At 47.8% G+C, this 71,203-nt stretch overlaps 3 protein-coding genes across 3 annotated transcripts; 1 reads left to right on the top strand and 2 right to left on the bottom strand.

The window, feature by feature from the left end:
* Positions 1 to 20,565: 20,565 nt before the first annotated feature.
* LOC541910 (expansin-B3) lies at positions 20,566 to 22,643 on the bottom strand. Its single transcript, NM_001305866.1, has 4 exons — positions 22,386 to 22,643; positions 22,102 to 22,211; positions 21,376 to 21,560; positions 20,566 to 21,135 (listed from the first exon to the last, which is right to left on the bottom strand). Exons 1-4 carry the CDS (start codon positions 22,570 to 22,572, stop codon positions 20,814 to 20,816), a joined length of 804 nt encoding a protein of 267 aa, NP_001292795.1. The 5' UTR covers positions 22,573 to 22,643; the 3' UTR covers positions 20,566 to 20,813.
* Positions 22,644 to 39,801: 17,158 nt separating this feature from the next.
* On the bottom strand, positions 39,802 to 43,905 carry LOC103638941 (uncharacterized). Its single transcript, XM_008661733.3, has 6 exons — positions 43,760 to 43,905; positions 41,765 to 41,878; positions 41,385 to 41,695; positions 41,186 to 41,258; positions 40,383 to 41,089; positions 39,802 to 40,088 (listed from the first exon to the last, which is right to left on the bottom strand). The coding sequence occupies exons 2-5, from the start codon at positions 41,871 to 41,873 to the stop codon at positions 40,971 to 40,973; spliced, it is 612 nt and encodes a 203-aa protein (XP_008659955.1). The 5' UTR covers positions 41,874 to 41,878; positions 43,760 to 43,905; the 3' UTR covers positions 39,802 to 40,088; positions 40,383 to 40,970.
* A 2,900-nt stretch (positions 43,906 to 46,805) lies between these two features.
* On the top strand, positions 46,806 to 49,532 carry LOC542496 (beta expansin8). The gene is made up of 4 exons (NM_001112046.2): positions 46,806 to 47,334; positions 47,444 to 47,553; positions 47,992 to 48,176; positions 48,670 to 49,532. Exons 1-4 carry the CDS (start codon positions 47,112 to 47,114, stop codon positions 49,010 to 49,012), a joined length of 861 nt encoding a protein of 286 aa, NP_001105516.1. The 5' UTR covers positions 46,806 to 47,111; the 3' UTR covers positions 49,013 to 49,532.
* The last annotated feature ends 21,671 nt before the right edge of the window (positions 49,533 to 71,203 follow it).

The raw sequence follows: 71,203 nt of genomic DNA, 5'->3' as shown, positions 1-71,203 counted from the left end.
ACCGGACTGTCCGATGTACACCGGACTGTCTGATGAGCCAGTGGAGCAACGGCTACTTAGCGCCAACGGTCACCTGCAGGCGCATTTAATGCGCGCCATAAGCGCGCAGAAGGCAGGCACGCACGGGACGGTGCACCGGACAATCTACAGTGCTTGTCCGGTGTACACCGGACAGCCAGGCGGGCCCAGAAGTCAGAAGCTCCAACGGTCGAATCCCAACGGCCTGGTGACGTGGCTGGCGCACCGGACATGTCCGGTGTGCACCAGACTGTCCAGTGCACCATACGACAGTCAGCCACCACCAAACGGCTAGTTTGGTGGTTGGGGCTATAAATACCCCCAACCACCCCACATTCAAGTCATCCAAGTTTTCCCACTTCAACTACTTACAAGAGCTCTAGCATTCAATTCTAGACACACCCAAGTGATCAAATCCTCTCCAAACTCCACACAACGCCCTAGTGATTAGTGAGAGAGATTTGCTTGTCTTCTTTTGAGCTCTTGCGTTTGGATTGCTTTCTTCTTTCTTTGATTATTTATTGCGATCAAACTCACTTGTAATTGAGGCAAGAGACACCAATCTTGTGGTGGTCCTTGTGGGAACTTTGTGTTCCCGTTTGATTGAGAAGAGAAAGCTCACTCGGTCCGAGGGACCGTTTGAGAGAGGGAAATGGTTGAAAGAGACCCGGTCTTTGTGACCACCTCAACGGGGAGTAGGTTTGCGAGAACCGAACCTCGGTAAAACAAATCCACATGTCTCACTCCTTATTTGCTTGCGATTTGTTTTGCACCCTCTCTCGCAGACTCGATTATATTTCTAACGCTAACCCGGCTTGTAGTTGTGATTATTTGTGAGAATTTCAGTCTCGCCCTATTCACCCCCCTCTAGGCGACTTTCAGCTTCCAAAAGGGAGACAATGTCAAACTTAATGCCTCTCCTAAAAGATTGTCTAATTTTGTAAAGGGCAAGGCTCCCATGCCTTAGGATAACGAGGGTTACATTTTGTACCCTGCCAGTTATCTCGAGAGCAAAATTAGGAGAATTCATTCTAGGAAGTCTCACTCTGGCCCTAACCATGCTTTCATGTATAAGAGTGAGACATCTAGTTATAGGCAATCAACCCATGCAAAATTGCCTAAGAAGAAAACTCCTAAGGCATCAAATGATTCTAACATTTCATTTAAGACATTTGATGCCACTTATGTTTTAACTAACAAATCTGGCAAGGTAGTTGCCAAATATGTTTGGGGCAAGCACAAGGGGTCAAAGACTTGTGTTTGGGTACCCAATGTTCTTGTGTCTAATGCCAAAGGACCCAAAACCATTTGGGTACCTAAAGTCAAGAACTAAACTTGTTTTGTAGGTTTATGCATCCGGGGGCTCAAGTTGGATCATTGATAGCGGGTGCACAAACCACATGACAGGGGAGAAGAAGATGTTCTCCTCCTATGAGAAAAACCAAGATCCCCAACGAGCTATCACATTCGGGGATGGAAACCAAGGTTTGGTCAAAGGATTGGGTAAAATTGCTATATCTCTTGACCATTCAATTTCCAATGTTTTTCTTGTAGATTCTTTAGATTACAATTTGCTTTCCGTTTCGCAATTACGTCAAATGGGCTACAACTGTCTTTTCACTGATGTAGGTGTCACTGTCTTTAGAAGAAGTGATGATTCAATAGCATTTAAGGGAGTGTTAGAGGGTCAGCTATACTTGGTAGATTTTGATAGAGCTGAACTCGACACATGCTTAATTGCTAAGACTAACATGGGTTGGCTCTGGCATCGCCGACTAGCCCATGTTGAGATGAAGAATCTTCATAAGCTTCTAAAGGGAGAGCACATTTTAGGATTAACAAATGTTCATTTTGAGAAAGACAGGATTTGTAGCGCATGCCAAGCAGGGAAGCAAGTTGGTGTTCATCATCCACACAAGAACATCATGACGACTGACAGGCCACTGGAGCTCCTACACATGGACCTATTCGGCCCGATAGCTTATATAAGCATCGGCGGGAGTAAGTACTGTCTAGTTATTGTGGATGATTATTCTCGCTTCACTTGGGTGTTCTTTTTGCAGGAAAAATCTCATAACCAAGAAACCTTAAAGGGATTCTTGAGATGAGCTCAAAACGAGTTCGGCTTAAGGATCAAGAAAATTAGAAGCGATAACGGGACGGAGTTCAAGAACTCACAAATCGAAGGCTTCCTTGAGGAGGAGGGCATCAAGCATGAGTTCTCTTCTCCCTACACCCCACAACAAAATGGTGTAATGGGACCGCCGTGGCTATCTGCTGTAGTGGCGAACGTATAGAAACGTGTTTGTCTAACCTGTTTTTGCAGGACATGTGATCGGTATGGCTATTATGTGTATGTGATGCATGTTAATAAATTATTCATGACCTGCGTGTCGTGACCAGGGCAATACGGCTGGAGCCACATGTATTGTCCAAATTTAATGTAATGACCTGCGTGTCAACATGTGATGATCCAAAGCGTATATGTAATTTGTTTACCAGCATACGTTAGATAGGTCTTGAAGGACTCATCACCTGGAGGATGGCATACCTATATCATGGAGATGGAGATCATCGTGATGGACAGATTATTGGAGATGGGGATCACCATGTGACAGCAAGCCATACCGAATCACAACTGTTGTGTGAATGCCATTCTTATTGTTCTACTTGTTTATATTGCATATATGTCCTTGCGTGCGATGTTAAAAGTAGGACGATCCCTCATAAATGTTTAAGCTTTAATGCCTCTCCAAACCTTGCACTATCATAAGTCTTGTACAATTGGTGGTGGGTCTATGAAATTAGGGTGCCACCAGTTTTCCTTGACTAGATAGGTTTGTATCGGATACGAACTGCAGAAAGGGTTGGTTAACTTAAACAAAGTCAGCTTAATGGTTAAGGACTTTGAGGCATAAGGTTGGGAGCCGAGACATAGAGATGTCACCCAACAACAGGAGTCATATATATGATATGATTAGCAAGGAGTTGCTTACCGATCTACCTTGTCTTCTAGCGGTGATGCTAAAGCTCACTAGTAGACTTGTTAGTTGTGGATTCTGAATCACTAAGTATCAATAGAGGGATATTGATTTTAGTGGGAGTAGACTATTAAATGTTTAATATGATTTACTCTGTCATGGATATTTTTGTCTTAGTATTTTGCATTATTTTGTTGTAGATAAATGGCACCTAGCACACCAACATTTACTTTGCGATCGATTCTTGAAAAGGATAAGTTAAATGGAACAAACTATACGGATTGGATCCGTAACCTGAGAATTGTTCTCAGGGCTGAAAAAAAGGAAGACGTTCTAGACACCCCACTACCAGAGGATCCTGGTGAAAATGCAACTGCTGCAGCTAAAACCGCTTACAAGAAAGCAATGGATGCTAATCTTGAAGTGAGTTGCCTAATGCTTGCTTGCATGGAGTCTGAGCTCCAGATGCAGTTTGAGACAAACCATGAGGTGTACGATATGATCGTGGCGCTCAAGGATATGTTCCAGACTCAGGCTAGGACTGAAAGGTTCAATGTGTCCAAAGCCTTTCTGGAATGCAAGCTAGCAGAAGGCGCAGCAGTTGGGCCACACGTAATCAAAATGGTTGGTTACAGTCAGAGGTTGGAGAAGCTAGGCTTCCCAATAAGCCAAGAGTTGGCCACTGACTTCATTTTGGCATCTCTTCCGCCCAGCTATGGAAACTTCATCACGAACTACCATATGCATGGGGCGGAGAGGGGCCTCAATGAACTATGTGGCATGCTGAAAACAGCAGAGGGGGACATAAAGAAAAGCGCTGGCAGCAGCGGCCATGTGATGGCGGTCCAAAACAAACCCAACTTTAAGAAGAAGGGTAAATCTCAAAAGAAGAAGGGCAAGGCAAAGGATACAGTATCCAAGCCAAATCAAAAGCCCAAGGCTGGACCAGCTGCAGATGCAGAGTGCTTTTATTGCAAAGAACTTGGTCACTGGAAAAGGAATTGCAAGCAGTACTTGGCCTCTATTAAGGATCGCGGCGGTAAGGGTACAGCTGCAGCAGGTACACTTGCTATTCACATTACAGAAATTTTTCTTGCTGATTCTTATATTAATTCTTGGGTATTTGATACCGGATCGGTTGCCCATATTTGCAATTCGATGCAGGGAATGATAAGAAGTAGAAGCGTGAAAAGAGGAGAAGTTGATTTCCGGGTAGGCAATAATGCAAGAGTTGCTGCGTTGACCGTCGGGACGATGCAACTCCACCTCCCATCAGGATTTATTTTGGAGTTAAATAATTGTTATCTAGTTCCTAGTATGAGTCGAAACATTATGTCTCCTTCATGTTTGATGAAGGATGGTTATTCATTTGCGAGTGAAAACAATGGTTGTGTGATCTCTAAGAATGGCATGTTTGTGGCTTTTGCATCCATTATGAATGGGTTATTCATTTTAAATCTTGATGATGCACCTATCTGTAATATTAGTGCTAAAAGGCCTCGGCCTAATGATTTAAGTCCTACCTACATGTGGCACTGTCGTTTGGGTCATATAAGTGAGAATCGCATGAAGAAGCTTCATTCTGATGGGCTTTTAACTTCGTTTGATTTTGAATCATACGAGACATGTGAAGCTTGCTTACTTGGTAAGATGACCAAGGCGCCCTTCACGGGTTTACCGGAGAGGACGTTAGATTTATTGGAACTCATACATACTGATGTGTGCGGACCAATGAGTACGACAGCTAGGGGAGGATTCCAATACTTCATAACCTTCACTGATGATTTTAGTAGATATGGGTATGTCTACTTAATGAAACACAAGTCTGAATCCTTAGAAAAGTTCAAAGAGTTTCAGAATGAAGTAGAAAACCAGCGTGGCAAGAAAATTAAAGCACTGCGATCAGATCGTGGTGGTGAATATTTGAGTCATGAGTTTAGCAATCATCTAAAGAGTTGTGGAATTGTTCCACAGCTTACACCGCCTGGAACGCCTCAGAGGAATGGCGTGTCTGAGCGACGTAATCGGACTTTATTGGATATGGTTCGATCAATGATGAGCCAGTCGGACCTACCTTTGTCGTTTTGGGGATACGCTCTAGAAACAGCAGCTCTCACACTAAATAGGGTACCGTCTAAGTCCGTAGTTAAGACACCATATGAGATGTGGACTAGGAAGACTCCCAGCTTGTCTTTTCTGAAGATTTGGGGTTGTGAGGTTTACGCCAAGCGACTACAGTCGGATAAACTCACTCCAAAATCGGACAAGTGCATGTTCGTGGGATATCCAAAGGAAACTTTGGGATATTACTTTTACCACCGGTCAGAGGGCAAAGTGTTTGTCGCCCGGAACGGTGTGTTCTTAGAGAAAGAGTTTCTCAAAAGAGAGAAAAGTAAACAAAAGGTGTATCTTGAAGAAGTTCAGGATGAGCCAGTGGGACAAGATTCAACAAGTGATGCTAATGTAGCAGAACAAGTTGAGACGTCTATGGCAAGAGAAACACCACCACAACCACGAAGGTCAGCAAGGCTTCGCGAGGCACGAGGAGAAGTGCTATTGTTGGGCAATGGGGAAGTGTTGTTGTTAGACAACGACGAACCTGCAACATATTCAGAAGCGATGATGGACCCAGATTCCGAGAAATGGTATGTCGCCATGAGATCCGAGATAGATTCCATGGGAGAAAATCAAGTTTGGAACTTGGTTGACCCGCCTGATGGTGTTAGACCTATAGAATGCAAATGGATCTATAAGAAGAAGAAAGACATGGATGGAAATGTTCACATCTATAAGGCTCGACTTGTTGCAAAGGGTTTTCGACAAGTTCAAGGAGTTGACTATGACGAGACATTCTCGCCAGTAGCGATGCTTAAATCTATTCGGATCATTCTAGCTATTGCCGCATATTTCGATTATGAGATTTGGCAGATGGATGTCAAAACAGCTTTCCTTAATGGAAACCTAGATGAGGACGTGTATATGATACAGCCCGAGGGTTTTGTCGATCCGATCAATGCTGGAAAGATATGCAAACTTCAGAAATCCATTTATGGGTTGAAGCAAGCATCTCGGAGTTGGAACATTCGTTTTGATGAAGTGATCAAAGGGCTTGGTTTTCATCAGAATGAAGAAGAAGCTTGTGTTTACAAGAAGGAAAGTGGGAGCGCTGTTGTATTTCTGATCTTGTATGTGGATGACATATTATTGATTGGGAATGACATTCCTATGCTGGAGTCCGTCAAGGCTTCACTGAAAAAGAGTTTTTCTATGAAGGACTTAGGTGCAGCAGCATATATTTTGGGCATAAGGATCTATAGAGATAGGTCGAAGAGGCTTATAGGATTAAGTCAAGATACGTACATTGACAAGGTTTTGAAACAGTTCAACATGGAACAGTCCAAGAAAGGTTTCATACCTATGTCACATGGTAAACACCTTAGCCAGATGCAATGTCCTGCGACGGCTAATGAGCGAGAGCGCATGAGTAAGGTACCATACGCCTCAGCGATTGGATCAATCATGTATGCCATGATAAGTACACGCCCAGATGTTTCATACGCTATAAGTGCTACGAGTAGATACCAGGCTGATCCAGGTGAGGATCACTGGACAGCGGTAAAAGGCATTCTTAAGTACTTAAGAAGGACTAAAGATATGTTCCTGGTATATGGGGGTAAGGAGGAGCTCGTTGTAACTGGTTACACCGATGCTAGCTTCCAAACTGACCCAGACGAGTTAAAATCGCAATCAGGTTTTGTGTTCACAATAAATGGTGGTGCTGTTAGTTGGAAGAGTTCCAAACAGGAGACTGTGACTGATTCTACAACAGAAGCCGAGTACATTGCAGCTTCTGAATCTGTGAAGGAAGGTGTTTGGATAAGAAAGTTCCTCATCGAGCTTGGTGTGTTTCCTAATGCATCTAGCCCATTGAACCTCTACTGTGACAACAATGGGGCTATTGCGCAAGCTAAGGAGCCAAGGAACCACCAGAAAAACAAACACGTACTGCGGAAGTTTCACCTCATACGGGAATTCATTAGGCGGGGTGAGATAAAGATATGTAAAATACATACGGATTTGAATGTTGCTGATCCTTTGACAAAACCTCTTCCACAACCTGAGCATGAGGCACACGTGAGATCTATGGGTATTAGATATCTTCTAGATTAACTCTAGTGCAAGTGGGAGACTGTTAGAAATATGCCCTAGAGATAATCATAGAGATGAGCATATTTCTTTGTATCCATGATATATATATTGCTTAATTGAATATCCATGGAAGGCACCTTGTATTGATTAGCAATTATGTGAATTGTTTGTGAGATTCTTTACTTATATGGTTATTCTAAATGATGTCCCTAGTCAGAATCGATGACTAGCACATGTATTAGTTGATGACTACATTTCACAAGTCATGAACATGGAGATGTTAAATTAATAATGTGGGCGCATGTATGACATGAGGCTGGACCGACCCAACGTGAGATATTGTAATATAGTTCTCTTCTTGCAACATGAATATTGTATCCTTAGACCTGAGATTGTCGCATGTTCTCAAGATGTGAATTGACTTACTTAGGGACTATCAAACGCTATCCCGTAACTGGGTAGTTATAAAGGTAGTTTTGGGTTTGTCAGGAAGCATGCTATGAGGCATGGTCAGTCAAGATGGAATTTGTCCCTCTCTTTGTGAGAGAGATATCTCTGGGCCCCTCGAGTGATTGGATCAAGAAATGCATGGCCGTGCTAGGGTTAAGAGTTAACCATTGAAAGGATTCCAATTCACAGTATCGAGAAAGAGAGGTCAGCTTAGAGCCAGACCAAATATCGTGAGACAAAGGGAACAGCATGTACTTAATGTCGCAATGGTTCGTCTGATATGATCTTTACGTACACATAGGAGTTGACATGTCTTGCTAGAGGCCGCTGTCAATTATTGGGCCAAGTAAGAGTACTCGGGCTATGTCTATTTGTACGTGAACCTATAGGGTCACACACTTAAGGGGAAGGAAGCCTAATTCGGATTAGATCCGAAATTAGACTGGGCTTTAGGGTTAATGATGGGCCTCGGCGTCAGAAGCCCACCATAACGCCTATATAATGAGGGGCGGGGGCGCGATTAAAAGATAACCTAATTCGCCACCAGCGAACCAACAGCCGCTGCCCACCTCTCGCCCTCGCCAAGCCGCCGTCGCGAACCTAGCAGTTCGGTACGCGGCGCTTCCTCCCTGTACGTGTGGATACCTCGGAGGTGCTACATCTGGAGCACTTGGACGAACCGTGCGAGGACGTGAAGGACGCCGGCGACTGCACGGCACTGCTCGACGCGTTCGTCTACATCGAGACGTCTTCCGCTGCTCTGCGCGTCTAGTGGTAATTCCATGACCTATAACCGCAGTAGTTCTTGGTATTATGGGGATGAAAATTTTGTTTTGCGCTAGCGTAGCCTCCCCGTAATCCTACAATTACTTGCCTATGCTACTTACCATGGCTTTAAGCTCTACCAAATGGACGTGAAGAGTGCCTTCCTAAATGGACGGATCAAGGAAGAGGTCTATGTTGAGCAACCTCCCGGCTTTGAAGATAGTGAGTACCCTAACCATGTTTATAAACTCTCTAAGGCGCTTTATGGGCTCAAGCAAGCCCCAAGAGCATGGTATGAATGCCTAAGAGATTTCCTCATCACTAATAGCTTCAAAGTCGGAAAAGCCGATCCTACTCTATTCACTAAAACTCTTGACAATGATTTGTTTGTATGCCAAATTTATGTTGATGATATTATATTTGGGTCTACTAACGAATCTACATGTGAGGAATTTAGTAGGATCATGACAAAGAAATTTGAGATGTAGATGATGGGGGAGTTGAAGTACTTCTTAGGATTTCAAGTGAAGCAACTCCAAGAGGGCACCTTCATTAGCCAAACAAAGTATATTCAAGACATTCTAAACAAGTTTGGGATGAAGGATGCCAAGCCCATCAAGACACCCATGGGAACCAATGGGCATCTCGACCTTGACACGGGAGGTAAATCCGTCGATCAAAAGGTATATCGGTCGATGATAGGCTCTTTACTATATCTATGTGCATCTCGACCGGATATTATGCTTTCCGTATGCATGTGTGCAAGATTCGAAGCCGACCCTAAGGAAGCTCACCTTACGGCCGTAAAACGAATCTTGAGATATTTAGTTTATACTCCTAAGTTTGGGCTTTGGTACCCTCGGGGATCCACATTTGATTTAATTGGTTATTCGGATGCCGATTGGGCGGGGTGTAAAATAAATAGAAAGAGCACATCGGGGACTTACCAGTTCTTGGGAAGATCCTTGGTGTCTTGGGCTTCAAAGAAGCAAAATTCTGTTGCTCTTTCTATCGCCGAAGCCGAGTATATTGTTGCAGGTCATTGTTGCGCGCAACTACTTTGGATGAGGCAAACCCTTAGGGACTATGGTTACAAATTAACCAAAGTTCCTCTTCTATGTGATAATGAGAGTGCAATCCGCATGGCGGATAATCCCGTTGAACATAGCCGCACTAAACACATAGCCATTCGGTATCATTTTCTAAGGGATCACCAACAAAAGGGAGATATCGAGATTGCATATATTAACACTAAAGATCAATTAGCCGATATCTTTACCAAGCCACTTGATGAACAATCTTTTAACAAACTTAGGCATGAGCTAAATATTCTTGATTCTAGGAATTTCTTTTGATGTCTTGTACACATAGCTCATGAATATACTTTTGATCATGTCTCTTTCATGTGCTATGACTAATGTGTTTTCAAGTGAATTTCAAACCAAGTCATAGGTATATTGAAAGGGAATTGGAGTCTTCGACGAAGACAAAGGCTTCCACTCCACTCCATAACTCATCCTTCGCCGTCGCTCCGAGCATATCTCCGTCTTTGGTATAATCTTCACTCATATTTTGTTTGCCAAAGGGGAGAAAGTAGTTTAAAAGGGCTTATATTTCACTCAAAGTATCCGTTTTTGGCGATTCCTGCCAAAGGGGGAGAAAGTATTAGCCCAAAGCAAAAGGACCGCACCACCACCCTTATTTTAAAAAGAGTTTTTCAAATTGGTATCTTATTGTGTTCAAAATGGGGAGAAAGTAGGACCTTCAAAAATTTAGTATCTTAAAACCCTATTGAACACTAAGAGGAGAAATTTATTGAGGGGAGTTTTGTTTAAGTCAAAGGAAAAGCATTTGAAACAGGGGGAGAAAATTTCAAATCTTGAAAATGCTTCTCAAAATCTTATTCATTTACCTTTGACTATTTGCAAAAGGACTTTGAAAAGAATTTACAAAATAATTTGCAAAACAAAACATGTGGTGCAAGCGTGGTCCAAAATGATGAAAATAAAGAAACAATCCATGCATATCTTATGAGTATTTGTGTTGGCTCAATTCTAAGTAACCTTTGCACTTACAATTATGCAAACTAGTTCAATTATGCACTTCTATATTTGCTTTGATTTGTGTTGGCATCAATCACCAAAAAGGGGGAGATTGAAAGGGAATTAGGCTTACACCTATTTCCTAAATGATTTTGGTGGTTGAATTGCCCAACACAGATAATTGGACTAACTAGTTTGCTCTAGTCTATAAGTTATACAGGTGCCAAAGGTTCACAAAAAGCCAATGAAAAGACCATGAAAAGGGTTCAACAAAAAGAGCAAGGGATAACCGAAGTGTGCCATGGTCTGGCGCACCGGACAGTGTCCGGTGCCCCAGGGGACTTCAAGCTGAACTCCTCACCTTCGGGAACTCTCAGAGGCGCTCCACTATAATTCACCGGACTGTCCGGTGCCCCAAGGGAGAGCGGCTCTGAACTCGCCAGCTTCGGGAATCCGCTCCTCAAAATTCACCGGACTGTCCGGTGAGTCACCGGACAGTGTCCGGTGCACACCAGACTGTCTGGTGTGACAGCGGAGCAACGGCTACTTCGCGCGCAACGGTCGACTGCAACGCATTAAATGCGCGCCTGCGCGCGCAGAGGAGCAGAGCACGCGCGGGTGGCACACCGGACAGCCTATAGGGCCTGTCCGGTGCACCACCGGACAGCCAGGTGGGCCCACAAGACAGAGCTCCAACGGTCGAACCCCAACGGTCTGCTGACGTGGCTGGCGCACCGGACAGTGTCCGGTGGCGCACCGGACTGTCCGGTGCGCCCGTCGACAGCAGCCTCCACCAACGGTCAAGTTTGGTGGTTGGGGCTATAAATACCCCAACCACCCCCACATTCAAGTGATCCAAGTTTTCCACCTTCCAACTACTTACAAGAGCTCTAGCATTCAATTCTAGACACAACCAAATAGATCAAATCCTCTCCCAATTCCACACAAGGCTTTAGTGATTAGTGAGAGAAATTTGTTGTGTTCATTTGAGCTCTTGCGCTTGGATTGCTTCCTTCTTTCATTATTTCTTGCGAACAACTCAATTGTAACCAAGGCAAGAGACACCAATTGTGTGGTGGTCCTTGCGGGGAAGTTTGTTCCCGTTTGATTGAGAAGAGAAGCTCACTCGGTCCAAGGGACCGTTTGAGAGAGGGAAAGGGTTGAAAGAGACCCGGTCTTTGTGACCACCTCAACGGGGAGTAGGTTTGCGAGAACCGAACCTCGGTAAAACAAATCCGCGTGTCACACTCTTTATTCGCTTGCGATTTGTTTTGCACCCTCTCTCTCGGACTCGTTCTTATTTCTAACGCTAACCCGACTTGTAGTTGTGATTAAGTTTGTAAATTTCAGATTCGCCCTATTCACCCCCCCTCTAGGCGACTTTCAATCATGAAGCAGCCGTGGACCTCCGGGAACTCCTCTTCCTTGTCACCCTCCTTCTTGTTGTTGCCTTGGCCCTTGCCATCTCCCGCCGGGGCCCGGCCTTATGGAAGTAGCGCCAAAGCATGACGCATTCCTCAAGGGTGTGCTTGACGGGACCCTGGTGATAGGGGCACGACTCCTTGAGCATCTTGTCGAACAGGTTGGCCCCTCTGGGAGGCTTCCAAGGCTTCCTGTGCTCGGCAGCAGCGACAAGATCCACGTCAGTGGCGTCGCGCTTTGCTTGCGCCTTCTTCTTCGTGCCCCGCTGGGCGGACGCCTCGGGGATGTCTTCCTGCTGCCTTCCCTGAGGCTGCTTGTCCTTCCGGAAGATGGCTTCGACCGCCTCCTGACCAGAGGCGAACTTGGTGGCGATGTCCATCAATTCGCTCGCCTTGGTGGGAGTCTTGCGCCCCAGTTTGCTCACTAGGTCGCGGCAAGTGGTGCCGGCGAGGAACGCCCCGATGACATCCGAGCCGGTGATGTTGGGCAGCTCGGTGCGCTGCTTCGAAAATCGTCGGATGTACTCTCGCAGGGATTCCCCTGGCTGCTGGCGGCAGCTTCAGAGATCCCATGAGTTCCCAGGGCGCACGTACATGCCCTGGAAATTTCCAGCGAAGGCCTTGACCAGGTCGTCCCAGTTAGAGATCTGCGCAGGAGGCAGATGCTCCAGCCAGGCCCGGGTGGCGTCGGAGAGGAACAGGGGGAGGTTGCGGATGATGAGGTTGTCGTCGTCCGTTCCTCCTAGCTGGCATGCCAGCCGGTAGTCCGCAAGCCACAACTCCGGCCTTGTTTCCCCGAGTACTTGGTGATGGTAGTCGGGGCCCAGAACCGGGCTGGGAACGGCGCCCGTCGTATGGCCCGGCTGAAGGCTCGCGGACCTGGTGGTTCGAGCGAGGGATTTCGATCCTCCTCACTGTCGTAGCGTCCTCCACGCCTAGGGTGGTAGCCTCGGTGCACTTTCTCTTCGAGGCGGGCTCGACGGTCGCGGCGGTGGTGCTCGTCGCCGAGGCGATCTGGGGCTGCAGGCGTCCCGTCCCGCGTGCGCCCGGTGCTGACCGAGGCCTCCCGCATGAGTCGGGAAGTCGTTGCGCGATGCTCCGGGGAGCACCCTTGCCTTCGGGAGGTAGAGCTTTTGGCCCGTCGGACCGCGGCATCCTCCAGGAGATTCTTGAGTTCTCCCTGGATACGCCGCCCCTCGGTGGTGGATGGCTCCGGCATTGCTCGGAGTAGCATTGCTGCTGCAGGTAGATTTTGGCCGACCCCACTGGAGGCCGGGGGCAGCCTTGCCCTGGCATCGTCAACGATACGGCGTTGGACGTCCCGGGCCCGATGACGCGCTTCTCCGGCGAGTGCTCGGCTTGCCCACTCCTGCTCGATGTTTTGCCGGAGCTGCACAAGTTGCCCTGCTTCCTCGTCGAGCTTGGCCTGCATCTCGCGGATTTCCTCGAGCTGTGTGTCCTGACCCCCCGCAGGGACTGGGACCACAGCTAGCTCCCGCGGGATGTCAACGCAAGAAGTAGGCCCAGGGGGATCGTCATCCTCCGGTATACCGAGGTGGTTGCCTTCATCGTGATCCCCCAGATCGACATGGAAACATTCGCGACTTGGGTCACAACCCTCATCGTCAAGGCTATGGCCATCATCAGAGCAACCGGAGAGGCAGTAGTCACATGCGGTCATGAAGTCTCGCATGGCACTGGGATCACGGAGCCCGGAGAAATCCCAATCGGAGTCAGGGTCGTCTTCTTCCTCGGAACCCGGGGGGCCATAGGTTGAGACGGCCGTCAGTCGGTCCCAGGATGACCATATATGGTTTCCCAGAAGGTTATGATACGCCTTTACGAAAGCGCTCACCGAAGCGGGGTCGCTTGGTGGATCGAAGCTGAATATAAAAGGGACAGGGTGGAAAACGGACGGTGCCTCTTGATCGATGGACGGTGGTGAAGTCGCGTCGGTGACGAAATGCATCGTCATCTCAGGTACGAGGTTAACGCCTAGCAAGTCCTTTGCGAGGGTGCTGGCGTCATCAGTCCGCTTGGGGCTGGCACGTTGCGGGGAAGCGACATCCGTCGTTGCCTTAGGTGCGAGGACAACGCCCGACACGTCCCCCGCTGGGGTGCCGGCGTCATCGACTCACTCTGGACCGACAGCCGACGAGGTGCCGCCTCCTGCCTGGCCACGGTTGCCCTGTCTCCTCCTCCTGCGGTGAGGAGGGTGGCGGGGCAAACCCGGATGCTGCTCTTCCGCCACAGGGGGAAGACGTCATCGAGTTCGCCGCCGCCGGGCGAGCTGACGACCGTCGTTGTTGTCGTGCTGCAAGGGGAGGAGTACCATGTCGTAGCTGCCGTCGTAGGACATGAACTCGAGACTCCCCGGGCTAAAGAGGTTGCTGAAGACTACCCATCTGGACCTCAACGGGAAGGTGTTCGTTAACACGCAGCAGGCCCCTACCTGGCGTGCCAACTGTCGGCGTTTCGGACCCCGGGAGACCCTCAACCGAGCCGACCAGTGAATTTATCGCTGCGTTCCCCTGCCCAGATGGGTTGGCGCAAGATGGAACACAAGGGGGAATGCGGCTTGTATTATCTCGTAGTAGGGGTTACAAGCGTCGCGCGAGAGAGAGAGCCTGTTCGTTTGCTCGTTCCCCCGCGCGACCCCCCCTCCACAGGAAGGCCCTAGACCTCCCTTTTATAGATGCAAGGAGAGGGTCCAGATGTACAATGGGGGTGTAGCTATGCGCTAACGTGTCTGGCAGAGAAGTGCCTGAGCCCTGTGTACATGCCAACGTGGCTGTCGGAGAAGTGCTTGAGCCCTGTGTACGCGATAACGTGGCCGTCAGAGAAGTGCCTGAGCCCTATAGAAGCACAGCTGGCGGTGCAGCTGGGATCCTACTGACGTCCCCTTGCTTCCGTAGGGGGCTGAGAACCACCGACGTCATGGACGCACGCAGGGAACCATCATTACCTGTCACCGGGGTGAGCCAGATGGGATGCCGGTCTTGTTCCCTCGTAGCCTGTGCTAGCTAGGGGTAGGGTAATGATGTATCCCCTGTGGCGCGGTCGGTCCGAGCCCAAGGTCGGGCGAGGCAGAGACTTCTCCTGAGGCCAAGGCCGGGGTCGGGCGAGGACGCGATTCCTCTCGAGGCCGAGGCCGAGGCCATGTCCTGGGGTCGGGCGAGGCGGAGACCTCCTCCCAAGGCCGAGGCCTAAGGTCGGGCGAGGCGGAGCTTCCTGTTGCGCCCGAGGCTGAACTCGGCTGTTGTCAGCCATACCCGGGTGGTTGGCACAGCAGTCGAAGCGGGGCGAGCGGCGCTGTTTTCCTGTCAGATCGGTTAGTGAAGGAGCAAAGTGACTGCGGTCACTTCGACCTTGCCGACTGTGGCGCGCGTGTCAGGATAAGGTGTCAGGCGACCTTCGCATTAAATGTGCATGCGATACGGTCGGTTGGTAAGGCGATTTGGCCAAGGTTGCTTCACGGCGAAGCCTGCCCGAGCTGGGCTTCGGGCGAGCCGAAGGCGTGCCCACTGCCTGAGGAGGCCCTCAGGCGAGGCGTGAATACGTCCGGGACAACTGTTCCCGCCCGAGGCGGGGCTCGGGCGAGGCGAGATTGCGTCCCTTGGTAGACTAGGCCTTGACCTGAACCGTGCCCATCAGTCTTTGCGGTTTGTGCTGAGGGTGCTTACCAGCCGTGTTTAGGAATGTTGGGGGTACCCCTAATTACGGTACCCGACACTTATAGTGAATGCAGAAAACCAAGATACCAAAAACCCTCATCCATCACCACAAAGCATGAATGCATGATCTTAGACTTGTCCTTCTCTCGAGTGGGCTCTATAGGAGTGACTATATGGCTCTTCTTATAACGGTCTTGGGAGCCTCCAGCAACAAACTCTGGACCGCCTCACCGCATTGCCCCTGATTTGTGTGGACCTCATCTGTGTCACCACACTGGTCGGCGAGACCCCCCGTGTTGTCATTTGTGTTGTTGTCATGGCAACATGATCTTTATACTCTTTTCACGTGTCATCCTGCTCATGCTCATCCCTGTCATCCTAAAAATGACAAAGAATATTGAATTATAAGTTTGATATACAAAATCAATTAGTTAATTGAAATCTTGTTACCCGTTTGTGTTAAAATACGAATGTAAGTAGCTTACCAACTGTTGTACAACTTCCCCCTATGTATTATTCAGTTGCATAATGTGCACCTGGTATTAGCTCATGTGATACATGTCATATTCATAAAATAGCTTAGATCCGTAACAAAACGCGCCCAAGGGCGCGCACCAGTCACTAGTCGAGTGTTAAGCAATCAACCAATTATTGCTAATCATGAAACAGTTCAAGTACGACATGGCAATATGGCATGAAGTGGTGCTATGAGGGATGTGAGGATATGTGCAAGTGCAACCCAGTAGCCCACAATCATAATGTTGCAAGCAGAGCAGCCCATGCCACGGTGCGCGTGCAACCGGAAACATCCCCACACAATGTTGTGGTCGTGGCTCCACAGCCCACAGGGCGTGCCCGGCATCCCGTTATCGTCGCAAGATGGTGGATTGGTGGGTGTGAGTGCGACGGCGACGTTGTGGGACCTGGAAATCTGGTGCGACCAAAGCACGCTCGGCTGATGGTGAGATCACTGGCATCCTGCGTGCTAGCCACTTCTTCGTTAGACACACCCTGAGCCCATCGGTTGTTGCCTTTGGGGCGACCCACACCTCACATGCGAATATGAAGCGCAACGCAACCGTCGTCATCGGACGCCCCTCACGCCACATGCGCTGCGCATGGACAAATCATGGATTAGGGGAGGAGGAGGAGAAATCTTTGCGTACCAGCTTGGTTAGAAGTGGATTGAAGAAAAATGAATCGTTTTATAGCTAAAATTAAATAGAAAGGATTTAATCATCTTCAATTCTCTTCGATAGTTGTGCAACTGAGCAACCTAACAGATAGCGGAACACAAAGGTTTTTGATTTGCGTAGCGAGTCCGAGTGTGGTTTAAGACGCATTTGCATCATGGATCAACTTGGTGACGGCTTTGTTTTAATCTTAAACTCTTTCAGCATCCGAGTTTTGACTTGTGCGGCCTTTGAAAGTGACCGGAGAGGAGTGATGGTTTGACTCCAGTATTCACGCCGTGAATTCGGTTTTTAGGTGGCTTTAAGGGAGCGGCTTTGTTGGTACCCACTATAGATGTCCAAATGGGCGGATCGTGCCGGCCCGACCCGAGCACGGATTAGGACCGTGCCGGTCCGGCCCGGATTAGCTAGCAAGCCGTGTCGTGCCGGCCCACGGGCCCCAAGCGAGGCTCAAGCACGGCCCGCTAGCTTAATAATCGTGCCGGCCCGGCCCATGGTCTGACGGGCCTAACGTACCCATAACAATATATGACGTTTAATTGATAAAAATATCCTAAAAGTATACATTTTTAGGGTTTAAACCATATTTATTAGCTCTAAACATTTATTTACACCCACATAACTAACAAAAACACATGTTTTTTGTGTTTAATACTCTATATTCAAGTATAATATATGTATTTATATGAAAAAATAGAAAAATAAAATAAAATCGGGCCGTGTCGGGCCTAGCCCGTCGTGCCACGCCTTCGGCCCAGGCACGGCCCGGTGACCGGACCGGGCCAGCACGGACCCGGTTCACTACGTGTCGTGCCTGGTTTGTGCTGGACCAAATCCGTGTCGGGTTTCGGGCCGCCCGGCAAGCCCGGTCCATTTGGACATCTATAGTACCCACGTACATCTATAGTACCCACGTCAGTGAAACCCGTGGATGACTGCTACGTGCCAGTTATACAGTTTGGTTTAGCGTCTTTTTAGAAAGAAGGTTTACAGTCGTTTCCGCGAAAGCAACAGAGTTGGCACAGTAATTAAGAACTGTTTTGAGGGATAGTAATTTGACCCGTGGATTTGGATATTTGTCGGATATCCGACCCGACAGAGCCAGGTATGGATACATTGTTTTGACTCATGGGTCAGATCCGAATCCGACCCGAAGTCGGGCGGGCACGGATTATGATATTACCTTCTACCTGTGAGTTATCCGTTAGATATCCGAAATTGACCAATAATGTAGATTTTTTGGCCTATCCCATATTACATAGCAAAGAACAAACACTAACACCATGAGCCCCACACATAACGCTTCCAATTCCTCACTGTTGGTCGTCCCTTCTAACCTTGTTGATTTGTTGTGTTATGCCCCATGGTCTGTTCCAAGTCCCATAGGCAGCAACACCGATGGCGGCTAGCCCTTCCAAGCTCTAGTGCCCCTAATCACAGCCCGCATGCACATAATAATTCTTTTATTAAGTTTTAATTGTGTATGATGGTGAATTAGGAGAATTTGATTAATGATGCTATTGAATTGTTGAAAAATGATTGTGTCTGTCATATCCGATGGATATCCAAAAACTCATCTCTGAAATCCGATGGACATGGACATGGATATAAAATTCTATCTGCGGGTATAATCTCAGATGGATATTGGTTGCGGTCGCAGATATAATTACGAGCGGATATTTACAAATCCGATCCAAATTCGGTCTGTTGCCATCCGGGATCCGGCTATCCCTAGTTTTGACCGTTGTTGGAACTATGGTTATGTTGCTTTCCGGTTTCTAAGGCTGCCAGGCTGGGTTGGCAAATCTGCGACAATGGATCGGACTTCTTCTAACTTATAAGGCTCCATTTGGTAAGGCTCCTTAGTGCTCTACCTGTATGCTACGAGTGCTAGAAAAGCCGAAGGCTATGACTTCATATTCACGAAGAGAGAAAAACGACTCTTCTGAATAGTACTGCTACTGCAGTATGAAGTGTAGAAGGTGCAGCCACGAAAAGCCATGTAAAACGCATTTTAAGGCTGTTTAGGAGTTTATGCATATGATCACCTAAAAGACTGTTTTGCACTATATATTACATTGTTACAGAGTGAAGTTTGCAGGGCCGTACTTGTGGGGGTGCCGAGGGTGCGGCCGGACCGGGCCCCCAAAATCAGAGGGTCCCCTAGCCACTAAACGCTAGCACCTTTTCCTGGTAAATCTATCTATTCTATACACAAATACGCAAAGAGCGAAGCGCTATCAACCAGTCTCGTTTAGATTGTTAAACTAATGTCTTAATTGCTTATCGAATACTCCATCCGTTTCAAAATAGTATTTGTTTTAGCTCTTGATTTTTATGTTTATATTCAACTAGATGATGATGAATCCACTAAAGAAGCAAAATGAATTTTATTTTGGCATAGAGAGAGTATTATTTACTATACACATGATGGTTGCATCGGCAGAGAGAAGCTTTTTAAAATTGAAATATTTTTGTGAACTATTTATGGTCAACAATAATTTAAGCGAGGTTAAATGGCTTAGCGATTCTATATATCGAAAAAAGTTGTTGGATGAAATTGATCTCAATGATATAAGCGATGACTTTGTATCACAAAATGTTAGAAGATATTTTTAATGATATCAGATAAGAAGTAAGTGTTTTTGGCTATATTTTACATTTGTTATCTTATAAACATAAAAAACAGTGAATAATAATTTTTATACGTCAAATATTCGATATTGTATGTATAATTATATATATTTGTGTGTGGATGGGCCCTCCATATCAGATTTTGCACTGGGCCCCTGAAAAGTAAGGAACGGTCCTGGAAGTTTGAATATGAGTATAGAGATGGATAAGCTGTTGGAGATAGCCTAAAAGAAGAATCAATTGCTAGTTAACATAGATAAAGGGCATTGAATAGATATGGTCTTAGGATCTAATTATGAACAAATACCATATTTGAAGCAAGCTTGATTTGAGGTTCATTGATCAAAACCTGGGCTAGCCGACCTACAACCAAACCTGGCGGAAAGGGCGGATAGACAACATTGCAACTAGGACTGGCTGACTTTTGCATAGGAACCCTAAATTAAGTGTGTCAAATGTGGCCAACCAAACTATAATCATATCATCTAGGCACTACTATTTATCATTCCACCATGGGGATTCCAAAGATATGACCTAGGATAGTAGATCAAGCAAAACCAAGCTTATCATACATTAATTAGGAGAAGAGATTTTAGTGCCTTAATCCTCATCCTAGAGGACAATGGGGAGGCCTAAGCCAAGACAAACTTCAACCCAAGCCCTAGTGAAAGAGATCGATGGAGGGGGCTCCCTTTTCTACTAAATATTGTAATTTTAAATCTTGTTTGTTTAATTTATATTGATTTGATATATATAGTTAATTCGTATTTGCCTTTTAAATGTTGCATTAAGTAATAGGGACGAGTTCTCTGCGAGGATAAATTTCATGTGTGGGGATGGAGATGGAAGAAAAAACTTCTCCACGAGTTTTCGTGGGAATGGAATGAGAGAATGAGAAGCCATCCCTAAATAATAGGGAATTATTCATTCACACTCTTAGAGACGAAGAGTCGTCAACAATAATAGTTGACTATTATTAGCTAAGAATAAGAAAGCTAGGAGCAATGCGGGTGGGTGATCGGTGGTGAGGTTGATTGGTTAAAGGTGGCCTAGACGTCGAGCTGAGGTAGATAGTGAAGGAGCGGATGGGAACGAGAGAGGACGGTCGAAGATGGTCGTCCGCCGTATGCTTACTGACGCGTTAAGGAAGGGCGCCCAGATCAGATTCCCCTCAACTGCTCTCCAGGATATATAATCAACGAGAGCCACATCAAAAATGGGCATGTGGGAACAGGACGTGCTGAATGCAGCTCAGAAGCTGCTTATAATTTATAATTTTGATCACGTTAATTCATGCATTGACAGTAACGTAAGAGAGGAAGCACACATCCAAACTTGCTTCCTCATCCATCTCCTACTGTCATTCTTGACGTCTCACTGACTAACTAGTTAAGGCACCGTAATCCTGTGCACGTGAAGATACAATTACATACAGTTCAAATGAAGCCAAATGACACCGAATCGGTCGAGGCGCAGTAGCAGAGAGCTAGTACTGAATGATGGAGCGGTAGTAGGTGTTGGGCGCCCAGTTGGCAGGGATGACCCGAGTGGCCACCAGCTTCCTGCCGGACTCGTTGGTGACGCGCAGCGAGAAGGGCGCCTGTAGCCTGTGGTTGGCGTCCAGCCTCCAGATGGACCCCCAGGACTCGCGCATCGGCGTCCAGTAGCCGGAGTTGGCCTCCATGAGGTCCACCTGCACCACGTCGCCGTCGCCGTCCTCGAACTCGACGAGCACCGCCAGGTAGACGGCGTTCGAGCCCTCCTCCACGTGGAACGTCACCTTCCGCCCGGGGTAGTTGCAGGGCACCCTGCATGTGGTATGTTTCCATTAGTCTAGTCCGACAAGAGTCCTCAAAAATCTAGATTAGTTATATATTTATAGGAGCGGGTACAGTATAACGTGCGGATCTACAAGCTAGAGGCTCCACATGCAGCAGCACAGGGTGGGGCCTGCACTGCAGACTGTGGGTTCGTGGTTCTGCTGTGCAACGTGCAGTGCATGTGCAGTTGCAAATGACGACGATACGGCGATACCGGGCCGCACCCACCTCTTGAACTGGATGTCGATGATGCCGGCGTGGCGGAGCTCGTCGTTGCGGCCGGGCTTGGACATGGCGCCGAACGCCGTGCCGCTAAGGTCGAAGTGGTACTTGGCCACCGGGTAGTAGTTCATGTCGGTGATGATCACCGTCTCCGGGTTACCGGAGCAGGCAGGGTGGTTCTGGCATCGTATCTGGAAAAAAAAAGAGAGGATTTGTTAGGCCCTATTTAGAAAGGTAATAGTTAGACAGCTAATGAACTATTGAACTAGGTAGCTACCAATTAACTATGGTATTAACTAATGATAACTAATTTGTAGTAGCTAACTATTAATTTTAGAGGTTAAAAAACCGAAAAACTACTTATGCTCGAGCTTTTCGTTTCCATTAAGGTCTAGTTTGGATACTCTAAGGGTCCGTTCGGTTGATAGGGAATAGAAGACTGGAACTGTTTCGACCCAGATTGTTTCTCTAATTTGTATAAGTTTTGATCAACAAGAACAATTCTTGGTCCAATCCTGCAGAAACGAACGGATCCTAATATTGATCCCAATCCACATGTGTTAAGGTGGATTGGGGTGTAACTTAAACAAATTTACACTTCAATCCACCTCAACACATGTGAATTGAGGTCAATACTAGAGTACCCAAACAAAGCTTAAGTCCAGCCGGCACCAAATTAAAGGAAGGGATCTTCGTCTGGCCAATTAATGTAGCTAGCTAGCTAATACGTACTTGGTAGCAGGAGCCACATCCCTTGCCGTCTTTGAACAGGGGCTGGTTGCCGCACGACGTCATGGCGGAGAAGGGCGGCAGGTTCACGTTCTTGAACCCGCACGCGCCACCTGCACATCAATGCACGCGGCGGACACCGTGCGTTAGGCCAACAGCACGACATGCATGCAGTAGTATAGAGAGTAGAGTATATATACATCCCAAAAGCAAAAGACGCGATCCTGCGCCTTTTGCAATGCAAACGACGTCGACGTCGTCTATATATACACGTACTCACTACTCACCATCGTCGTCAGGGCCGGCGCCGGTGGGCGCGCCGTACCAGGTGGCTCTGGCAGCCTCCCAGTTGGGATCGGCGGTGAAGTCTGAGGCTGTGAAGTTGACCGGTCTAGCGCACGAGGCATACGTGACAAGGAAGGAGAAGATGAGCGCACCAAGTGCGAGCACCTTGGAGGAGGAGATGGACGCCATTGTTTGAATCTTGATATATAGCTACCTTCGTTCTAGCTAGAGTGCTACTAGGACTCTGGCCGACAGGAGGAGTTCTGTGATCTGGAAGGAGCACCTTGCCGGCCGGGGTATTTATAGACTGGAAAAGAATAATCTCCAAGGAAGGCAGCGCGCCCGTCGACGAGGTGGTGGTGGTTCGGCCTTTGGTAGGGGCGCGCGGTCACATCTCACATGGCTATGGAGCAAACCATGCGAGAAGCGGATGGTTCGGGTCACGACTCACGAGTGAACTACTAAAAAAAAAATTAACACGGCGCCCTCTTGGCAGTTATCGCACGGTGTGTGTATTATCGAGGGTTGGCAGGACCGGCTCGTACACGGGATTCTGATTCTCGGGAGTTCTTAATCCTGTGCGTAAGGGCATGTGCAATGAGTATCTTAAATTGTGTCTTAGAGTGTGTCTAGGGGGTGAATATAAAAAAACTCAAGACATGTATCTTGACAAAGACACAGTATCTTGGCTATATGTTTGAGACAAGAGACTAGCTGATTGATCACTTTAATTTATTGAATGCTCTGATTGGTACAATGAATATTGTAAGACACATGTTTTAGACATGACCACTATATTATGTTGTGTTTTAGTTGTGTCTTATACTTGGAGTACCGTGCAGCAGTATCTAGGTTGTACATGCCCTAATAAGCACTCTTGTCTGGTGTATGCAGTGTTAGGAGCGGGAGATTCGTGTGCACCGCTGGATACACGGAAGGAAGGAGGACAGGTCTACAAACATGGGAGGGGCCTATAATTGTTGGGTAATCATTGCATATGGATCCTGGTGTACCAAACCCCCTGAATCATGCACATGTTTCTACCTAGCCAGCAGTACGCAGAGGAGCTGGGATGGGTTGGAAGCGGCGCCTAATCCGTTTCAGTTTCACGTACGAAAAGCTACGGTGGGTGAATGGCTGAACACCTTGTCATTGCACTGTTGCTCACTCGCTGTCTGTCCGACTAATTTTTGGAACAAAGGCGCAGTGGCGTGTCAACACACGCTGCGAAGTGAATGTGGCCTAAGTGCGTGTTTGGCATGGCTCAGCTCCATCCAAGAGTAGCTCTACTCTGAAACTCTGTGTGGAGCAGCTCAGCTCTAGTGACAGTTAAATAACTCAAACCTCCATGACTAGGTTACTTTTTTGGAGTTTTCGGAGCAGCAAAAGAGGCACTCCAAAAATTTGTACTGCAGCTCCAAAAAAACTCTATAGAGTTTACCACTCTGGAGTTAGAGTGTTTGGCATGCTCTGGGCCAGCTCCTCATTGGAGTTTTGCTCTGGAACCATACCAAACAGACCTTAACGCCCTGTTTGAAAGCGACATAGTCCTTAAGAATTCAATTTCTATCTCCAGTTTATAGAAACTGGTTTATATGGGGAAAAACCGGGTTAATAGTGTTTGAAAATTAGAACCACCTCAACTTTTATAATTAGGTTTTAGATAGAGGAGACTAGCTTCTTAGTTTTTAAGAAAATGGAAATCCGGTGTTTATTACAAACTGAGGTGGTTTTAAATATATCCGTTTATACCTTAGTTTATAGAAACTGAGACATAAAGGGGTATGTTTGGAATTAAAAACTGAGGGTTTCCAAACATGCCCTGAATTGAAAATAACGATAAAATGTATGTTCTTTCCGTTTTCGATTTTTTCATGAAAATAACGATAAAGTTCATGGGTTCTAAAGACGGCCCCAGTCGCTGGTACATGAGGAAACTCGATCAGGGCCTTGGGGTATTAGTTTAGTTTCGGGCCGGTCGAGCCTTATGCCCTCGAGCGCTCAGGTTGCATGGTTGGCGCCCAATAGCAAGCCTAGGGGTTGAACAGTTGGGCCTATTTGGGAGCCAGGCTAGTTTATGTGCCCGTACCCGTACGGCTGTACCCCATACCAGCCGCTTGATGGTTCAATTAAAACGGTGGAACGCTGTTTTGCGACTTCCAGACCCATTCCTGGAACGCTACACAGTCTCGTTTCTACTGCTTATTATCTGGGGCACACCTTACAAATAAATGAAATAAACTCCCCTCAACTCATCAAACGTGAAAGGCGCGGGAGATGGTACACGACTACACGAATGTAAAGCCTTCCTTGCTTTCACCTGTTGTGGTTTCCAATTTTTTTATAAAATTTATCCACCTGTCACTAGCTGGTTCATTATTTTGTCTTCATTGCTCTTCCTGTGTCCCATTCTTGAGCTCATCCGCAGCTGTCCGACAGTCGACCACGCTTACAGTTACAGAGAAGCTTGCACCGACAACAGAAGCCATAGCTCACATCAAAATCAGCTGTTTTTTACAGGCCCCGCTCACATATATTTTTCAGAAGCCATAGCTCAATCAAACAAGTCATGCAGCTGTTCGAACTGCTATAGCTGAAATCTATAGACACAAAATACTGTAGAAGTCGCAGCTAAATTAAAGCCATAGCAAGTCACAGCAAACAAGACTATTTGAAGTCCAGGCTCCGGTGTTAAGAGTTCATGGGTTTGATTTTGGCGGCCTGACATTAGATGTGATTGTCTGGCCTATATAGCGGCAGCCAGCCTTCCAACTGTTTGGCGCAACTGTATGGATGCGTTGATATAGATAGTTAGCAGCGGTCAGGGAACCAACGAAACAACCCTACTGTTCGGTGCAACTGAATGGATGAGTTTGAAACCCAATTCTCTTAATAATCATACGTGTGGACTCTCTCCTACAGCTGTTTCGATTCATCGATCAATAATTTCAACTTCATGTTAATTTGCTATTCAGGATGATCCGAACAAGGCAATTAATGAGTCATAAAAGCATAAACTCATCCTTCATATAAAGAGAAGGTGAGGAGCTAGTTAAGGACCTCCATTGTGATACATTTTGGTCTGGCAATGTTATAAATCGAAGGACATTGACCTCTAAGGGCTAGATTAGAAGCACCATTTTCTTATGAAATTTATATTTTTCCAAAAAAAATCTTGTAAAAATGAAAATCACTGAGAAAATAAAGTTATCAAACTAGCCCTAAAAACTAGCCCTAAAAGATCAATATCCTTCGTTGTGGTGCAGGTGCATGCATGGCGACGACCTCTGCCCCGACCATTCAGCCTAAATATGTGTCCCAAAAGACTTTCTGCTTGCAGCGATTGAGCCTAGCGCTGACAGCCTCCCTCATTTACTCATTTTAAATATTTTAAATGTTACTACTCTGTTTTTAAATATTTATCATTCACTAGTTCATTTTTAAACTAAAGTGTGGCAAATAAAAAGACGAAGTAATACATTATTATATTTGTAGAGTGGCCCGAGACGTTAATTTTATGGAGCTCCGCCACTGGGCACGATGCGTGAGAAAATGGAGCACATATGAGACACGGAGAATGGAGCGATGCTACAAAATAGTCAAATATCACTTAATTTTTTGTTGGTCATCTTGTCTGACAGTAGCCCCATCAATTGACAGAGGGCAAAGAAAATAGTCTGTTCGCATGGTTTTCATTCGTACTGGTTTCTACTACTTCTACAACGTCTTTGTCTCTAAAGATTGCAGCTGCAGCAGTTCAAATAAACGACTTCAAAACGAACTTCTATCTGGTGTCTTCTAGCTGACAAAGACTAGTCAATTTACACGAGTTTTCTCAAAACCCGCAAATTTTTTGTTTTTTCTATTGCGAAGAAAATCACTACTATGTGCATACACCTCTATAGATTTATGATTGGTTAATGATGCACGATCTACCCTATCTTTCTATGCTCCAGCTCACCTTGGCAGAGCTTCTGCTTATTAAAAAAAACTTTTAGTTCAGGCTTAGAAAGCAGTTCAATTGATAAGCTGCTATGCTACAGAAGCTGACCTTTTGGTACAATTTTGCTTAAATATATGAAGAAATTATTAAATAAGTTATCCTAGTCCAAAAATTGTGCATTCCCATTCCCATCTTGCGAACGTGGAAAAATCTCATCCCCGCATTAAAAAACAGTTTCCCAAGAAGCTTGCCAGTAGGCTTGGACATTCGGTTCTTCGGTTCTGTTCCGTTCAACTTCTCGGTTTTTCACAAATTCGGTTTCTAGAAAACTAGAAACGAAATATGCATTCAGGATAGGCGGAACCGAAAAAATCGGTATCGATTCTTTCGGTTCAATTTTGGTTCCTAGCCGAATAGATCGAAGTTTAGCAAAAATAACAAAATAGCACAATTTTAAAGTTTAGCAAAAATACGTAGATGATCAGATGGAGGATTATTGGAGCTGGAGATTGATTGATTTGAAGAGGTTGTGTGCTTATATACTTAGGATTTGGGAAGGTTATATTAAGATATGCCTAAAATTATATTGGTCTATCATGCTTCTATTATATTTCTGTTTTTCGGATAACTCGATTTTCTGAGGTCTAGAACCGAATTTATCTCGGTTATTTCGGTTTTCTGAAACATGAAACCGAAATTTATAAGTGTTAACTCAGTTTCGGTTAATTCAATTTCGGTTCCGATTAATTCAGTTTCGATTTATTTTGTCTAGGCCTGCTTGCGAGGCGCCCAGCCCCCATGACCATGAGCCTGCCGGTTCATTTTGATGGTAGCAAGAAAAGTTATAAAAAATGTTGCACAAATCGTAAGATTACTAATCTTCCATTCCAGTATATAAGGCGTAACTAAATCTAGTTTAAAGACAAAAAATATATTTAATTCTATTTAACAATACTAGTAGTAATACATCGATATACGTATTAAATAAAACATGCCTTATATTATGAGATTCTAATAAAAATGGTTATGTCTTATATTACAGTACTATAAAACCAACCAAACACATTGGATGACTTCAAATCCTGGCTCAGCGAGTGGAGGCGAGTTTTACTAAAAGAACCGAAGGCATCCTTAAGCTTGTCTTGTTAATATTTTTCCTTTTTCTTTGAAACGTTCTTGTTAACAATTTGATCGGTTGGAAGCCGAACACGAGGTCGCATGCCAAAGCTGTTATACTCGTTGGATGCGGTGCGGAAATCTGGGAGAAATGTGGCAGCCTTGAGCTCCTGATTTGGATGGTATTTGCGGGCCACCAGGAATTGTTGGCGGGAAGCAGAAGGGAGCAAGCGTGTAGCGTTAGCTGCGTGACCGAAAGTAAAGACAGCTGAAACAAAAAAGGAAGAAAAAAGAAAAGAAACGGAGCGCAGCAAGGGCGGGAAGCAAAGCGAAGAAAAGAAGCCCGGTCCAGGAGGGCTTCTGGACGGCTAGCCGGCTGGGGTCTGCATGATTTCGATTCATATATAATGCATCGCCTTCATCGCGAGCGCGGCGGCAAGGAAAGGCGGGGCGGACCCACCCCCACATGCCCCCGCCATGCCGGTGCCCATGTGACCGTACGTGCGCAGCGCTGCTGTCTGCTGCCTGCTGCCGGCCTGCCGCGAGAGATCCGCCGTCACCGTCCCCCGGCGCTGCGACCTCTCCTATCCGCTCCGGCTACGTGTCCGTCGGCGCAACGGCTCGCATTTTCTTCCCCCCTTATATAATGGTTCGGATAACAAGGGGGTCCCACGCGTGGACCTCGCTGTCAGCGACACATCGCCTGCAACCAAAAAAAAACGCAAGCTATGTAATCAGTTGCGTGGATGCGATGCGAGTTTTAAGATTCCCGCGAACGTGCACTCACGTGCCGTGGCGCACAGAGGAGAGGACTAAGAGGACCCCGCGAACTTATCCGGATCGCCGCCGGCCACCGATGCCAAAAATTTATGAGAAAATTCCTGGTATGCCATCAGATTTTATACTTATCCCTTGTGTGCCACTGAGTGGCATATAGGTATATTTTTTGGTGTCTATGACATGTGGGGCCAGTGGCATACAAGGAATGAGTATATTTTCCAGTGGCATACGGGGAATTGGCCCAAAATTTATTCGCCGGAGCAGCGAGACCACCTCGCCACCGCCATAAATACGCTCACTAGCGAGCATGGGCGCAGAGGTCGCACGCTGCGTGCACGCAGGCACGTCTTGCACTCCGGGCTCCGGCCAACTTTTACTATTCTACTCTACCGGGGCGCTGCGCAAAGGCTGCCTCTACTGGTGGCCGGGTCTGACCGTCAGGCTCTGGACGGAGGGAGGAGGAGTGGGGGCGAGGGCAACGGGTGGCGTGCGTTGAGACAGTTTTTCTCGTTAGAGTGGGGGCACAGGGTAAAGCAGGCCCCACGCCCTAGACGCAGTCACGCGGCCCTAGGGGGGACCGGTAGTGGTGGACCCTGCCGGAGACGGCTCGGTTTGTTCTCCAGTCGGCCTGGGCACTTTTATCATGCTCTCGGTCGATCGCTAGCTCTCTCGGACCAAGTATTCTTTCGCTGCCATGTGGGCCGCCTAAAGATTTCAAAGAGGCCACTGCTTGATCAGCTGGTTGCTGCAGGCAGACGCACCTTGAATCACGGCCAGTTGGTGCGTGTCTGTCTCCTGGGCCCGCCCAACGGAGGAAAAAACGCCTCTCCGGATGCCCCAATCCACGGCAAGCATCGCGCGCCGCCTTGCTCGATCGGCCTTTTGCGACGATTTCATCCGGCCAGATAGAATATTTTGTCTGTCGTCGTTTCATCCGGCCAGATAGAATAGTTTGGGTAAAGCCAAAGCAAGGGGTCAGAAACAGCTTTTTCGGTGTTGTTATTATGCTTACACTTGCATAGTTCTATACTTGCTCCGGTTTCTTATTATTTCTCGTTGTCTTTTAAAACAATGACGACAGTGTTTCCAATATACAACTGTGATCAATGTTTTTTTCGTGAAAATAGAAATAAACTCTTAATACATTTATATTTTACTTTTTAAATATAGGTGCAGATAAATATTACCTTTCAAAACTAAATAATAAAACAATTATTTATAATAAAAAAATCAATAAGTTTGATTTAAATATTGTCTAAAACAAAAACAAATAGGCACCGGAGGATGTATGTAAGCGATATAATGGCCGCCATCGACTACTGGTAGTACACCACTAGTATTCATTAGCTAGTAGTTAATGGTCCCTTACCTCCCGGCGCAGTGCAAGTGCAAGCAACTCCGTCTCCGTGGCGGCCATGGCAAAGCACCTCGCGGTTATCGGATTCGCGGCCCCATTGACCATATAAAAATTGCACTGTTCTACTCCTGCTTTCCCGGAGAAACGAGGAAAAAGCCAAGCGTCTGTCTCCACGACCACGAGCATGTAGCAAAGAAAAGAAAAGAAATTCAACTTCGCCGCGCCACTTGTCTTCTTCCCTCCGGCAGTCATTCGTTCACGGGTCTTCTTCACTCACGTCTTCTTCGAGCCCTGCAACTAACGTGAGAACACGCAGTGGATTAAAAAATTCCCATGCTGCTCTCGAAAAACGAGGGACAAGCGACAACGGCAAAAGGGCCAGGGGCGCAGACCGCAGTGGCGCGCTCAGGACGCATAGGGGACAAGCACCCTACCCTAGCCTTCTGGATACGTTGAATAAAAATAATATCTGAAGTTTATTAAACATCTAAAGCAGTTTGGAACGCAATCCAGGATTCTGAGTTTTTCTTTATCCAGATTCTTAAAATCGCCTCTAGTTATCCAAACTGGACTGCATATCGCCATTACGAAGTTTAGACTTAAACTATGGAGTAAAATATTTTATGAATTTTAAATGTTAAAACATCATACATTCGTACTACTCCTTAATTTTTTAAAGATGGTACCGCTGTGCTAATCTGAAGTCGCCACTACCTTGTAGTGTAGCATATGAGTGCCTGCTAGCTGTGCTGCCAGCCTCTTTACTGAAAGTCGAAAGAGACGGGATGTTAACCGTACCGCGTAGAAAAACCGGCTGTGATCGATCAGCACCAGGAGGGAACCCGGCCTGTAGTACGTCAGGTTGACAAATCGGCGCACCAGAAGGATCCGTCCGCGTACGTCCAGCGACGGCATGTGAACTGTCGTTTGGCCGCCGTCACGTGCTAGCTCATCTGCTCTGCTTAGTTTCCATGTTAAAACACCGCTTTCGCGGATGAACTGGACTTGATCACATCCGGCGGTGCCCGCCCGGTGCGTATCTCTCCCATCCATCGACATGTGCCTTTCCCGCTCCCCTATATCCTTTCTCTCGATCTCTACAGCCGTCGCGATCATCGTGTCTGCGTTGAGACCTTCAGCTGCTACTGCCAGAGAGAGAACATGTCCATCCAATCCAGGATGGAAGCCCAGATGCTGCCACCGTGAATGGTCTAACTACAGCAGCAGTCATCGCTGCTGGCCATGGCCATGCCTTGTTGCCGCAATGATATATACGGCCGAGGCATGTAGTAGCTAGCTAGCTAGGCAAGTGAGGCACGCGGCATGGATGATGAGAGATCAGTAGCAAAATGCCGCGCGCAGCAGGTACTCCGTACTGTCAGCCACCATTGCAAGAGACCTAGCGGCCGGTGTACAAAGGGACCTAGCGTGCCAGTGCCACCGCGCATCATTGCCTGGTGCAGTGCAGAGCTCTTGCGCTGTGACGAACTGACGAGGTGAGTATTTTAGTACTAACTGGACGACCGATCCTTTTCCTGGATGCATGGTAGTATACACGGCCACGCGCCTTGCGTTGCGTGCTACATTGCATGATTGTCGCCACCGTCCACCGACCAGCAGGAGTCCACGCATCCGACGCGAAAATACACCACCAAAGACCAGATCCGACGACACAATTGTTCCTTGCAACTGGCCTGCGTCGATCGGAATATCGTCGGATGGCTGGTGTTCGGATCTGAACCAAATTAACATGAGTACGTAGAGTCGCGACATACTCCGCAACCGTACGCATACGTGTAGATTTACGCTCAACTGCCGGCGACGGGACCGCGCATATGCATGGTTGGACGTTGGATCCAACCCAAGAGCAAGCACCAAAGCAGCGCCAGCTAGATAATAGCTGGTGAGGTGACTGGTGTCTCTCTCTACTCTCTACTACTCTCTAACCAGCCAGTCGCGATAGAGATAGCGGTGTGAGCGTGTGGATGGACGTTGCAATGAAGGTTTAGGTGCGTGTGATATGGTCCGCTCAGCTGGCCGTACCATCGCATCGCTCACCTGCACGCACTACGGTTACCCACTCTCCGATCATGTCGATCGATCGTTCCCGAAAAAGAAGCCGAAAAGATGGCACAAAAGTGACCTAACCGATCGACACCACATGCTCACGAGTCACGAGCCAAAGCATGCAAGGTTGCAAGCGATCGATCGATGTGTTTGGACCGGCGCCGATGAAGGGCTAAGCCTCCCCCGCGTCCGCGTGTGCGTTTTCGCGAAGCAACCGTCTCGTCTGAACCCATGCCCGCCTAGGCCGATCCAGTTTCAGAGCGTACTGGCTTCGCTCCCCTTATTAATTCCATACGACACTACCGGAATCAATCGAAGCCTTAAAAACACTCGGCAAAGTCTTTGCCGAGTGTAACACTCGGCAAAGAAGGCTCGGCAAACAGTGCATCGGCAAAGACTTCTTTGCCGAGTACTTTTTCTCGGGCACTCGGTAAATTTCTTTGCCGAGTGTCAGGGAGCACTCGGCAAAGAAAAGCGACCGTTACGGCGCCGGGTGACGGAGACGGCGGCTTTGCCGAGTGTCAACGGTGACACTCGGCAACGAAGATATCTTTGCCGAGTGTCTTCCTGGCAGTACTCGGCAAAGCCGCCTTCTTTGCCGAGTGCCAGTTGGGACACTCGGCAAAGAGCCCGCCAGGGAGGGTCCCCATGTCAGGCTCTTTGCCGAGTGCCAGCGACATAACACTCGGCAAAGAACCTAAGCCGGTGCCCAGGTCTGTGCTCTTTGCCGAGTGTTATGACCTGAACACTCGGCAAAGCGCCTCTTTGCCGAGTGTAACACTCGGCAAAGTGACCAGTATATACCTTTTTTTATTTGTTTTTTGTATTCCATCCACACAAACATAAGATATCACATATATATCACATATATACATCACAGATATCATCACAGACATAAATAGCCAACACAAACATAAAACCGTCACCACAAACATAAATATTCATCACAAACATAAGTGTTCAACACAAGTATCAAACACAAACATAAATCTCAAACGCCGCAAGGTCTCACATAAGTATCAAACACAGACATAAGTATTATACATAAGTTCTGAAGTCTAAAACAATGAAAACACAACACTCATGGAGGTGGCCGGTTTGACCGGGGCTGCGTTGGGCTGAACCCTTCCGGAGGGTTGTTGGATGCCGCTCCAGATTGGCCCTGCACAGATAAGAGATTGCATGTGTTATACCAGATGCATTACAAACATCTAACTACAATTTTGATACTCACAGGAGTGTGGAAGAGAGCAGGGTCAACTGGAGGGAACAATGGAGGTGGTGGAGCGATGCCCTGTGCGGCGCCAAGGCTCTGCATGTACTGGAACATCTCCGCCATCCTCTGATGATCTGCCCGGCGCTCTGCCTCTCGCTCTGCCATCATCCTCGCTTCCATCTCGTGACGTTCCCTCCTCTCTTCTTCTAGTTGGGTCTGTAATATTACAAGCCAACGTTATAGTAACTCAAAGACTAGGTATATAACTAAAGGAAGGACGAGTTACAGAAGCACTAACCTCGAGTTGCTGTATGCGAAGGTGTGAGCTGTCGTGCCGAGGTCGAATGGCTGGGCTCGAGCCCGTGCTCCTTGCTCTCACCTGAGACAGAGTGGGAGTGGAGGACGAGTCGATTGCCCCGTCGGCAATCTAGTACCGCCCATGTCTCTTGCCTCCTCTGACCCTCATGAGCACATCGGGGTCGATAGGCTCGGTGCTCGGATCATAGTCTGGGCCATGGACCTCCTGCGCCATGGCGGTGTAGTCATGGAGGCGGCTGTAGACGGCGGGGTTGGTGTAGGCCTCGGGCTCGTCATCCGGGTTGTAGGTGACGTCGGACGTCGCCTTACCCTTATGGGCCATAGCATAGGCCGAGAAGGTGGAACAAGGCCTGCCACCATGTGACGCCGACTGCAACGAAAACCAACGAGATAGTTAGAAATAATATCTAACTTAGTGCTATATATCTAAATAAAAAAGGTGGTGTACCCATGCTTCGGCATATTGGCCCAGGCTCCGGCTGCCTTGGTGGTGCGAGGGGCCTTGCATCTGCAAACGCCGTTCCCGGCTAGCTGTGTGCGCCTCGTCCCACTCAGCCGAACACCACCTATCCACCATCTGCTCCCAGCACAGAGGATGTGCGGCGCACCAATGTGGAATCACCTGCAAAGTAAACACATAAAGTGCATATCAGAAGATAAAATAAAATTCATGCATGGAGTACTGGTACCAAACATGCATGACTTTACCTGCAGGTACTGCTCCCTGGTCAACGACATGGTTCGGGCTTGAGGTTTGGTCACCTTCTCCCCAAGGACAGAGCCGTGGTAGGTGATGATGGCCTGGATGCGGGCCTCATAGTGCATGTCCACGACGAGCTTCTTACAGCACGTGGTGGCCACCACATCCGCCCTAGCCTCGTATCCAGCATCGCATCTGAAGAAATCCTGCATACAAAAACGATGTATCCATACATTATTTCAAGAATTTGCAACGAATACGACATATTTTATATTATACTAAGACTTACCCACAGCTCTTGCTTCACCCGCTCCACCTTGTTATTGAATTCCCCGCCGTCCCGGTCTACTGCATCGGGGGCGACGGCGTAGTGGTCGAAGGTGAAGGCTGGGCCCGTCACTCCGGCGTACTCCACAAGTCCAGGGAAGTGTTCCCTGCACAGTAGGCCGAGGATGTTGTTGGGGGGGCGACGATGACCCCCAGCATAATCCAAAACCGTCCAAGACCTGTCCAAGTGATAAATAAAACGTATTAGTTTATATTATGATTTTGAACACATAATATGAACAAGAATGAAGAACATAAAGTTACATACCTCTCCCCTTCCGGCCGAATCAACGGTCGTCTGTCCCGAAGTATGGGACGCGGCGGGAGACTCGCGGGGCCTCGCAGGTAGATGCTCCTCGAACTAGAGCCGCCTGAACCTGAGGCGTCCTACTGCTGGTCGTCGTCGTCCTGCTGCTGGTCGTCGTCGTCCTGAGGCGCCGCCTGCTGCTGCGCTGCCTGCTCTGCCTCGTGCTGCTGTGCTGCCTGCTCTGCATCGTCCGCCGTCCTACTCCTCCTCCCCCTCCTCCTCCTCAGGAAACCGCCCACCATATTTGTCCAACAACCTGCAATTAAGAGTAAACAAATAAGCACATATAAAAAGATGTATTTAAAAACAGGTGCGAAATAAAAAGTCATATAGCATTACATCGATTAAAAATAATCTTCATATGTGTCGGGGTTAGCCGGATCATAACTCTCATCATCACTATCAAGCATTTCAATCTCAACACCATCGGAAGACGCAACCTCATCATTGCCTTCAAGGATTACTAAGTCATTATCATTTTGCACCTCATCATCCTCCTCATCAACAACCATTTCAATATCTACGTCCATTCCGATAGCTTCAGTTAAGCCTATCTCAAATCGCCCTTCTAGCCCATCTTCTTGGAAGAACTCTCCATCATATGTGTCCGGGTCTAAGTTGTAATCTTCATCGTTAGGAACAGGTAACCTCCCATGCGGCGATACCTTATACACAACATCCCAACCCTTAAGATGTTCTTTCGTTTGACACGCATATGGGAGATAATACACTTGTGTGGCCTGTTGGGCCACGATATAGACATCGTCTCCTGCTAAGGTGGAATCTTGTCGAATTTCGACTATCCCAAGATTAGAATGTGTCCGTCTCGTCACTTGAGGGTCAAACCAATGACATTTGAATATCACTGGAGTAAGAGGTTTGGAACCATAAAAATTGAGCTCATATATTTCTTCAATTCGTCCAAAATAATCGACATTGTCAAGGCCCGGCGTAAAGACTCCAGAACACGTTGTTTTCCGATTGGGCCGACTTTGGTCGTAGTGTGTTGTGCGAAAACGGTATCCATTGACGTCATACCCAGAATATTTCTTGACCCTATAAGCAAAGCCGTTGGCTACTTGTCTCAACTCGGCACTCATAGACGGATCTCTTTGGCCCTGCAAGTATTCGCAAGTTAAAAGACGCTAAATTGAGTTCAAAGACGTATCTCTTTTACAAACTAAGCACGTACCTTACGTTTGAACCAGGAAATGAAATCGGGCAACCCATTTCTCGCACCCTTTCTAAGAAGAGCGTCATATTCCTGTGGAGTGGGGTCCCTTGATCGACGCCAGAATTCATGAAGAAATTGTTCCATGTATGGCGTCACCTCTTCAAGGTTGGTCAATACGTATAACATGATATGTCGCCACTCTTCATGTGTCAGGGTCTTCGTGGTCGAGCCACTTGCGCTTCCGAGTTGGCCTCGAAATATGCTAAGGTTCGATTCATTGTCGCCATCATTGTAACGAGGGGGTGGATTATGCACGCTCGGCAGTTTGTCACCATAATAAGTTGTTGTGAAGTTTGAGACCTCCTCTAGAATGTATGCCTCTGCAATGGAAGCCTCGATTTTGCATTTATTTCTACATTTCTTTCGAATAGTCTTTAGACATCTCTCGATTGGATAGCACCAACGTCCCTGCACGGGGCCCCCCATTCGTGCCTCATAGGGGAGATGAAGAATCAAATGCTGCATTGGATTGAAGAAGCCGGGTGGAAATATCTTCTCAAGCTTACACAGTAACACGGGGGCCAATCTTTCCAAGTCTGCAACCACGGTCCGAGATAACTCTTTTGCACGAAGCTGACGGAAGAAATAGCTCAACTCTGAAAGCGTTAGCCAGACATGCTCAGGGACATAGCCTCGAACCATCGCAGGAAGAATCCGTTCAATCCATATGTGGAAGTCATGACTCTTCATCCCTAAGACTCGCATAGTAGATAAGTTCACCCCCCTACTCAGGTTAGCTGCATACCCATCAGGGAACATCAACATCTTGATCCACTGAAGTACTTCCTTCCTCTGGGCCCTGCTTAGGACGAAATCGGCCTTAGGCCTTCTCCATGTCTTTCCGCCACTTGGCGGCTTCATCTCTAGTTTTGGTCTATCACATAACGCTGCCAGATCCACTCTTGCCTTCACATTATCCTTTGACTTATCAGGAATGTCCATAATTGTTGCCCACAGTGCCTCGGCAACATTTTTTTTCAGTGTGCATCACGTCAATGTTGTGTGGAAGGAGCAGGTCGTCATAATAGGGGAGCCGAGTCAAGCCAGACTTATGTGTCCACATATGCTGCTCACCATATCCCACAAAACCACCTTCTGTATTGGCCACGAGCCCATCTATCTGTTGACGAATTTCGGCACCAGTCATCGTTGCAGGTGGGCGGTCTGTCACTACGACACCTTTCGTAAAGTTCTTGATGTCTAGGCGGAATGGATGGTCAGCAGGAAGAAATTGTCGATGTTTATCGAAGGACGAATATTTGCCACCCTTTTTCAACCAAATGAACCTAAGAGCTTCCTTGCAAACTGGGCATGGGAACTTACCGTGAACACACCAGGCACAGAATAGCCCATACGCCGGTAAGTCATGCATGGAGTACTGGTACCAAACATGCATTCTGAAGTTTGTCTTCGTAGCTCGGTCATACGTCCATACCCCTTCCTCCCAGGCACGTACCAATTCATCGATCAAAGGCTCCATGTACACGCCCATTTTGTTGCCCGGGTGTCTTGGAATTATCAACGACACGAATATATTCTGCCTTTGAAAGCACACACCAGGGGGGAGATTGATTGGGATAACAAACACGGGCCAACATGTGTACGGGGCAACGCTCATTCCATAGGGATTGAACCCATCTGTGGCCAACGCAACACGTACATTACGAGCCTCTTCGGCTTTCTCACGGTGAATGTCATCAAAGTGTTTCCATGCTTCACCATCTGATGCGTGCACCATCTTGTCAGGATTGTATCATTTTCCATTTTTGTGCCATGTCATCTGTTTCGCGGATTCCTCTGTCATGTAAAGACGCTGGATCCTCGGTATGAACGGAAGGTGTCGTAGGATTGTCAAGGGGATGTTGAGCTGCCTCTTCTGTCCATCACCAGAGTCTACCTCCATAAACCTAGACGAATTACACTTGGGACAATACTTTGCCTCCGCGTATTCTTTCCTAAATAGCACGCAGCCCTTCGGACAAGCATGAATCTGCTCATACGTCATCTTGAGTGCACGAAGTAGTTTTTGTGCCTCGTACATGCTCTTTGGCATAACGTGATCATCCGGAAGCAGACTCCTAATAACCGTCAACAAGCCATCGAATGCGTCTCTACTCATGCTGTACTGCGACTTGAACGCCATTACACGCCCAATGGCATCCAGTTGAGAAACCTTTGTCTGGCCGTGAAGGGGTTTCTGTGCCGCGTCGAACATGTCGTAGAACGCCTTTGCAGTCGGCTCTGGCTCGTCATCCATACATCCTCCCGTGTACTGTGCCTCCTGATAGTCGTTCAACATATCTGCTACCCCCGCATCCGCGTCATAATCCTCGACACGTTGTCTCAACACCTCCTCTCTCGTACGATGCGCTTCACCATGAAATATCCACCGAGTATAGCCCGGCGTAAATCCATTCTTCCAAATATGTTCTACCATGACCTTCTTTGGTTTTCTTTTCCGATTGTCACATTTGCCGCACGAGCATGGGACTAGCTTCGCCCCTTTAGCAGCTTCGCCATATGCCCGTTCCACGAAATCATCGGTCTTTCTAATCCATTCAGTGGTGACATCGTTCCTTCCTCTACGACCCGTGTACATCCACTCACGGTCCTCCATCCTCTAACAGAAGCCTAGCAACAGAAAATTTCGGCAGCACCTCCCCTGCACGGGGAGGTTTCAAAATCCTGCAAATAAAACTATCAGCACGATGGCTGACATCCATGCATAATTCAACGGCACGATGACCGGCAATCCACAATACTACATATTAACCTAATCATGCACGTATATAATTAACTTAATATTAAAACTTAGAGGACTACACATGAAATCATAGAGTTTCAATGTGAATCTAGAAGGTTTCTACACATAGTGTCTCACAACTTTCTCCAAACATTCTAAATTTTTTATCACAGCCTCTACATATGATATCATGACACGTGGACAAGTTTCATGATTTTCTGACTTTATTTGTGTTTTATACAATTTTTAAACATGTGCATGCCAAGTTGACGGCCATGTTTAGTGAGCATGTTGCTCGAAGTTTCCGGTACGCTTCTGAAATCGGTCGTAACTTATGCTAAGTAACATGAATATCATTTTTTCATGCACGGTTTTCCAAGTTTCGAGTGACCTACAGTTCAAATTTGAATTTTCCGAAGAATTTCAAAAAAAACGAACTAAATCTACTAACGATTGAAAACTATGTTATAATTGTCCACAAATAATACATGTAGGTCTACATAGTGTAGGAACATACCACAAAAAGTTTGGGAGACAAAATCAAAAAAATAAAAATATACTTTGCCGAGTGTCTGGATAAGACACTCGGTAAAGCTTCCTTTGCCGAGTGCCAGCTGCGCGGCACTCGGCAAAGAAGCATCTTTGCCGAGAGCCGACGGTTGGCACTCGGCAAAGACTGACGGCCGTCAGCTTTGGGACGGCCAATGACGGCCCTTTGCCGAGAGCCTTCTTTGCTGAGTGTTTGACACTCGGCAAACGTGTCTTTGCCGAGTGCTGTCCTCTGCCGAGTGTCCAGCACTCGGTAAAGGGGCTCTTTGCCGAGAGCCTGACTTTACCGAGTGCGGCTCTCGGCAAAGCCTTCTTTGCCGAGTGCCCGACAAAAGGCACTCGGCAAAGAATCCAACACTCGGCAAAGACTCGGATTCCGGTAGTGCGAGTATCTAAACATAGCCTTAGGCCTCGTTTGGCAATTCTAGGATCTAATACACATGTTACCTAAACCACCCGTGTATAAGATGGATCCCGTCCAGCCACCCAATCCCCCTCCAACCGATCCCCACACACGTGTGTTGATTTCCATGAGTACAAGTGTAACATATTAACTGTTTGCCATCACTATAAAAAACATTGTAATATGCTTTGCTAGCGTTATATACTAAATAAGTATTGTAATATTCAAATTTGAAATTTAAAATAAAACAAAAAATACTAATATTTATATTGAAATTTAAAATAACTCTGAAAAATAGCACAAATACTAAAGACCATGGCACATCGAATGTGCAAATTAACATAGCATTTAAAAGTGCTTAGAAAAAACATTCATCGTTCTAGTCCTGATTTAATAACAAGAAGTATTACATTCAGAGGTGCTTATGGTAAATTAAATAAACATCCATCTTTGTAGTCTTGATTTAATGACACGAAGGATCACATTCAGAGGTGCTTTTAAAAAATGAAGATTTCACAAGTGATATGACAGGTTCCAACGGAAAGTTCGCCTACTAGATTGCTTTTAAACAATTGCTAGTAATAATTTCAAGGTCTTCCAAATTCTTCATTGCATTTTCTTTGAGCCCTCAAGTTTCAAACAACACTGCAAAACAAAGACACATCGTGAGCTAAGAAAAAAAATACTTACTGCAGGAAATAAGGATCACAAAAGGGATTAAACAAGATAATATCAAAGTATGAACTATTTTCTAATAATAGTATGAACTATTTCCCAACTTCTTGGCATGTATTTGCTGCTATCAGTGAAACATCCATAGAAGACTAGTTAAACACTATATTTTGCTGCTATCAGAGTATTTGCTGCAAACATCCCAACTTTCAATATCCAAACAATATTTAGTAAACAATATAAGTGGGATAACAAGAAGATCAATACCATATCATGTTCTAGCAATCTTCTTCCTCAACCATTTTATGCGTGTAGCATCTTTGGCAGTCATGAAAATGGCCCTATTTTGGGCGTCCTTAAACACATCATAAGCATCAACCTTCTCATCATCAGAAAGCTCTTCCATTCCATCAACAATAGCAATGCATGTTGTAATAGGGAAATCATCCTCATTTGCATTAGTTGTCGCCCTTTTCTCCACCTCATCTTGTTTTTCTTTCATCTCTAAAACCTTTCCATCATCTCAACCACCTTCCCATCTTGTCCACGCTTGTCAATTCTTGTCCTTGAACTACCAGCACCAACATTTTTTGCCCTTTTGCTCACTGATGTAGGGGCTATTGGATCTAATACTCTAAGGTCATCATCTTCATTAGAAATGGCTTGTGTGATTGTAGCTTGAGAAGGCTGTGCGAAAGCGGCTTGAGAAGGTCGTGCGAAAGCGGCTTGAGAAGGCTGTGTGAAAGCGGCTTGAGAAGGTTGTGTGTAAGCAATTCGAGAAGGTTGTGTGAAAGCGGGTTGAGAAGGTTGTGTGAAAGCGGGTTGAGAAGGTTGTGTAAAAGTGGGTTGAGAAGGCTATGTGAGCGTAAAAGCAGCTTGAGAAGGATGTGTAGCAGCACCTTGACAAGGTTGTGTGACTGGAGGTCGGGAAGGCTCAATAGAAGTAAAATTCATGGTTCCCTCAGCAATATTCCCTAAACCAAGAAGCGTTGTAAGTCTTTAAGACTTCAATACTAGGATAAAAATAAGAGGCCCAATACTAAGATAAAGAAAAAACATAGATAACAGACCATCATGTAGCTCTCCTAAAGCCTCAAATAGTGGGAAAGATTTAGTCCGAAACTTCTTAAGTCTCTCGTTACTCTAAACAAAGTAAGAAAGTGGTTCACTTGAGTTAGTCAATTATAACAAAAATAATCAAAATAAAAATCCAGATTTCAACAGAATTTAACACCTGGATAAAAATTATAACAGAAACAATTAACTTACAGTGGTGAGGTTATTCCAAATGGGTTCTTCTGCCTCTATTCTACACAACCGCTCATCCCATGATACCCCACTTTGTTGTCTTGCCTCTTTAAGAGCCTTGTAGTCTCTCTTTAACTCTTTCTCTTTATCTTGGATTTGACATTTTGTAAATGTGACATAAGGGAATTTCTCATGGAATAACTTGACAATTCTATTCCATGCTTCCGATGACCACCCATTTTGGCCCTTATAATAGTCATTGTTGTGGTCTTGAAGAATTTCAATTAAACCCTTTTCTAGTCCACTATTCCAGTTTGCTCTAAGACGACCAACTATGACAAGAAAATAAAGCAAGTAAGTAGGTGACAGTATAAAATAAGCAAGAATAGGTAACAAAATACCTTTTGGTGATGTTCTCTTCTTGCGCTTGTTAGTAGTAGATCTAGGGGATACTCTTTGCATAGCTGCAGCTTGGATCAGGTTCATCCTAGGAGATCCTCTTCCAAACATTCTTGCTGCATATATAAACATCCAAACAATTGAGACTTACATATATAGAAATATATGAGTTTAGACATCCAAACATGTGATACTTACATATATCATGAACGATGTTGACTATAATCATTCCACATATTCAATGCAATCATATCTCTAACAGAGTTCCCATTATCCACTTGGCTATTAAGCGACACGACATCACTGTTATAGTAATTGTCTCCTCCAGGAAGATCAACAAAAGTTTCTGGCGATATGTTACTTGTTTGGCTATTCAACCAATCTTCATCCCCATTATGCATCCGTATAATATTATGGAACAACACTGCCGCAGCTGGTATTTTCACTTGGTTCCTAATTGGGTGGTGTGTTCCAACTTTTAGAATGGGGAAACGCTTCTTCAAAACTCCTATTGCTCTCTCTATGTGGTTCCGCAATAAAGCATGTCGGTGATTAAATAATTCCTTATAGTTTCTTGGTCGTTGGTGACCATGGCCAAATTCTTTCAAATGGTATCGAACACCACGGTACGGTGCAATGAATGATGGTGTGTTAGCATATCCTCCATCGACAAGATAATACTTTCCCTCAGGAACATGGAATCCTCCAAGTAGCGCAGACCTTAGAACCCTAGCATCTGTAGCTGATCCCTCCCAACCAGATGATATAAAAGTAAAGTTCAAGTCAAAATCACAAACCAACATTACATTTTGACTTAGTGTGCCTTTTCTATTCCTATAGGGAGCTTGCTTTTCTGCTGAAATGGTAATTGGAACATGTGTTCCATCAATAGCTCCAATGCAATTCTGGAAGTAAGGAAAGAACCGTTCATCTGTGCTAATCTTCCAATGAACTGAAATTCTAGTGGCAGGCTTCACAAATCTATACATGAGAGATGGGATTATATGGAAAACTGACTGGATGTGTCGATGGATAGTTTCACCACTATGTTTGAATTCATGTTGTAAATCCTCATAACTAGCATTATGGGACAACATGAAAAGGAACATTCCCAATTTTTCTTCCACGGTAACACCCCTTGTATCACGTAGGATGTGTTCTTCTCTAAGAAATGATGCTATATCTTTGAATATACTAGGCTCCATACGGAATGCGACAAGACAATTCTTCTCATGTCCTTCGAGAATCTCATTAAGTCTCTCCTTGCCAGATAGAATAGAAGCATGCCTTGCTCTTTTCTCTCTTCGTCTATTACTAATTAAATAAAGAGCAGGGAAAAGAAAGAGCATTAACTCCTCGTCTTCCTCTTCTCTTCTATTCCTAATTAGTTGATCCATTTTTTCTTATCCTTGGTACAATGCAATCTGATATCATAGCATACAAAACAAAGAAATGGTCTAATAAATTTCAGAATATAACAAATCAAAGGTTAAGAGTCATTGTATATGCAAAACTTAATTATTATTGCTAACATGTATGAGGAAATAACTGTTTCATAAACAGAGAAAAAAAGGAAAACACAGGATTAGAAAATAATTGCAGCCGAAAAAACAAATGCATGAGGAAATAACTTTTTCAGCCATTCTACCATTGATTATGCTTCTGGCCAATATTTGGCTATAGGATTAGTAGCTGCTAGCTGGAGCTACTTTTCTAGTGCCGCTCACCCTGCCAGACGCGCGAAATAAAGATCTGTGCCGCTCACCCAACAAGGCAGCACCAGCTGCTTTTGGCCTATCCGTGCCGCTCACCCAACAAGGCAGCAGCAGCAGCGGCTGCTTTTGGCCTCCTTTTTCTCGCACCTCGCAGCTCCTTCCCCCTCTCTGCGTCGTCTATTCTCTTCTCTTGTTCATTCATCACGCGCAGGTGCCGGCGCTCAGCCAGTGCCGCCGCTCAAGAACAGGAAGAAATACAGTACAGGATGAAGTAAAACTCACACGCTGGATGAACGAGATCGGCGGCGGCGTGGAGAGTCGTGGATGCCTCTCGACGAGATCGGCGGCGGCGTGGAGAGCCGTGGATGCACTCGTCTTGATCTAGGGTTAGCGACGCCGCCACGCGAGAACGATGGCTGTCTTCCACGCCTCGGTGGGGATTTTTCTATCCCCGGCGTATTGGCGTGTATAGGCCCCTAATCCACTTGAACACTTGATTTGCCAAAGATAAATATGGGCCACACAGGGAACGTGCTACCGTCGTGGGCCTGATTACACGTGGGACGTGTATTGGGCCTCAATACTCGCTTTTACACCTGTTGCCAAACAAGGCCTTAGGAGTTAGGACTAGAGATGACAGTAAGATGGGTTGTTAGTACTAAATAACAATTATGGATAACATAATGAGGATCTCTTAGTCTATTGCAAGATCACATCGATAACTTAATCCAATGTGGAGTTGGGTAAGATAATCTCTTATACCGGCACTAGTAGTACCCATGGCGATCCCCTTGGTTGGCGTAGTCGTAGTCGTAGTTGAGGTGATAGAGTTCACCGATTTGATGAGGTGCCTCCTAGCGTCACCCGACACTATCCTGCACGTGGAGCACGAACTTCTAACCCCTCCGACACATCTTAGTGATCAGTGTAAATAAATGGCGGATGAGTTGTGTTGTGGTTTTAGAGGATGTAGCCTCTCCTTGGTATTTATAGGTGTTTCCTTATTTTTGCTGCCCGATCAAGGCAAGTATATGGACGTGAAATGTTGTTCCCTTATGCATTTGAGTGTGTTTTCTTTTCTGTTATTTCCATATCTCATCCTTTTTTTGCTGATCGATGTCACAAGAAAACTTTAACAAGGAAAGTTCCAACACATGTATGAGCAAATAACCGCAGATAGTTACCCATCGAGCATGGATATAGCGGAATTAATTTGTTATCCATGGGTACGAGTATGGATATAATAAGATATCCATGAGTATGAATGTGCAATATTCATACCCATTACTCGATGGGTATGTGACACGTGGGTACCCGTAGCCATTATCCGCGGGTAAATTATATTATTGCTAGAATGTTGTTTATTATTATCACACAAATGTTGTTTTATATTGTTTGTATTGGGGCATTCTCAATGGGAGGTTCATGAGAGATTTCATTGCATTAATTAGTATGCCATATAGAATTTTTATGACATGATACAACATTTATAATGAAACAGGTAAAACTAGTTTCATCGCTATGAAACTATGCCTACCCGTTTCCATGGTATTGGAAAGTGCGTGAAACCACCATTGAGAGCAATTTGTTTAATCTCCATCTATATCATCTATTTCTATTGGTTATTTAGATACAACATTTAAGTCACATGTTAGCCTATAAAATTGTGTCGTGAAACTCTTCATTGAGAGAGTATATTTCATTCTTTATGCCATCTTACTTTTGTTGACACGATAACATTGGAAAATGGTGTGATGAAACTACCACAGAGAATGAAATTGTTGTTTGATGCTGTTGTAATGATGCTACTGGAATGTTGGAATTGTTGTTTGATGCTTCTGTAATAATGAAATTGTTGAATTGCAATAAAATTGTTGTTTGATACTGATTGCTGAAATTGTAGTAGACGGATAGATAACAGGTATCCGTCAGGTAGTGGATACTCGACGAGTATGGATTTAGGTATATATATCTACATCCACGAGCGTTTATGGATAAAAGTATATGTTAAGTTTTATGTATTCGTAAACCATATACCCGTGTAGTGCACACCCGACTGCTATCTTACGCGGGACCATGACCACAAGTCGCGCCATGTATATGTATATAGATACTAGTCGATGTTCGTTCTAAGAGACAGCAATTCTAAAATTCTCACTCCGTTTGAAATAAATAGAAGAGTCCAATGGAATTAGTACGTGTAGAACAAATTCAATATATATGTGGAATAGTTACTCGGCGGTTCGTCGTCAAATAAATTGTCTGCTTATGACTATTTGCCAGCCAAATGAATTTCTGTCAGGGGGGGGGGGGGGGGGGGGGGGGGGTGTCAATAAATATGGGATGGCATGTGGGATGGCATGTGGGGTCAATAGATATGGAATGGCTTCCCTCCTGTTACGGGCATGTGGGATGGCATGGATTGGAGACGAAGGACAAATGGAGTCAAAAAGGCGGCGTGGGATGTGCTCTGCCTCTGCCTCTGCCTCTACTGTAACCTGGCTTATCCACCCATGTCACATCGATCGAGTTTGGTCAGAACTATAGTGAGGGTTCGAGAATTATTGCGCTAAATGACATGAACCGGAGGGCAGTGCAAGCCCAGCACAGCACGTTGTGTAAAGGGCGTTTGGGCGGCAGGCACTGACGAGCGACGAGCGAGGCTAGCTGTGTTTGGTTCTGAAACCTTTTCTTTTGCTGTCTGAACACGAGACGAGGGAACGAACTAGAATCAATCTAGATGCGCCCCCCCAACGCATAACAGCAAGTAACCTGCTTACGTGAAGTACTCCTCACTCACCGACTATATACGAGTCGTGGGCAATTCATGAAGATCAGCAATAATGAAGTTTGTGACCACACCACGTAGCCCTGTTGTGCCATGCCAAAACTCTGAAGTCTTGCGCGAGCGCGAGGAACCGGCCAAACCACGAGGAAGGTGAACGTACCAAGGAACGCCCACCAGGAATCTGTTCCAAGCGGCACCAACGCGCGCCAGACAATGCATATTGCGAACAGGTGAGCCTTTCCCGTGGCTGGCGCTGGGCCGATGCCACATGCCGACAGCCCAAACAAGTCACCCTTTCTCGGGAGAAGCCTGTTCCGCTTATCAGCTGGTGAGTCTTTCTGGCTCTGCTCCCGCCCACCCTCTCACTGACAAGTGACCAGCGAGGTGAGCAAGCAAGCAAGCAAGCAAGCCAGCAAGCGAGCCGATCCGTCGGTCCATCGTCCATCCATCCACCACCGAACCCGGCCGGCCGGCCCCAACCTTCATCTGCCAGCCTTTAATACGTGCTGCCGTGGCAACACGAGTGAGTGCAGAGTAGTAGAACTGAGCAAGACCCCGGCCCGGTCGACTGAGCTGATCAGCCTGCCCAGGCCATGTGCAGCCCCAACATGGCACGTTCTCCCTCGCTCCTCTGCGTACACACAGAAACCTCTCCTCCCTCCCCTCTCGCAGCTAGCGTGCCGGCCTGCCGGTGCCCTTCTGCCCATCTGGCTTATAAATAGGCCCACACGGCACCACGGCCACCACCACCACCCACCAGTCCACCACCACTGCTCGCACTCACTCCACCGCTGCCCACTTCTTGTTTGTATTGTATCCAGACTCCAGAGGAAGCCGAGAGGGCCAATGAGGCAAGGCATGAGCTCCCCTTCCGCCGCCGCGGCGCTCGTGCTCCTCCTGGCCCTGCTCGCCGGAGGCCAGTGCCGAGAGGCCCAGCTCGACGCCGCGGACGCCGGCACCGGCACGGAGAACTACACCGCCAGCGACGCCGCCGTGTACTGGGGCCCCTGGCAGAGGGCCCGGGCCACCTGGTACGGCCAGCCCAACGGCGCCGGCCCCGACGACAACGGTGAGCGCCGGCATTCCCGAGACCTTTATTACCGCTCTGCCTCCTCCCTTCTCCCTCGGTGCCTTGTGGGCGGCAATGTGGCTCACGGAACGCGTCGTGTGTGCGCTAGGTGGCGCGTGCGGATTCAAGCACACCAACCAGTACCCCTTCATGTCCATGGGCTCCTGCGGCAACCAGCCATTGTTCAAGGACGGCAAGGGCTGCGGCTCCTGCTACAAGGTACTACTACTACAGTAAAAAACAAACAGCATGGAATGGAGTTCTTACCGACACTTGTATTATCTGAAGCATATTTGCACAGTAGTATAGATTATTTTGTTTTTCTTCTTCTTCTTTAGCGGAAACCATTCTACTAATGCTCCACTTGTTTTAAAAAAAAGCAATTGTCGTCATAGTAAGGTTGGTGGTGTTTGAGACTGTTTTGGTAGAGAAGTGCTAGACACCGTATGGACGTTAAAGAGGGCGGCACGGCAGAAGTAGTAGTAGTAGTGTAGTAACTGTTAAAGTAGGACGCTACCCGTACAGCCCCCAGGCCGCTCCTCGGAGCACAGCACAGGCCGCTCATATGTGGGGCCCTCTTGCATGTGCGCGCCTCCCTCGATCCCCGTGACAGTGCCATTTATTTATTACTGCGCATTGACTCCTGCTTGGACGCAGATTCGGTGCAGGAAGGACCCGTCCTGCTCCGGGCGGACGGAGACGGTGATCATCACCGACATGAACTACTACCCGGTGTCCAAGTACCACTTCGACCTCAGCGGCACTGCGTTCGGCAGGCTGGCCAAGCCCGGCCTCAACGACAAGCTCCGCCACTCCGGCATCATCGACATCGAGTTCACCAGGTCGGTGGTGTGCGTGCTGTTGAATTTCGTAGCGCGGCAAGTGAAAGTTTGGTGGTAGGGCGGAGGCAGCAGCATCATCATCATTAGCCGCTCACGTTACTCACCGTCGCCGCGCCGGACACTGCATGTGCGGCAAAGTGGCGCAGCAGCTGCCGAAGGCCGCTTTTATTGCGCTGCGGCACAGCGCCCACCAACATGCTCAATTTTGGCTACTAGTGGGCGCACCACCCCGCTTGTGCATCCCATCCCAACGTACCTGCGTCCAACTGTTGCCACCGGCGCCCGGCGGTGACCGACCGACCGCCAGCCCCATTATTTCCTTTCGCTTTCTCTAGCATACCTTGCCACCACCAGCTGCCCGGGTCCATGCTAAAGCAGGGAGGGAGGGATTCCTTCACACTTGCAAAGCTCTTTCTTGCCTTGGGTTCTGTTCTGCTGCTACTGCTAGTGCTATAGTGACAAGATGGCGCCGCCGACGGATGTGTGTTTGCAGGGTGCCGTGCGAGTTCCCGGGCCTGAAGATCGGGTTCCACGTGGAGGAGTACTCGAACCCCGTCTACTTCGCGGTGCTGGTGGAGTACGAGGACGGCGACGGCGACGTGGTGCAGGTGGACCTGATGGAGTCCAAGACGGCGCGCGGCCCGCCGACGGGGCGGTGGACGCCGATGCGCGAGTCCTGGGGCTCCGTCTGGCGCATGGACACCAACCACCGCATGCAGCCGCCCTTCTCCATCCGCATCCGCAACGAGTCCGGCAAGACGCTCGTCGCCAACAACGTCATCCCGGCCAACTGGCGCCCCAACACCTTCTACCGCTCCTTCGTCCAGTACAGCTAACCGATCGGGATCCGTGCCCTGCCCGCAATTGGAGCTGGCTGGCTGGGGCGCTACTCGGCTCGGTCACCATCGTCTACAGTACTATACTATGCTCTACTACCACTAGACTGCTGCTGTTACTACTAGTCTACTACCACCAAGTACGGCGGAACGGAACAGCTAGTCGTCGTCGGCGGCCTTGGGAGGGGAGGTGTCTCCGGTCACCGTGCCGTTGCAGTTGTATCGTGATCATGGTCCTGGGAGTTGTTGCATCCGGGGCGCGCTTTTTAGGTCAGGCGTCGTGTGCGATGTTTGTGGGGTCAGGCTGGCATGTCATGCCGTGCGTGACCCTGATTGCGAGCCGGCAAGCAAGAAGACAAAAAAACTAAAGCCGTGTGGGAAAATGGAGGAGGCAGGCGTACAAGCTACGCTCTCCCGCCCACTGTTGCTTTTATAATTTATCATCATCATCATCTTCATTCCGATCGGTGATTAATCGAAAAGTATATTGTAATGTATAAACGCCATTTTCCTTTCGTCAGTGCCTTTTTTTTCCTGGTTGTGGATGTTTTGTTTGCGCATTCAGCCTTGCTGTGCTGAAGCCAAACGCAAGTAATGTGCTGAAGCCAAACGCAAGTACACAAGTAATGTACATAATGAAGATGTGAAAGAAAGAAAAAACGACAGAAATATAAACTCCCGTTTGACGATGATATTTTTACGCAGGCATTGAGAAAGCGCGTAAGCATCGCTCTAGTCATAGTTAAAGCCAAGTTCTCGATCAATGCCATCTCTTCACTATCGAGTTATTTGACGTGTCTTGCTCTTAACTATACATTTTCCTTAACTTTAGGCGCTCGCGTCTTCCCGCGCGCGGTAGATTTAAAAAATGTCAGGGACTGACATGTCCGCATTTGACTCACCACACACATGGTCACACCACCTGCTGCTTTTATGTGGCTGGGCACAGATTCCATATGTTAGTTAGTACTGATATGATTGGTTGCCGGTAAAGTGGTAAAGCACGCGGCTACTAAAATCAAATCACCACCGGCCACCGGCATGTCCTTTACCCTTTCCTACTAAAGAACAGTTTCACTTGCATGCATTGCGGTTGAGATTGTGGCCTTCTAAATTCAAGCTCCTAGCTGCTGCTAGCCTGTTGAACCATTTCTTTTCTTATCCTATCGTCCTATAGGTCGGGAGCGATAGACTTTCACAGCGTTTGCCAATTCGATGCGTATTCAAGGCAGCAAATCGCCGTACGGCCACAGTCAAGCAGAAGGGAACAGAGTCAACAGACGAAGAGGAAGAGAGGCCGGAGCCCGTAGGCGGTAGGCGGTAGGCCACAGCGATTGACAAGCCGCGTCCAGCCAAAGCCATCCCGTCGCTGCCGGTTCGGCCTTTTCAGACCTCATTTATCTGTCCCGCCGCCTCCCGCGTTGCTGCGTGCCGGCCCGAGTTATTGCTGGGCGTGTGATCCTTGATCCAGATCTCCAGGTCCAGCACAGGCGGCATCTTATATCTTCGCAACATCGGCGCTCAGCGCACCACCGGCAATGCAACGTGCAGTTTTGAACGCATATGATGTTGCATTGGGTCATGAACTGTTGGATTTAATCAGATCTCTTCTACTTTTATTCAGCAATTGTTAAGCAATGTTTATGGCACTGCACAAGGCCGGATGGTCTGCCCTTAGTATAGATGTCCAAACGGACTGGTTTTGCCGGGTGGCCCGAAATCCGGCACGGGTTTAGTTCGGCACGAACCCGGCATGACACATAGTGAATCGGGTCCGGGCCGGTCCGGCCTGGTCACCGGGCCGTGACTGAGTCGAAGGCGTGGCACAACGGGCTAGGCCCGGCACGACCCGATTTTATTTTTTTTCTATTTTTTTCATATAAATACATATATTATACTTGAATATAGAGTATAAAACACAAAACATGTGTTTTTGTTGGTTATGTGGGTGTAAATAAATGTTTAGAACTAATAAATATGGTTTAAACCCTAAAAATGCATATTTTTAGGATAGTTTTATCATTTAAACGTCATATATTGTTATGGGTCCGTTAGGCCCGTCGGGTCGTGGGTCGGCCCGTCACGATTATTAACCTAGCGGGCCGTGCCTGGGCCTCGCTTGGGGCCCGTGGCCTGGCACAGCACGACCCGCTAGCTAATCCGGGCCGGGCCAGCATGGTCCTAATCCGTGTCGGGCCTAGCCGTGCTCGGGCCGGACCGACACGACCCGCCCATTTGGACATCTATAGCCCTTAGGCAACGGACGGTATACAATTAGATCAGATCAGATCATACAGATTAACTTCTATCTCTACACGTGTTTATCCCTCTAAACTCGTGTGAGTTGTTGGAGGATGTCTAGGAATGGGTCCATACATTCCTTATATATTCGAAGGGATACATCCAACAATCGAACCAAAATCAATATATCTTCTTTTCCTTTACGTTTTGCCCTATAAGTAGACAGTAACTTAGCATTTTATCACTCCAATCTTCACATCTCTTCGACTCTACATCGTCTCAAGGCATCTTGGGTGGTCTGCCGATGCAAAAACAAACCCTATGATCTCTCCTCCCTGACGGGTCCCTCACAGAGGGTCAGGTCCAGGTGTTGTTAGTGAACGTCGTCGCCTCTACACACACGCAGACCGTTCGGCTCGGCGCAGAGAAGACTCGGCTCATACTGTAGGTCGCAGTCCATCCGGCCCTAGGTTGCGGACTGTCCGCGCTGTCGCAGAAGGCACCGCCGCCGGTACACCTTGCAGCAGGGGCGGAGGACCTAATGTGGCGAGGTATAGCCCACGCCATACCTTAGCCCGACCCATTAGCAGCACTAGGTCCAAGACCCATGGCCTTTCTTCGCGTCTGACATCTGTCTAGCTTCTTTGTTACGTCGTCGCTCGCAGACAGACATAGTTGCTCGCTTCTTCGTCACCCGTTTGGCTTCTTGGTTGCGCCGATGCTCGCACAGGCAGGTGAAATTGCTCGCTTCTCTATCGTCGGCTATTGGCTGTCGCTCGCTCGCTTCGCCTCCGCACCTCTAAGGACATCCGCTCACCTCTTCTAATCTTTATGCTCGCCTTGGCCCTGCTTTGCGCTCATCTTTACTCTGCCGCCTCCTCGGTCGCTCACCTCTGCTTCGCCACCGCGAACTGTGGGCGTCGACCGCCGTGCGAAGGAGTAAGACACCGTTCAATTGCAAACAATAGTTCGTTCCTATTTAGGTTCCTATTTAGGTAATCCCAAATCGGCAAATCTCCTAGCTAGTTGACCAATTCACATGTTTATTTATACATGTATATGGATTTGTACATGTAGTCATATACAAAATCTGCCATACCTTAAATTTTAGGCGTCCTTCGCCAGTGCCTTGCAGCGATTGGCGCCGGATCGACACCAACATCAATTAAATCAAAGAAAGTTTTAAGACTATAGTTAATGCTTGGTGTAATATGCATGTATTTTATGCAGTGTAACTAACGGTTTGATGAGTTTTAAGTGTACGAGGTTAGTGACTATTATACGTTAGCGAGTAATATCCTTTTAGTGATTTTCGTTACTAGTAACAGACTATTAGTTTCATGATTCGCAACAAATGATGCTACCTGAACATTATCTCTTGACGTGCCTCGTTTTTCATCTTCGCCATTCCTTGTGGCTGCATAAAAAGGACACTGCTTCTCTTATTCACAAAAGGAGAACATATAGATAAGAGCACCAGTGTTGTTGTGCTGCTCTCTACTATCTTCGTTCTGATCTCGTGCACGTGTTGTTGAAACAGGAGGCCTCTGAAACTCTGTTCGTTTGTATACTTGCATGGATAGGCGTGTGGTCATGTTTTCTTTGGAAGAATTTACACGTCACTATTCGCTGGTGTTGAGACGAAGACCGAACCAGACCTCAAACCAACCATCGGGTGACTTCGTCTGGAACCAAACAAATCCTATTTGTGGGCGCGAACCCAAACATAATCAAAGATCTTGGGTCCCCCACATGGCTGGTGCGGGCCACGACGCAGGGGAGCCTCGCACCCCCCTCATACGCAACACCGATAGAGCGAAGATTGCTCGCCACAGGCTAGTCACCTCGAGGACGAAAGCCGTACATAAGATCACCACGCCCGCATCGATGTCGACTACCCTTTCGCACAAGTCATGCTAGTGGGAACCTGTGAATACATTAGATCTCGAGGTCGATGGCGGTGAAGGAAAGCAGAGGTTAAAGGCACCATGACCTCGACCTCTAGGTCGGAGTCCCCGAAACAACATAGGGGGCGGAGAGTGCAAGACAAAGAGGGCCCACCTGTCGGGCCTAGAGCGGGCCCACAGTCTACGTTCTCAGGTAGGTAGATATTTTGGTGTAATTAGGTGCGGGCTAGTAGTGTACTGTGATTACGCTGTTGCACAACATATTTAGGTTGTTCATGGTATGCGGGACATGAATTATAAAGTAAGTAGGACATAATGGGTCAGAGGACACTTGCCTTCACCAAGTTGCTGCTCAGTGATTTCTCCTGTAACTCCCTCAAGAATCACAGACTTTCGTTGTCTACGCAAAGCAATAATTCATTCATCACGCTTGAGGAATAACAAAAGAACAACACACCCAACATATGAAACAGAGTAAACACATGTTCAATAGAAAGGTGAAGACAATAAGGTGCTTCCTAAGTTTGGTGTAGGTCACTCTGCCAGTTGGTTTACTATTCTCTAACCATGTCTACCTTGTTATAACACTTGTTCAAATATAGTTGGTTCAGGGATGGGATTACTCATTAGATAGTGTTAGGTCTATAAACTTAAATATTTGAACATTTATTAGAGGTTCCTATCTTTATTTTACTTCTATTAAGGTTCCTATAGCATCAACTCTAAAGTAGATATCAACTATAAAGCGGGATATAAAAACAGTAGATGTACATTATTTTAACAGGTAGACAAAAACATAATGAACATTTTGCAATTCGAAGCACCTAATTTAGAGTTCATATGACAAAGTTATGAATTTTGGAAGTTTTGGAATATAAAACCCTATTTTAAACACATTGCTCTGATTAAATAAAGGCTTGAGGGCCTAATTGTAAGATTCTAGGGCCTCGGATAAAAGATCCAAGGACAACGAGTTTTATTCCTATGAAACTAGGGGTCTCTATAATAAAAGTTTCGTGCGAAGGGGTATCAGGTTTCCTTGACCGTTGGATCTCGAATCAATGACCGAGATTAGATTGATGGGACGGGCGCTCGAGCGCGCGGAGCGCGGGCGACTAATAGGTGGGGCCCAAGGCAGGGGCACTGCGCTGACGCGTAGGACCCACGAGCCTGTGGCTCGGGCGAGCGGTTAGGCGCACGGCGGGTTGACAAGGGGGACTCGAGCGGGACCGGGCCCGCTGGTCAGCGACCTAGGACACATGTGGTTGCTGTGAGGCGCAAGGCCGCGTGGACAGGCGGGGTCCGCCTATCAGTGACCCAAGGAGGGGGTATGGGGGGCGACGTTGGGAGGCTGACAGTGCGCCCTGGATCTCAGGGTCACCATCTACCTCCCGCACGTGCATGGCGTAGGTGCCATGGCCGGTGTTGGGGGCCTTCTCTTTCTGAAGGTCCTAAAAAACATATCTAACAATTTGCTTTCAGCATAAGCTATTACAGGAAGCTTCGTCTTCAGGATGCAAGCCTCCCATTGTGACGAAGGCGAAAAGATAAAGACATATCTAAAAAGGATGAGTAAACGCCGAAGCTGTCACCAGGCGGACACCTTCAGCTCACAATGGAGATGAAGTATAATGATGATGCTGACCAAAAGAGAAAAAGGCTACTTAGTCCTTGATAACATGTATTATGATCATATGTGAATATTGGGACATAAATGTGGTTTTACTCGGGCTGCGTCCCATGCTTATAAATAGATGAATAGTAGCACCGTACTGTTCACACTGATTTGTAATCACTCTCTCGCGTCTTCACCTTCGAGCAAGCCGAATGTATCAATGTAATATTAATACTATTAATATTCATTTATATTTTATGGAATGTAAACAGTGGCGGATCCAGGATTGATCTAAGAGAGGGGCTACAAATTTAAGACTATAACAAAAAAATTAAACCAAACAAAAGCAGTACGTACCCATCAACTGACCACGCGTTCCGCGAGCGATGAGGTGGCGTCATGTCGATGCTTCCAGATTGTCCTCAGCCGATCAGTGCTCTGTTTCAAATATTTTCTCTTCCCACATATGAATATATATGGCCCATCAACTTGAGCTACTCTATTCCCTTCTGAAACGTGCATCTCCAAATCTGATCATTAGCAAATACTAGCAGCTAGCAAGACGATAAACCTTAATCAACGACTATATGATTAACTCACATGGTAAATTCCCATACAAAGATCAATTAACGATTACTAAACTGTACACTTTGGTAGTTTAGCCATTGTTGCAGCAGTGCTCTGGGCCTCCGGGCTCCGGCTGTCCGGCGGTCTGGCTCCGGCCTCCAAGCGAGCAGCGTTGCGTGTTGCGGCGGCGGTTCTCCGAGGCTCCGGCGGTTCGGCGGTCTGGCTCTGGCCTCCAGGCGAGCAGCGCTGTGTGCTGTGGCGGCGGGCTGGCTCTAGGGCTTCGACCGTCCGGCGGTCTGGCTCCGGCCTCCAGGCTAGCAGCGCTACATGCTGCGGCGGCGGGCCGTAGGCGGTGGGTGCCTGGGTGGCTCCTCCACGGTTGGCGGGCGGCGGCGGCTGGTTTAGGGTAAGAAAAATGCTCACAGAATCACATCACGGGCTGGACACGGCTAGAGCTAGGCGGCTGGAGGCAGAGCTGGGCTGTCACGCGTGATGGGCCTATTCGCGTTACTGGCCGCGATCGGGGCTGCAGCCCAGACAGCCCCGGTCGTAGATCCGCCCCTGAATGCAAATACAAATGAATTAATGAGATACATTTACTGTCTTTATCCTTTCGCATTCCTATTCACATATTAAATGATGAAGGTATGTCCTTCTTAACCTTCGTCTGATGGGCATTATACCCATGTAGAGATAATGCTTCGAAAGACGAAGGTCCATAATAATTAACAATTGTGTTGCCTTGTTCTTGACCTACATCATTTGAGAACTAGTGACCAATAGCCGGGGCTGGCGGCACACGCGGAGAGGGAGAAACATGGGGCGGCGGCGGTTGGCCGGAGGACCCTGGCACGACGCCGCAGTGTCGTCACCGGTCACCACCGATGACCACCCGACAGAGAAGACAGAACGGGGGACAGAGAAAAGGAAATCCGGCGGGTGAGCTTACCTTGAGTGAGGCTCGGTCGGGGCAGAACTCTGAGCGGTGGTGGCAGACCATGGTCAGGGACGGCGGAGCAACCTCGCCGTGGGGAATCCGGGGCGCAAGCGGCTTGGTGGTGGGGGCTCCGACAAGCTCGGGCGGGTGCGGCTGGGATGAGGGTTGTGAAGCGAGGAGGGAATGGACATGCGCATAGACTTCAAAGGGGTCGGGGCGGCGGTTTCGCGCGGGGCTGTGACGTGGGTTCGGGCGCCTCAACGTGCGTGCGAGGCGGGGAGACGGTTTCGGGAGTGAGCGTGCGGAGTCGCTAGCGGGCGCGTGGACACGCGAGGGAAGGTGCCGACAAGCGGGGCCCAAGAGGCAGAGGGAGAGGGCGCGCGCAAGGCTGAGGGCGACGGTGTTGACAAAGCGAGCCCGCTGGGCAGAGAGAGAGAGAGAGAGAGAGAGAGAGAGAGATAGATAGAGAGAGAGAGGAGCGGGTGCGCGGGAGGAGGAGTTTGGCCTGTTGGGCCGAAAGGCCGAGGGGGAGGGTTCATGGCTCTTTTTTCCTTTTTCTTTTTATTTTGAATTTTGTTTTCCTTTTCTTTCTATTTTCTCCTTTGGATTCAAATTTAAATATGCCACAAACTCAAATTAGGACACCTCAAGCATATGCATTAAACAAGAATAAAGTTTGGGGTTCAACGTGATGCAACATTTCATACTCCCTTGGAGTTTTGTCTACTAGGGTATAATTACATTTCCAAATAAAATAACCACTCCTCTACTATAGTAAAGAGAAAAAACAAAATGGGAGGGAGGAGAAGAGGGGTAACACCTGAATTTGGTGGATATTAGAGAAGAAATTTTATATCCCCAAATTTAGGGTGTTACAAACCTATCTCCCATAAAAGAATCTCGCCCTCGAGATTCAAGGTTGGCCAGCAAAGAGTTCGGGATACTTGGCTTTCAGATCATCTTCTTGCTCGCATGTTGCTTCTTCCTTGGAATGATGGCCCCATTTGACTTTGCACATTCTGATGGTGCTCCTTCGAGTGACTCTGTTCGTTGTTTCTAGAATCTAGGTTGGCTTCTCTATGTATGTCAAGTATTCTTGGACTTCGAGGTCCTCAGTTGCCAACTGCTCTTCTGGCACTCTAAAACATTTCTTCAGCTGAGATACGTGGAAAACATCATGCACCACTGACAGGCTTTCTGGCAGGCTGAGTTGGTAGGCCATTTCTCCACGTCTTGCCTGAATCTGGTACAACACAATATATCGAGGTGCTAACTTGACCTTGACTCCGAATCTTTTGACTCCTCTGATAGGTGATACCTTCAGGTAAACATAATCTCCCACTTCAAAACTCAGCTCCCTTCTTCTAGTGCTAGCATAACTCTGCTGCCTTGACTGTGCTATCTTCAGATTCTCCTGAACCATTCATATATTCTCCTCGGCTTCGAGCAAAATGTCTAGACCGAATACCTATTGTTCTCCACGTTGGTCCTAGTGCAACGGAGTTCAACAACTCCTCCCATAGAGTGCTTGGAACGGTGACATCTTTAAACTAGCCTGGTGACTATCGTTGTAGGAGAACTATGCATAAGGTAACCTCTTATCCCAACCTAACTTGTCTTGCAACGCACATGCCCTCAACATATCTTCTAGGATTTGATTGGTTCTTTTAGTTTGTCTGTTTGTCTGCGGGTGATAAGATGAACTGAAATTTAGATACATGCCCAAGACTTCATGTAGTTGTTGCCAAAAGTGAGAGGTTAACTGCGTTCCTCGGTCTGACACTATCTTCTTTGGTACTCCATGCAAGCAGAAAATTCAAGACATGTATAACTCTGCCAATATTGCACTGTTATAGCTGGTCATGACTAGTATGAAGTGAGCCACATTTGTTAAGTGGTCCACTACTACCCATATGGAATCATAGCCGGCTTGAGTGCGGGGCAAAACGACTATAAAGTCCATCCCGATCTCATGCCACTTCCAATGATGAATCTGTAGCGGCTGCAACAAACTCATGGGACTTTGGTGTTTTACCTTAATTCTCTGACAGCTGTCACATGTGACAACATATTCTGCAATCTCCCTTTTCATACCGTACCACAAAAACCTCTTCTTTAAGTCTTGGTACATCTTCTCACTTCTGGGGTTTATGGAATAAGCTGTTTCATGGGCTTCCTCGAGGATTAGCTCTCGAATCGACTTGATGTCGAGAACACATAGCCGATCTTTGAACCATACCACACCCTCTGTATTCTCTCAAAAGTCTTTGCCTCTCCCTTCTAGGATTAGCTGCCAGATCTCATTAATCTTCTCGTCATTTTTCTGCCCTTCTTTGATATCTCGCTCTAGGGTGGTTTCTAGTTCAACTGTTACTCACTGTGTGTTATTCAGAAATCTGAGACTTAGCTTGTCAAATTCTTTGGCTAACTCATATGGCATCGGGTGAGAGACCATCATGTTGGCTTGACTCTTTCTGCTCAGAGCATTGGCAACTACATTAGCTTCGCTGGGGTGGTAATGTATCTCCAACTCATAGTCTTTGATCAATTCCAACTATCTTCGTTGCCTCATGTTTAGCTTTGACTAGGTGAATATGTTCTTAAGACTCTTATGGTCTATGTAAACATCATATTTGTCGGCGTTTCGACCCTGGGGGGTCCCTGGACCGACGAGTAAATTATCGTCGCGTGTCCCAGCCCAGATGGGTCGGCGCGAGACGGAGCACGAAGGGGGGGGGGAACAGCAAAGGGGAAACCCGCGGCCTTCGTGTTGTCCTGCGCCGAGGTCCGGTGCGCTTGCAGTAGGGGGTTACAAGCGTCCGCGTGGGAGAGAGCGAGCGCGAGAGAGAGACCGTCCGCCAGCCCGTTCTCCCGCGCGGCCAACCTTCTCGTACGAGAGCTCTGGACCTTCCTTTTATAGGCGTAAGGAGAGGGCCCAGGTGTACAATGGGGGGTGTAGTAGTGTGCTAACGTGTCTAGCAGAGAGGAGCTAGAGCCCTAAGTACATGCCGTCGTGGCAGTCAGAGAGGTTGTGGCGCCCTGTTCATGTGATGTCGTGGCCGTCGGAGGAGTGCTTGAGCCCTGTGGAAGTACAACTGTCGAAGCTGTCGGATCCTTGCTGACGTCTCCTTGCTTCCGTAAGGGGCTGAGAGCCGCCATCATCATGGAGCACGCGGGGTGCCATCATTACTTGTTTACCGGGGCGAGCCAGATGGGACGCCGATCTTGTTCCCCGTAGCCTGAGCTAGCTAGGGGTAGGGTAATGATGCCCCCCCTGTGACGTGGTCGGTCCGAACCCGAGGTCGGGCGAGGCGATGACTCCTCCGAGGTCAAGGCTGAGTCTGAGCCCTGGGGTCGGGCGAGGCAGAGACCGTCTTCCGAGGTCGAGGCTGAGTCCGAGCCCTGGGGTCGGGCGAGGCAGAGTCTGTCTTCCGAGGTCGAGGCTGAGTCCGAGCCCTAGGGTCGGGTGAGGCGGAGACCGTCTTCCGGCGTTGAGGTTGAGTCCGAGCCCTAGGGTCGGGCGAGGCGGAGCTTCCTATGGCGCCCGAGGCTAGACTTAGCTGCTGTCAGTGTCACTCTGTCGAGTGGCACAACAGTCGGAGTGGGGCAGGCGGCGCTGTTTTCCTGTCAGGTCGGTCAGTGGAGCGGCGAAGTGACTGCGGTCACTTCGGCTCTATCGACTGAGGAGCGCGCGTCAGGATAAGGTGTCAGGCGATCCTTGCATTAAATGCTCCTGCGATACGGTCGGTTGGCGTGGCGATCTGGCCAAGGTTGCTTCTCCGTGAAGCCTGCCCGAGCTGGGCCTCGGGCGAGTCGAAGGTGCGTCCGTTTCTTGAGGGGACCCTCGGGCGAGACGTGAATCCTCCTAGGTCGGCTGCCTTTGCCCGAGGCTGGGCTCGGGCGAGGCGAGATCGTGTCCCTTGGGTGGACTGAGCCTTGACCTTAATCGCGCCCATCAGGCCTTTGCAGCTTCGTGCTGATGGGGGTTACCAGCTGAGATTAGGAGTCTTGGGGGTACCCCTAATTATGGTCCCCGACAGTAGCCCCCGAGCCTCGAAGGGAGTGTTGGTACTCGCTTGGAGGCTTTGTCGCACTTTTTTCAAGGGGACCGGCCTTTCTCGGTGGTGTTTTGTTCCGGTGGGTGCGCGCGAGCGCACCCGCTGGGTGTAGCCCCCGAGGCCTCGGAGGAGTGGTTTGACTCCTTCGAGGTCTTAGCGCGTTTCGTGATGCTTCGACCGGTCTGGTTGTTCCCTCATGCGAATTGGCCGTAGCCCGGGTGCATAGTCAGGTTGCAAGTTCTCGGGCTGGTATGTTGACGCTGTCAACGGTTTGGCCGGAGCCGGGTTTGCGAGAGCAGCCCCCGAGCCTCCGCACAGAGCGAGAGGACGGTCAAGGGCAGACTCGGCTTTTTTCCTACGCCCCTGCGTCGCCTTTCCGCAAGGAGGAGGGGGGGGGGGGGGAAGCGCCATGTTGCCCTCGGAGGGTGCCGAACATGGTGTCTCCAGTGAGTTGCTAACTGGTGATCCGAGTGGACACCCGTGCCTCGTTCGATAAGGGCCGGCTAGTGGCCCGGAGGCGCGCTCCAAAAGTACATGCAGGTGATTTGCCAGACCCGGTCCCATTTGGTAGGGTCCGAGGGTGAAAGGGAAATGTGCCTTTGGGTCATTTCTAAGTATTTTGGTGATTGAGTGCAAACACAAGTGCTTAAATGTGAAAATATGCCCAAGGATGAACAAAGTGCAAATCACAAGTTAAGGTATGTTTCTAAGCCTTAGTACATTGGTTTGTGTACTAATATTCTTGTCTAAGTGTTAGAAACAGGAAGAAGAAGAGGAGTGGAGGGCTGCTTCGGGCTGGGGCACCGGACTGTCCGGTGTGCACCGGACAGTGTCCGGTGCGCCAGACCAGCGCGGAGCAAACCAGCCGCTCTCGGGTTTTTCTCCGGCGACTTCGGCTAAAATTCACCGGACTGTCCGGTGTGCACCGGACTGTCCGGTGAGCCAACGGTCGGCCGGGCCAACGGTCGGCCGCGCGATCTGCGCGGGACACGTGGCCGAGCCAACGGTCGGGAAGGGGCACCGGACTGTCCGGTGTGCACCGGACATGTCCGGTGCGCCAACGGCTCTCTGGCGGGCAACGGTCAACTGCGCTGTTTAAGGAAGGAAATCGGGCACCGGACAGTGTCCGGTGTGCACCGGACTGTCCGGTGCGCCCGACGACAGAAGGCAAGATCAGCCTTCCAGATTTGCTCTCAACGGCTCCTAGCTGCCTTGGGGCTATAAAAGGGACCCCTAGGCGCATGGAGGAAAAACACCAAGCAACTCTTAAGCATACTTGATCATCCACACTAAGTCTTTGCGCATCCGTTTGTGATTCTAAGTGATTCGAGCTCTGTTCTTGTGAGAAACTGTGAGATAGTCTTTGAGCTCGAATCTTGGCTGTGTGTGTGCGCGTTTCGCTGTGGATTTGTGTGTGTTGCTTCCCTCCCTTACTCCGTGCTTCTTTGTGAATCTTAAGTGTAAGGGCGAGAGACTCCAATTTGTGGAGATTCCTCGCAAGTGGGATAAAGATAAGCAAGGCAAAATACTGTGGTATTCAAGTGGGTCTTTGGACCGCTTGAGAGGGGTTGATTGCAACCCTCGTCCGTTGGGACGCCACAACGTGGAGTAGGCAAGTTTTGTACTTGGCCGAACCACGGGATAAATCACCGTGTCTCCTCTGTGTTGAATTCTCTGTGATTGTCGTATTGTGCAAGATCTTCTCTTTAGCCACTTGGCAATTATTGTGCTAACCTCTAACAAGTTTTTGTGGCTATAAGTTAAGTTTTTACAGGATCACCTATTCACCCCCCCCTCTAGGTGCTCTCAATTGGTATCGGAGCCGTTCTCTTCACAAAGGGACTTACCGCCCGAAGAGATGGATCCTAAGGGGAAGGGAATCGTGATCAACGACAAAGAGAAGGAATCCTTCATCAACGAGCCGAAGGACGACAAGCCTACCGACTCCGGCTCGGGGCATAGACGGAAGGAAGGGAAGAAGAAGAAGACAAGGCGCATCAAGGAGATCATCTACTACGACGATAGTGATGAGTCTACTTCTTCCCAAAAGGATGATGACAACGACTACAGGAAGACGGTCAATTCGAACTTTTCATTTGATTATTCTCGTATTCCACATAGTTCGAATTCGCATTTGCTTTCCATTCCTCTTGGTAAACCTCCACACTTTGATGGGGAGGACTACGGATTTTGGAGTCACAAAATGCGTAGTCATTTATTCTCTCTCCATCCAAGCATATGGGAGATTGTAGAGAATGGAATGAAATTTGATAGCTCGGATAGCCCTATGTTTATCAATGAACAAATTCATAAAAATGCACAAGCTACTACTGTTCTCTTAGCATCTTTGTGCAGGGAAGAGTACAATAAGGTGAGCGGCTTGGACAATGCCAAGCAGATATGGGACACCCTCAAGATCTCTCACGAGGGGAACGACATCACCATGCTCACCAAGATGGAGTTGGTGGAGGGCGAGCTTGGACGATTCGCCATGATAAGGGGAGAAGAGCCAACTCAAACTTACAACCGGCTCAAGACCCTTATCAACAAGATAAGGAGCTACGGAAGCACGCGTTGGACGGATCACGACGTCGTCCGCCTAATGCTCAGGTCATTTACCGTTCTTGATCCTCATCTCGTGAACAATATTCGTGAGAATCCTAGGTACACGATGATGACGCCCGAAGAAGTACTTGGAAAATTCGTGAGCGGGCGGATGATGATCAAGGAGGCAAGATACGTCGACGACGCGTTGAACGGTCCACTCCACGAGTCTCAACCCATTGCTCTAAAGGCAACAAGGAGCAAGGAGTCGCTACCTAGCAAGGTGGCGCAAGTTGAGGCGGCCGGGCTCAATGATGAAGAGATGGCTCTCATCATCAAGAGATTCAAGACGGCGCTAAAAGGTCGAAAGGGACAGCCAAGCAAGGCCAAGACCAAGGGAAAGCGATCATGCTTCAAATGCGGTAAGCTTGGTCATTTTATTGCTAACTGTCCCGAAAATGATAGTGACCAGGAGCAAGGAAAAAATGGGAAGAGAGAGAACAAGAAGGTTTACAAGAAGGCCAAAGGCGAAGCACACCTTGGAAAGGAGTGGGATTCGGATTGCTCTTCGTCCGACTCCGACGACGAAGGACTCGCCGCCACTGCCTTCAACAAATCGGCTCTCTTCCCCAACGAGCATCACACTTGCCTCATGGCAAGGGAAAAGAAGGTAATCACTCGTAATGCTAATACTTATGATTCTTCTAGTGATGATGAATCTAGTGAGGATGAAATTGATTACTCTAGTTTATTCAAGGGATTGGATAGAACTAAGATAGCTAAGATTAATGAGCTGATTGATGCCTTAAATGAAAAGGATAGAATCTTAGAGAAACAAGAAGACCTTTTATATGAAGAGCATGATAAATTTGTTAGTGCTCAAAATTCACTTGCTCTAGAAGTTAAAAGAAATGGAATAATCTCTTGTGAACTTTCTACTTGTAATGAAACCATTTCTTCTTTAAAAGGTGAAATTAATGTTTTAACTGCTAAACTAGAAGTAGCAAGTAACTCTTGTGTTGAAAATATTACAATTTGCACTAGGTGTAAGGATTTTGATGTTAATGCTTGTAGTGAACACTTAGTTTCAATTTCAAAACTAAATGATGAAGTGGCTAGTCTCAATGCTCAACTTAAGACTAGCAAAAGCGATTTTGAAAAACTAAAATTTGCTAGGGATGCCTACACGGTTGGTAGACACCCCTCAATTAAGGATGGACTTGGCTTCAAGAGGGAAGCCAAGAACTTAACAAGCCAAAAGGCTCCCATTCCCGCCAAGGAGAAAGGGAAGGCCCCCATGGCTACTAGTGCTAAAAGGAACCATGCCTTTTTGTATCATGATAGAAGACAAACTAGAAATGTAAATAGAAGTTATGATGCTTTTGATTCATATGTTTATGATTCTCATGCCATGTTTGCTCCTAGTTCTTCTTATGTGTATGATAGAAATGTTACTAGGAGAAATGTTGTTCCTAAAAGAAATGTTGCAAATGTTCATAGAAAAGTAGTGAATGAACCCTCTACAATTTATTGTGCTTTGAATGCTTCCTTTGCAATTTGTAGAAAGGATAGAAAAGTAATTGCTAGGAAGTTAGGGGCAAAATGCAAAAGTGATAAAACTTGCATTTGGGTCCCTAAGGAAATTGTGACTAACCTTGTAGGACCCAACAAGAGTTGGGTACCTAAGTCCCAAGCCTAAATTTGCCTTGCAGGTTTATGCATCCGGGGGTTCAAGCTGGATTATCGACAGCGGATGCACAAACCATATGACGGGGGAGAAGAAGATGTTCACCTCCTACGTCAAGAATAAAGATTCCCAAGATTCAATTATATTCGGTGATGGGAATCAAGGCAAGGTAAAAGGTTTAGGTAAAATTGCAATTTCTAATGAGCACTCCATATCTAATGTGTTTTTAGTTGAGTCTCTTGGATATAATTTGCTATCTGTTAGTCAGTTATGCAACATGGGGTACAACTGTCTATTTACAAATATAGATGTGTCTGTCTTTAGAAGAAGTGATGGTTCACTAGCTTTTAAGGGTGTATTAGACGGCAAACTTTACTTAGTCGATTTTGCAAAAGAAGAGGCCGGTCTAGATGCATGCTTAATAGCTAAGACTAGCATGGGCTGGCTGTGGCATCGCCGCTTAGCACATGTGGGAATGAAGAACCTTCACAAGCTTCTAAAGGGAGAACACGTGATAGGTTTGACTAACGTGCATTTCGAAAAAGATAGACCTTGTGCAGCTTGTCAAGCAGGTAAACAAGTGGGAGGAGCGCATCACAGCAAGAACGTGATGACCACTTCAAGACCCCTGGAGCTGCTGCATATGGACCTCTTCGGACCTGTCGCCTACCTGAGCATAGGAGGGAGTAAGTATGGTTTAGTTATTGTTGATGATTTTTCCCGCTTCACTTGGGTGTTCTTTTTGCAGGATAAGTCTGAAACCCAAGGGACCCTCAAGCACTTCCTCAGGAGAGCTCAAAATGAGTTTGAGCTCAAGGTGAAGAAGATAAGGAGCGACAACGGGTCCGAGTTTAAGAACCTTCAAGTGGAGGAGTTCCTTGAGGAGGAAGGTATCAAGCATGAGTTCTCTGCTCCCTACACACCACAGCAAAATGGTGTGGTAGAGAGGAAGAACAGGACGCTAATCGACATGGCGAGGACTATGCTTGGAGAGTTCAAGACCCCCGAGCGTTTTTGGTCGGAAGCCGTGAACACGGCGTGCCACGCCATCAACAGGGTCTACCTTCACCGCCTCCTCAAGAAGACGTCATATGAGCTTCTAACCGGTAACAAACCCAATGTATCTTACTTTCGTGTATTTGGGAGCAAGTGCTACATTCTAGTGAAGAAAGGTAGAAATTCTAAATTTGCTCCCAAAGCTGTAGAAGGGTTTTTGTTAGGTTATGACTCAAATACAAAGGCGTATAGAGTCTTCAACAAATCATCGGGTTTGGTTGAAGTCTCTAGCGACGTTGTATTTGATGAGACTAATGGCTCTCCAAGAGAGCAAGTTGTTGATTGTGATGATGTAGAAGAAGAAGATGTTCCGACGGCCGCTATACGGACCATGGCGATTGGAGAAGTACGGCCACAAGAACAAGATGAACGAGATCAACCTTCTTCCTCAACTATGGTGCATCCCCCTACCGAAGATGACGAACAGGTACCTCAAGTGGAGGCGCTTGATCAAGGGGGAGCACAAGATGATCAAGTGATGGAGGAAGAAGCGCAACCGGCACCTCCAACCCAAGTTCGAGCGATGATTCAAAGGGATCATCCCGTCGATCAAATTCTGGGTGACATTAGCAAGGGAGTAACTACTCGATCTCGATTAGTTAATTTTTGTGAGCATTACTCCTTTGTCTCCTCTATTGAGCCTTTCAGGGTAGAGGAGGCCTTGCTAGATCCGGATTGGGTATTGGCCATGCAGGAGGAGCTCAACAACTTCAAGCGCAATGAAGTTTGGACACTGGTGCCTCGTCCGAAGCAAAATGTTGTGGGAACCAAGTGGGTGTTCCGCAACAAACAGGACGAGCACGGGGTGGTGACGAGGAACAAGGCTCGACTTGTGGCAAAAGGCTATGCCCAAGTCGCAGGTTTGGACTTTGAGGAGACTTTCGCTCCTGTGGCTAGGCTAGAGTCCATTCGTATCTTGCTAGCATATGCCGCTCACCATTCTTTCAGGTTGTACCAAATGGATGTGAAGAGCGCTTTCCTCAACGGGCCAATCAAGGAGGAAGTGTACGTGGAGCAACCCCCTGGCTTCGAGGATGAACGATACCCCGACCATGTGTGTAAGCTCTCTAAGGCGCTCTATGGACTTAAGCAAGCCCCAAGAGCATGGTATGAATGCCTTAGAGACTTTTTACTTGCTAATGCTTTCAAGGTTGGGAAGGCCGATCCAACTCTTTTTACAAAGACATGTGATGGTGATTTGTTTGTGTGCCAAATTTATGTCGATGACATAATATTTGGTTCTACTAACCAAAAGTCTTGTGAAGAGTTTAGCAGGGTGATGACGCAGAAATTCGAGATGTCAATGATGGGCGAGTTGAACTACTTCCTTGGGTTCCAAGTGAAGCAACTCAAGGACGGCACCTTCATCTCCCAAACGAAGTACACGCAAGATCTGCTAATGCGGTTTGGGATGAAGGACGCCAAGCCCGCAAAGACGCCGATGGGAACCGACGGACACACCGACCTCAACAAAGGAGGTAAGTCCATTGATCAAAAAGCATACCGGTCAATGATAGGTTCTTTGCTTTATTTATGTGCTAGTAGACCGGACATTATGCTTAGCGTATGCATGTGTGCTAGATTTCAATCCGATCCTAAGGAGTGTCACTTAGTGGCGGTGAAGCGAATCCTTAGATATTTGGTTGCTACGCCTTGCTTCGGGCTCTGGTATCCAAAGGGGTCTACCTTTGACTTAGTTGGATACTCAGACTCCGACTATGCTGGATGTAAGGTCGATAGGAAGAGTACATCGGGGACGTGCCAATTCTTAGGAAGGTCCCTGGTGTCATGGAACTCTAAGAAACAAACATCCGTTGCCCTATCCACCGCTGAGGCCGAGTATGTTGCCGCAGGACAGTGTTGCGCGCAACTACTTTGGATGAGGCAAACCCTCCGGGACTTTGGCTACAATCTGAGTAAAGTCCCACTCCTATGTGACAATGAGAGTGCTATCCGCATGGCGGAGAATCCTGTTGAGCACAGCCGCACAAAGCACATAGACATCCGGCATCACTTTTTGAGAGACCACCAGCAAAAGGGAGATATCGAAGTGTTTCATGTTAGCACCGAGAACCAGCTAGCCGATATCTTTACCAAGCCTCTAGATGAGAAGACCTTTTGCAGGCTGCGTAGTGAGCTAAATGTCTTAGATTCGCGGAACTTGGATTGAATTGTAGCATACATGTGTTGATGCCCTTGATCATGTTCATTCTGCATTTTGTTGCTTATTGTGGTGCTCAAGTTGTACAAACACTCCCTGGACCTCACAAGTCCATTGCAAAGTGATGCACATGTTTAGGGGGAGATGTGTTACAACTTGACCCTTTGAGACTAACCATATGCTTGAGTTTGCTTGATCTAGTCTCGAAGGAGAATTGAAAGGGAAAAGGTGAACTTGGACCATGAAAGACTTCCACTGCACTCCGATGAGAGGGTAATTACTTCCAAGTTCATCTCATGAACTCTTATTGCCATTTGCTCTTAATTGAAAATTTTGGTGAGGCAATGGGGTTCTAGGGCCAAGATTGATCCCGTTTTGGTGCTTGATGCCAAAGGGGGAGAAAATAAAGGCCAAAGCAATAAATGGATCAGCTACCACTTGAGAAATTTTGAAAAAGTATAATAGAGCTTTTGGTTTGTCAAAACTCTTGTATTGTCTCTTTTGTCAAAAGTTGGCTTCTTGTGAGTTGGCTTCTTGTGGGGAGAAATGTTGATTATGGGAAAAAGGGGGAGTTTTTGAAATCCGTGGTCAAATTTCTTTGGAATGACTCTCTTTATGCTTCAACATGTGTGTTTGACTTAGAGATAGAGATTTGAGTTTGATTTGCAAAAACAAACCAAGTGATGGCAAAGAATGATCCATATATGCCAAAATTGAATAAAACTCAAAGTTAAGTTTTTATTTGAAGTAGTTTTGCACTTGTTCCACTTGCTTTATGTTGTGTTGGCATAAATCACCAAAAAGGGGGAGATTGAAAGGGAAATGTGCCTTTGGGTCATTTCTAAGTATTTTGGTGATTGAGTGCAAACACAAGTGCTTAAATGTGAAAATATGCCCAAGGATGAACAAAGTGCAAATCACAAGTTAAGGTATGTTTCTAAGCCTTAGTACATTGGTTTGTGTACTAATATTCTTGTCTAAGTGTTAGAAACAGGAAGAAGAAGAGGAGTGGAGGGCTGCTTCGGGCTGGGGCACCGGACTGTCCGGTGTGCACCGGACAGTGTCCGGTGCGCCAGACCAGCGCGGAGCAAACCAGCCGCTCTCGGGTTTTTCTCCGGCGACTTCGGCTAAAATTCACCGGACTGTCCGGTGTGCACCAGACTGTCCGGTGAGCCAACGGTCGGCCGGGCCAACGGTCGGCCGCGCGATCTGCGCGGGACACGTGGCCGAGCCAACGGTCGGGAAGGGGCACCGGACTGTCCGGTGTGCACCAGACATGTCCGGTGCGCCAACGGCTCTCTGGCGGGCAACGGTCAACTGCGCTGTTTAAGGAAGGAAATCGGGCACCGGACAGTGTCCGGTGTGCACCGGACTGTCCGGTGCGCCCGACGACAGAAGGCAAGATCAGCCTTCCAGATTTGCTCTCAACGGCTCCTAGCTGCCTTGGGGCTATAAAAGGGACCCCTAGGCGCATGGAGGAAAAACACCAAGCAACTCTTAAGCATACTTGATCATCCACACTAAGTCTTTGCGCATCCGTTTGTGATTCTAAGTGATTCGAGCTCTGTTCTTGTGAGAAACTGTGAGATAGTCTTTGAGCTCGAATCTTGGCTGTGTGTGTGCGCGTTTCGCTGTGGATTTGTGTGTGTTGCTTCCCTCCCTTACTCCGTGCTTCTTTGTGAATCTTAAGTGTAAGGGCGAGAGACTCCAATTTGTGGAGATTCCTCGCAAGTGGGATAAAGATAAGCAAGGCAAAATACTGTGGTATTCAAGTGGGTCTTTGGACCGCTTGAGAGGGGTTGATTGCAACCCTCGTCCGTTGGGACGCCACAACGTGGAGTAGGCAAGTTTTGTACTTGGCCGAACCACGGGATAAATCACCGTGTCTCCTCTGTGTTGAATTCTCTGTGATTGTCGTATTGTGCAAGATCTTCTCTTTAGCCACTTGGCAATTATTGTGCTAACCTCTAACAAGTTTTTGTGGCTATAAGTTAAGTTTTTACAGGATCACCTATTCACCCCCCCTCTAGGTGCTCTCAGAGGGCTCGATGCCTCCCTCTGATGGGATTTCGTTACAGAATCGCTCCTGCTGGTCTCGGAAATGTCCTAGGGTACCTCGGAAGCGTAGCCCGAGCCTCGGCCATGTATCGGACGTACCCAGGGTCATCCCTCGTTCTGCATGCTCTGAGGTGGCTATCGAACCCTTCGGGGGCCAGCCTACGAACCCTTGATCAGTAGTGGGCGCGGAGCCAGAGTGGCTTGAGGCGGCTGTCGAACCCATCCGAGGGGCCAGCCTTCGAATCTCTGACCAGTGGTGGGCGCGGAGCCCGAGTGCTCTGAGGCGGCTGTCGAACCCTTCCGAGGGGCCAACCTTCGAACCTCTGATCAGTAGGAGGGCTCGGAGCCCGAGTGCTCCGAGGCGGCTGTCGAACCCTTCTGAGGGGCCAGCCTTCGAACCTCTGATCAGTAGGGGGGCTCGGGGCCCGCTTCCTTCGCGGAGAAGGATCCCTTTTGGAGTATCCCCTTTCCCGGTCCCTGTAGCAAGAGAGAGAAAGAGGAAGAGGAAGAGGAAGAGGAAGAGGAAAAGGATACGAAATCGAACGACGCGGCGCACCTTTTTTGACGCGGTCATTATGGCGGAGGTGAAGCGTCGCCTGCTTCGGCTGCCAAAGGTGTCGCCTGCCCTGTCGCACAGTCAATGCGACGGGACGTGTGGTTCGCGGGGCAGCCGTTGTGTGTGCGCGAGCCGTTCGAGGAACATAACACGGGCGCGTCGTCTTCACTCCGTGGGAGAGGGCTCTCTCGCTGTCCCAGGAGGGGACGTGAGCCTGCAGACGACTTGACCGCTGCTTCCGCCCGCCTGCCGCTGCCATTACTGCCGGCCCATTTCCGACCGTGTCGACCGTCGCGCCTTCTCCCACGGCTGACCGACCCGTGACCGATGTGCTCGGTTGGCACTGTTGGGCCATGCGCAGGGTTGCCTCGAGTCGCAGCACTGGTTCCGCAGTCGAGAAGGCGCGGTGCTGGCGCAAGTGGCGGTGCAGTTTCTCGCACGTAGTAACCGGCGTGCCGGTTACATGACATGTGGGCCTGGGCCTCCATGCTGGACGCGTCGGAGTCGAAAGGGTGTGCCCCCTTGGTACGGTTGCATGCCGCCTGCATGGCGGTCCGCTCTTTTACCCGCTGGTCTGGGCGAAAGTGGAGGAGCGCTTGTAACCGCTGGGCAGTTACGCGCACCGCGCGCGGCGGTTTGGCCTCTTCTGTCCTGGGCCGGCTTGCATGACGCGTGGGACCCAGCCCCCGTGTCGTAGGGGGAGGACCTTGGAGCGTGTTGGTGAAAACTCAGTCCACGACGGCTGAGGACACAAGTGGGGAGAGTCGCCTTTAAAAGGAGGGTGACCCCCTTGGGTGGCAACCA

Source organism: Zea mays, chromosome 9 (assembly GCF_902167145.1).
Source record: "Zea mays cultivar B73 chromosome 9, Zm-B73-REFERENCE-NAM-5.0, whole genome shotgun sequence".
NCBI lineage: Eukaryota > Viridiplantae > Streptophyta > Magnoliopsida > Poales > Poaceae > Zea > Zea mays.
This window is presented reverse-complemented; position numbering and strand designations above follow the sequence as displayed.

Bases quoted from the DNA above. Each gene is read 5' to 3' on its own strand.
- LOC541910 (NM_001305866.1), bottom strand. From the start codon at position 22,572: ATGGCGTCCATCTCCTCCTCCAAGGTGCTCGCACTTGGTGCGCTCATC. The intron at 21,561-22,101 runs GTACGTATTAGC...TTTTTTTTCCAG, and splicing joins GATGTGGCTCCTGCTACCAA to ATACGATGCCAGAACCACCC. The intron at 21,136-21,375 runs GTGGGTGCGGCC...TACCACATGCAG, and splicing joins ATCGACATCCAGTTCAAGAG to GGTGCCCTGCAACTACCCCG.
- LOC103638941 (XM_008661733.3), bottom strand. From the start codon at position 41,873: ATGTTTGGAAGAGGATCTCCTAGGATGAACCTGATCCAAGCTGCAGCT. The intron at 41,696-41,764 runs GTATTTTGTTAC...TTCTTGTCATAG, and splicing joins GAAGAGAACATCACCAAAAG to TTGGTCGTCTTAGAGCAAAC. The intron at 41,090-41,185 runs GTCTGTTATCTA...TTCTTGGTTTAG, and splicing joins TTTAGGAGAGCTACATGATG to GGAATATTGCTGAGGGAACC.
- LOC542496 (NM_001112046.2), top strand. From the start codon at position 47,112: ATGAGGCAAGGCATGAGCTCCCCTTCCGCCGCCGCGGCGCTCGTGCTC. The intron at 47,335-47,443 runs GTGAGCGCCGGC...TGTGTGCGCTAG, and splicing joins CGCCGGCCCCGACGACAACG to GTGGCGCGTGCGGATTCAAG. The intron at 48,177-48,669 runs GTCGGTGGTGTG...GTGTGTTTGCAG, and splicing joins ATCGACATCGAGTTCACCAG to GGTGCCGTGCGAGTTCCCGG.